We start from the raw sequence: 67,804 nt of genomic DNA on the forward strand, positions 1-67,804 counted from the left end.
TTAAACCATGGTCAGATTTTCTGATGTTGGCTATGAAAATTGGCCCACTTTTTACTGTTGAGTTCAGTTTAAGTCCGGAATTTCGAGTCTTGAGGGCCATCTGGGGACGACTGGCCCCTGTACAGTTAATGCACAAGGTTTCATGTCATCAGCAATCCACCCCCTCAGGCTAAAGGAAGAACTTCATTAAAGTTCTCCTGCAGACTGAGGACCGAGGTGCAGTATGGTTTATTTTCTACCTCATTGCTCGATAAACATAGCGATTAACTTCCAGAGAAACCTTGGTTAAGAGCAAGACACATTAGCCATTTAGTTAGCATTACTGATGACAGGTGTAGTGAAGTCATGTGTTTTCACAGGGAGATTTACACAGGCTTCCTCGCTTAGTGCAGTTCCACTTTCCCAGCCATGTTTATGACTTCACCTCCTGCGGTGTGCCTCGGGCGAAGGGAAAACAAGACCGCCTCACAACAGTCAAAGCTTTTTAGACTCAACAAACTAAGTAACTAACTGCTGGAACCTTTCCTTGGTAAAGGGTTCTCTCTCATACTCACAGATACGTCTCTGTTTAATAAGTACAGGGTGCTTGGAAATCAGGAAAAAAACATGTTGCAAGTGTTGTAACATGTGTACACAGGAAAATGTATTTTAATGGAAAATAATGGTATCAGTAGTATTTTGTAGTAAACATGGTTTTGTTGGTATTCTATGATAGCGAGAAAAGTCCTGTGTAACCATACTGCTGCTGATGATGACTAGCCTAGTTTATCATTGAGTTAGTACCTCTCAAAAAACATCTAGATTGCATTGACACAGCCATCTAGTAAGCATAAAGCTTCCGCAACGCATTGACACAATCACTCATACACACACCACCACCACCCCCTGTGGACAATTACTACGTCTGCTTTCAAAACTGACTTCAAAGCAGTTCAAGGAATCTGAGGCATTAAAACGTTTTATTTTCTCCAACCTCCTTTTATCGGTGCCACAAATCCAGCTCTTTCTAAGCACAGGTACTGTCAGCAAAATGGATCCAATTTTAAGTCAGGTAACAAACCATTTCACAGCAGGAATTTTGATTTCATAATATGGAAATTGAGAAGTAGTGGGAAGTTTATGAACACGTCTGTCTCTAAAGGTGAACATTTGCTTTGATTTTCTGGTGCTAGGGTAGAACACTACCATCTGTATTCACTCAGCCTCTGTGGGAAATGACTGTCTCTTTTTTCCTGTCTCCAGCCTGGCAGCTAGCACTCTGTGAAAGAAGTGCAGAAGGAGATTCTTATCAAAGAGAATTTTGAGGTTCCACTAAGCCTTTGGGTTAGTACTAGGGCTTATGGCCGATAAGATGATCCAACTGATATATTCCAAGTGCAAACACAAATGCTTGTGAGCTGCGACCAGCATGGTGTTGAGTAAGTGCTCCTGAGAGTGCATTAGAGATTATGCCTTTCATTATTAACAAAGATGCATGTAATGTTTTTTACATACAGTAGAATAGATGAATAAAGGAGACTGCTGAACATGCATGAATACCTTTGACTTTAAATGTCCCAATAATAACATTGTGACAAATGTGATACTTATAGTTCAGTGAATTACAATAGATTCTTGCGTCACAACTGAGTATATAATGTCCTAGCTTTTATGAAAAGACCTGCATAGTCATTTTTCACATGGGCCTGTTATAGCGCCACCAGGAGGCCGATTTGTGCAAAACCCATTTTTGGGCGGTGTAGCCGCCCCTATAAGTGGGGTTGGGACACCTCATTAGTACACCCTTCGCTGTACTGCGATTGGCTCATACATTAGTACACCCCTAGTCCCTACATTAGTACACCCCTAGCTGTACTGTGATTGGCTGACTCTATTCAGCACTGTGATTGGCTAGCGAGACACATGATGACATTAATAACCAATAAATAGGACTATGCACTTCAAAAAAACACTTTTTTTTTCTATCCTGATTGGCTAAGGTTGGCTACCAAAGTTTGTAGGATTGGTCCGTTTTGAACAAAATGCCTCAAATCATGAACGCAGTTTGCGATTTCCGTGAAATTTCACACGCACATTCCCACTAGGCCGAGGAAGAAATGCCACCCTTTTCCCATTGGCCTGTTATAGCGCCACCAGCAGGTCTAATTTAGCAAAACACATTTTTGGAACAAAATGCCTCAAATCATGAATGCAGTGCCCGATTGCCGTGAAAGGCAATCGGACACTGCAAGGCAAGAAGAAATGCCACCCTTTTCACATTGGCCTATTATAGCGCCACCAGGAGGCCACAATAAGTACCTGACCTGGCGGAGACCTGTGCTCCGAGGAGCACTTTTTCTAGTTCTCTCTCATATAGTTAGCTGTAATGTGAATGTTCAAGGTAATTATTAATTATTCTGGTAAGACTGGGAAGAGGTGTTTGACAACCTTGTTGCATTATCCCACCCTTTCACAAGAGACCAGTAGCTGCTAAATGCACATCAGCTCCATGACAAGGGTCAGAGGAAAGAGTAATTCGCTTACAGGCAAGTATATGTATTTATCACATACCCAACCTTTATTTTCCCTGAGTGTGACCAATAAGCATCCCCTAAAATGCCACTACACATTGAACTGTCACTGCGAACAACATAAGGAACTCAGCATGTCAAACATGGATGAAAATCAGTTGCTGTGTATGGTTTGGTAAAATTCACGGCTGATGGGACACTGGAGTTTATCCAGGCTCAAAGGAACAAAAACAGAACGGAAAACAGCTGGCGGCATTTGACAGCTCACAGAATAGCTGTGTAGCGGCTAGGCAGTGTTTCAAGCCAACATCCTCCCTACACTATTGGGAAATCCCAGGGGGACTACCATTTTATTTGCCAGAGCAATTCCTCCTTGACAATAACGTTAATATTTATTAAAGTGAAGTGTTGATAAAATGTTATTTTCTCGTCTTTGTGATTAACAAATTATCACTCGGCGAGGGCTGATGCAGCCGCCATGCCATACTGTAGGTTGGATTATCTCAGGCAATGCACACAACCCCCGTCTTGCCTCGCATGTCCTCTCTGCCCTTGGTTTCTTGTCTCTCTTTACTGACTGAAAAAAAACCTTAAAAAAGCAAAAAATTAACTGAAAAATGGTTCATGGGTTTATAACAACCAAGTAGCGTATTATACATGAGGCTACACTGACGTAATAAACTAGAGTCAACTCTTACGAAACAAGATGAGATGAAATCTCATTACAGCTGGCTATCCATGTTAATCTGTTCTTTTGGCTATTTTTGAGACGAGGAAAAAGCGAACCTTCCTTATGCAATAATGCAGTGGTGTAAAATTAAAACATCTAATGGCTGAATGTTGTCTATTTATCATTGAATAATGCGTTAACTACATTAACACAGTATGTAGCTGATGCATGCTTATAATTATGTTACAATGTGACCATAAATAACAATTATATTTAGTTCTAAACTATTTTATAAATCTTTATAGAAAAAATAAAACAGCAGCATAATCTTGCAACCACAAATGTGTATTTCGAAGCTATTAAACTCAAAATGCTTAACCACTTGAACTGGCATCCTATTCTGGGGCTAACACTTGGCGAAAATAGCTGATCTACACGCTCGCAATGCATCGTAACATTGATCTTGAGCTTGTAGATCAGCATTTTTTGCAAAGATATTTAGTGCAGAGCGAAAACAGGAGGGGGCCTAGTATAGAGCCCTTGGGAATACGATCAACTAAGTATAGCATTTAAGTGATTTTTAATAGAGATGGTCTATTTTAAGTACTACCTAAAAAGGTACTAAGTCTTAAATGAATGTTAACATTTAATCAAGGGGCCGTGGTGTTAGCATGATTACTACTACGGTATATAATTCGCCACACAAAGAGAGGAAGATGAATGGAGGTAGAGACAGGGGCAGCCTCCCTCCCTTTCTCTTCCCTCTGATGTCACTAGCAGGAAGTTGCTGAGCAGACATCTCAGCCTGCAGAGCACAATTGAGTTTGTAATCTCTGACCCTGCAGTGGCAGAGTGGCTGGCTCTCCTCCACCTCCATCCCCCACCCCCATCTCGCTCTCTCATGAAGATAGATGCTTGTGGTGGGGCTGCTGCTGGGTGGAGACATGACCGGGTGATAACCTCGACTCCCACTCCAATGAATATACGCAAACATGTTCACGTACACATATATACTGATAGCTTAGTCACACCACCGAGAGGACCGTCAGACACATCAGTTTAGGCATTTAGCACATCAACCTCAGCTTGCGACACTGCTGAGGAATTTCTTTGATGATCAGAACAGGCAAAGAATAACTATCATAACCATATTTTTCTTTTTCCAATTCCTGCAAATGCTATAGCAGGGCAAGATGGTCACCCACTGCCTTTGCACAACGCACTTGCTAACTACACCACACAACCTTCATTCAATCCCAAACAGGAAACTGGCACAGACACTGGGCTCATGGGGAGCCATTTTGGGGCATCAACAACAAACACCAGATGTGGAGACTGGAGAGAAATGGCAAACATATTGACTCTTTGCTTCATTACAGCTTATTATGAGGGGGTTTAGAGTTTGCCTGCGGCAAGGCACTGATGGATAGCAACATTTAAATTGACAGAGGTCTTGTTTTTCTCCTCCTTTATTCAATCCTCGTTTAACACTCACAGGGCTATTACTCCACAGAGGACACCAACTTGACAGCAGTAGAGAGGGTTCCTGAACTCCTGGGTTGTGACATAAAAGTGAGCTGGGATCATTATAACAGGACCACAGAAGTGCCCATTAAAGACCATGTCAGAATAATACGCAATCACAACAACCAAACCTATATAGCCATGCATACAATTTGGGTGTAAAGACTCAATTCTTCAAAACCTTTTTTGGTTGTACTGTAGTTGTTTAGGCAAATATTTGATCTATCATCAAATGTTACACTACAGCAAGTTTCAACTATGGTTCAGTCTTTTACTTTGATTGTAATCTTGATACACTATCACAGTCAATCACAACATACGGTACATACAATCATTTCAATATCACAGATCACACAATTTTATGTCCACATTTATAATGACACATCACAATTCACAAAAAAATTCAACACTAACCTCAATAATATAGTGAATATTTAGCATCATTGGGGAAAAAACAACATTGATCTTTTACATTTAACCACAAGAAAGAATGAACTTCCCAATTCCCTTTTCTGACATTACTTGAGTAGTGTTTTCTTCATGCAGACTTGCAGAGGATTATCAGTGTTACCACAATTAAATTAGATAATAAGGAGCTGTTAAGTGATATAGACACAGCCTTCTCCAAAAAGAAAAACACAAGTTACAGTTTTCTCGCAAGTATCGCAATGAGGAAAATGTTTATCTAATATCATCCACAAGTTAACAACTGTCATTAAAAAATACAATTTAATTTTGAGATTAATGATGCTCATAACGGTGTGAATGTGAATTACTTCATGGGCCTTTGTTAATGAGTTAACTGATAGTGAATTTAATTGGGTTGGGATAGTATTTAAGACTTTTAGGGGTTAAAGAAAACTGCCCATTAGCCTGTAATGTATAATCATAAAACTTGTTAGTTTTATTATAAAAAATAAATAGTACTGCATTATGGCCAGACAGTGCTAGTCAAGCAAGTGTTCCTTATGATCTTAAAATAATCTCAAAAGTGAATATATACATATCTGAACATAATTTTCTTCAGTGAATGTGAACAGTCAGGTGTCTAATCATCCGAAGAAAAAAAAAGTCTTGAAACCAAATTGAGGTCTCATTCTCATTGTGCCAATGGGAAAAGAAGGGGTTGAATGACTCAGAGCTCACGCATGAAAGATTTAATATCTTGTGATTTGCATATTGTCACAACTTCGTGGCTAAGTCAAATTTGGGACCCGATGGGGATCAGTTGCAAATCATTGCACCACCACACAGAATTAATCACTCAATTAGCATCAGTATGACTATGCAGATATGTAAAACATCTCAAGTCACATGCAGCACTTGTTAAAGAATGTCGCTGTCTAAAGAAATGGCAAAGGACTGCAGTAATGTTATACTGTAGATACAGATTCAATTAGATCTGGAAAATGAAGGAGCATGTCACCCTGTGACATGTAATGAAGTGGTCTAAGGACAGGAGTGAAATTCTAAACAGTGTAGCGGGCCATTTCAGTCTAGCAGATGGTCCTATGTATTTTTCATGCTGTTGTAGACCTGTGACTGAGGCCTGGTTGTCATCCAGTGCCTGGGGACACAGGGCTGAATGCATTCTACACACCACTGCAGAATCACATGCTGTCTGACCTCCCTGTCATGGCAAACTGCCCAGCACGGAAAAGGGAGGAGGGAAGGAATGCGCGTGTGTGTGAGAGATACGTGAGTGAGCCTGTGTATGCTGCGGGAGAGAAAGAGAGTACAAATTGGACCATTCAGAGACACTGGCCAACTTGTAAGGACGCAAAAAATGTGTGCGTGCGCGTGCACGCAACCATATATATATATATCAAAGGCTTATTCCCTGAGCAAAATTGAATTCTACACCTTCCACAGTTCTGACAGGAAACACAATATGTACTGTTGGGGAGAGAGAGAATAATATGAAAGTGAAGCGATAGAGGTGGGGAGAGAGAAAAGAGACAGTGACCGCTGTAGAGGATTCACATAGGAAGTCTTGCCCTCACTTCCTTTCCTTTGGAATGTGTCCAATATATCTTGTGAGTATGTCTGTGTTAGAGAGAGAGTGTGTGTGTGTGTGTGTGTGTGTGTGTGTGTGTGTGTGTGTGTGTGTGTGTGTGTGTGTGTGTGTGTGTGTGTGTGTGTGTGTGTGTTGGCAGGAAGGCTTTTCAGCATATAAATATCACATTACCACACAAGGAAACGCAGGCATCAGTCAGAGCCTCCAGCCAACCCAACTAACGAGGACAGGAGCACCACACTGGAGGTCAGAGGGGGCTGGCACACAACAAATGGCAACCAACTCAGTAGTCCTCTTAACATGCAGTATAATGGTTAAGCTTCCAGCTATGTGATGTGGTGTACCCTCAAGTTGTGCCACATACAGCATGTTGACAGATGTATAATGGCTGCTGGGCTGTAACCTATTTATATACCACAGAATTGGGTTAATATACTACTGTAGCAAGTCTTAATGCTACATTGCAGCTGTATGATTCCCTCTGTTAAACCTAAAATGTTGCACATTCATTCATGCGTGGCAAAACACATTTTTCAATATAATGTATCTCAATCAAACGTTACAAACATTGTACCACTGTGCCTAAAATGTCTGGATGCCATTGTCAGTAAAGCAGAAAAAACACACATCTTCATATTCATGCGTAGATTTTCAAGAGCCCTGCAAGCATCAGAAGGATTTTGAGGAAATATTTAAAGGGACTACACCATGAATTTTAACTTTTCCTTATTTTTTGTGTGTTTTTGGTCTCCCCTACCTCTCTTCTATCCCAAAAAATACCCCCGTTTTAACACTTCACAGCATATCTGGGGTTTTCTGTAAATTGGTCTCAAAACAGACCAAACTGATTTTCACCCAGACGTGACGTCACATCTGGGACAATCCCTCCTGTTTTTTCAGTTCCAACTAAAACAAAACAAATCTTTTTTTTCTTTTTACTTTTTCCACACAGAACCAGGTGATAACATGCATACAAAATGGCTCAATAGCGCCCCGTGCCAAACAGGACAATGTGGTATTGCAGGTGAAAGTGCTTTATAAGCCAGAGAGAAATTAGTTGGAATGAGTATATCTGAGACTTGATTTAGGCTCAAAGCTTTTGAAAAACGTTTGAGGGACATAAACAATATGATATTAAATATATATATATATATTTTAATTCATGGTGTAGTCCCTTTAACTTCATGCAGTCAAGCATCAGACTCAACTTTTATTTGCCAAATTTATCAGTTTGACAAACTGCGATGCTTGATATCAGTTTGATATCTACTTATATAATCGAGGAGTGACTTCCGCCCCCCCGCTGACGCTATACCCACAGCTCTGTAGGCGAGTAAACACAACGCCGACACACCACATCTCGCCAACACAGTAGCCACGGCGTGTGCGCAGAATTTACGGGTGGCGTAGGCCACCTATCATTGCTCACTACACAGTTTCCACGTCGCAACATAATTTATTCCACTCACCACATTACGGACAAAACGGAAGGTGAAACAGTTTCGTACCGTTTACCGTGGGCACCACCGACACCGAACGGCGGCGGCTTTAGCCGAAACACGAAGCGCCGCCATTGAACTCTGCGCATCTCCACAACAACACACAAGCAGGTCCTTCGCTTCAACCCCCCCCTTCTTACGCACCTCTTTTGTTCCACCCAGGCCGTTACTTTCAGTTCACTCATGTCTCTATCAATCACAATATGTCCGTCCTTCACGTGCCATGTACATCCCAAACACAAAAATAAACGGCGACGGGCACACTACAGCGTTTTGTCCTGCTGCATTTGGTAAACACACCAGGCTAGGTTCATGACACCAAAGGATTCGACAGTGATGTCATCATTATGCAACCCGGAAGTACAAATACCAAGGATACGTCAGTGATGTCAGTCGGGATGCCAGTCGGGATGCCAGGTTTTCAAAAACAAGCGACAGAAACAAGCAAGGACGTTCATGAAAAAAAAAAAAAAACAGCCGAAGGAGTCCGCCATGTTCCACGGGGGTCCCCGGGGGTCCCAGCACTCCCAGGGGGTCCACGGGAAATTTTACTTTTGGAAATTTTAATCCGACGATTTTGGTACCCCAATATACACGCGCCCACGCTGGGCCCCGTGCGCGGGTAGGGGGTCGGCCGCCCTGGACCTCTAGTTCATTATAGTGTGATTATTCCAAGCTTGATTCCGATACATTTCATATCAAGTCCCATGCTATATTTGATCCCTAAATCTTAGAATATTTATTGGCTCCCAATCCCCCACTATTCTCAATTAAATATATATTTGACCAATTCAGCAACTGTTTCAACCTCATGAAACAGGAGTTTGACTACACAGAAACAAAAAGGCCACACCCACACGATGTGCATGCCCCCATTGCCATTCAGTACGAATCAATACAGCACTAGACTCCATTAAAATACAAACGGTGACTGTCTCGTCTCTCAGTATGCATTCTATCAACCTCTCAGATTAGTCTACAGGGTCCCCACACATTTTTAGCAATGAATTTCCAAAACTTTTCCAAAACTTTTCCAGAATATTTAGCCCAATTTCCAGGCCTATATAACAATCATTCGGCGCAATAATGTGTCTCTTACTCCTATGTAGAATGCCCAAAGATAGGCAGTGTAGCAAAAATAAAGTTTGAGACATACATTAGGCTGCCGTCACACAGCCCGTTCGGCGAAAAACTACTTATGTTACATATTTCGTGTAATATTATTCATGTTTATGAAAATGTTTAGTTTTAACAAAATCAATAGCCAAAAACAATGCATAGCCAAATATTTTTCCAGGACCCTTGATAAATTCCAGGACCTTTGATGATGTTTGATCAATTTCAAACCTTTTCCAGTACTGGATTTTTTTATTTTTTATTTCAAAATATTTCCAGGAATTTCATGACCGTGGGGACCCTGAGTCTAAAGCGTATTTATTAAGATATGCAAGACAAGCTTTTACCAAGAGAGTGGATTCATCAAATCAATTCATCCTCACAAAAAGGATGTAAATTGCTGGTACAATTCCAGAACAATATAGGATTTGAGATGAGATTGTACTTTATTGTGCATTTTTTTAAATAGTCTTGCAACCACTGGCAGAACAACATAAATCACATAATAATTTATATGTACAGTATATATATTCATTTTATTTTATTTTGTATTATTTTTGTTTTGTTTTAAGGATTTGATTGTGCTGTGTGAGTCATGTTGAGGATTGGGGATATGCACGTTCCGATGGATGGATCCTGTAGATAATTGAATTTGTGTTCAAAATATGACTTAACAGTTAATGACAGATCATCTTTTTCTAACCAAGTGACTCTATCTCATCAGCGTGGTAGAAATTCAAAACATCTTTAATGTGTGAAGTGAACCATCTACAGTATCCGGCCAATCAAGTGTGTTATCCTAATCAACCACGAAGCACAAAACCACTTACGGTTTGTCTCTCGGCTGATCCTTTTTAAATCATTTCTTGCTCTCTGCCTCTTCCACCAAATGAATCTCCTTTCTTTCCCATCCCCACCCCCCTCTGGTAAGCAGGTCGTGCGTACATCTCCACCCCTTGCTGAGTGAGAGCGGGTGGTGGGGGTGAAGAGGCAGAGCACAGATCATAATGGCTGGCCAATTATCAGTAGCAGGGGGAGCTGGGGTTGCTGGGAGGAGTGAGAGATTACGTGGAGAATGGATCGATACACCAGTCAGTTTCTAATGAGGGGAAGGATTGGTCCAAGTCAAGCAGATGGAAATCCTGCTATGCCTGAGGTGGTCTCTCCATGCTGACAGTCAGCAGGAAAGCAATGCATTGGTGTTGTCTTAACGTGCAATAGCGCCCCTAGCAAAGCATGACAGTTACTTGACTGGACTGGTGCTTATTTTCTTCTTTCATACCACTTCTATCATGCTATCTTGTTCTCTATGCTTTACTCTTTCTTTAAATAATTCATTCATCACTGGAGGCAGATTTACAAGCAGGGGCTGAAGAATAATGGCTGTCTGTCCTTCACCGCCCCCTTTAACCACCCACAGCTGCCAGCACAGGACAGTAAATCCTATGCCTGACCCACTCGCCCAGCCGATATACTCTTCTGTGCAAAACGTGGCAAATGGCAAGCAAGGCAAAAACAGGCTACGATTGCTAATACACTGGATTGCAATGTTACAACCGAACTGGCTACAATAATTCTAGCCTGCTAGTACAAGATTAGCAACTGTAGTGCTCTTGTTCTGTTTTACACCGATTCTCCATTTTCTACATCTGCCTCTTTTTCTCTTTCTTCTGAGGAGCTTTGTGTTGGGTAGCCGTTTAATTTATGACTGCTCTGTGCAAATGGACACACACAGGCGAACGCACGCACGCACACGCGCATGCGTACACACACACACACACACACACACACACACACACACACACACACACACACGTGCGCATGCACAGAGGATGAAAGGGCAGTCACATAGCCTGCAAACATGATTTTACAGCCCTGGGTGGAATGAGTGCTTGAGGAGGGAATGAGGGCAGAGCACAAAGGAGAAAGCCCTAACATTTACAGGTCCCAGTAGTAGGTATGCACTATGCAGTAACATAGAGTAACATACATATCGCTGCTGTCGGGCAGAAACCTTGTATCTCCATATTTCAACATTTTATGTTTTTTCGTAAATGAATGCCCTACTTCGTCATACTACATTGTCTGATTGTCACACTAAAGTAGCCAAAATAGACAAACTACAACCTCACAACGTGACACATTGTAAGTTTGTAGATGTGCTTTTTTTGCTTTTCTTTTTAAGTGAAAGTGGGTGTGTGTCTGTGGGTTTCTTAAATATGTAACCAATGAAATGTGTTAACAAGACCTTGTGACAAAATAATAACTGATTTTTCAGACCCAAACACAGACCTCTTGAGAGGTAAAAGCACTCTCCTTGCCGAAAAACCAATATACAGATACACAATGTACATGCTTGCACAAAAGCCCACTCAAACAGACACACACAACAGCTTAATAAGAGCTAATTACATTTCTCAAAATCAGCAGAAAGGAAGCATGTGCAATTTCCATTGTCAATATCTCATTAAAGCTAGAGTGTGTATGTGTGTGTGTGTGTGTGTGTGTGTGTGTGTGTGTGTGTGTGTGTGTGTGTGTGTGTGTGTGTGTGTGTGTGTGTGTGTGTGTGTGTGTGTGTGTGTGCGTACATTGAAAGGTTTATTGTAGATTTAAGATACGGTTGTTGCACATTACTCCCCAACTCTGCTGCATTGTAACAAGTCCATACTAAAGCGTCATATGCATATGAATGCACACATGTAAAGAATGTGGTGGCTGTGATTGGGGAAGAAAGAATCAAGATTTTTCCACTGTCTGCCCATGACTTTGTGTCCCTACAGCGACCAGCGTTTTACTATCGCTACTGAGAATAGTAAAACGCGATAGCAAAACGCTGTTCGCGTCCCTACAAGGTAGCAAAAAGGTTAATGCAAAAAACAAAACAAAAAATGTCAGTTCGACAGCAGTGTGTAATGAATGCTAATATAGGACATAGGCAAAGCTAGACTAGACAAGATGATTAGGACGATATTAACAGACAAATCATGGAACGGCTCCAATTATAGTGAATGGGAGTGTGGCATTTTAGATGCAAGGCAACTTTACATGGATATGGGGGCAAATATGGAAATAGAGCTCATTTGGATGCTAATGTTCAAGCAGCAAACAGTAAATAGCCTTTAATATATTGTTAATGGAGCAGCTCGAGCTCGAGCCGAGGCTTTGAATTTGAATGGATAAGCTACTGTAGCACTGTATGAGGTAGCTTCTCTGGCTTCCAATTTAGGGAGACCCAAAGAATACCGACCCTGTTCAGACCAGGTGTTTTGTTTCCAATATATCCAGCTAGGTCTCTGTGTCTAGTTGAAATGGATTGCAATTCACACACCTGGCATTAGAATGGCTCTCAAATAAAGTTCCTGCTCAATAAGCATTATTGTGCTCAAATTGCTCAAGATGTTTCACTCTCTCTAGGCTATATGGAGAGTAAATGGTGTTGTCTGTGCACCACCCCTGTGCTGAATTGAACTGTCAAAAGATTACAGCATGTCTTGCTTTCATCAAGCATAAAAAGCAGTAGAATGAAAAGCATGGACACCTGTTGTACACTCTGTTACAATCAGTGACGTTTAAATGTCTAGATGTGAGCGACAGCATTTCCTTGCATCTGCAGTAAACACTGCCTAAAGCCATTAACACTTTAAAATGATACTATACATTCACATGAGATGGTAGACATACCAGAACCCACATAAAGTGGGATGAGTGTTGCAGTAGCTGAGTACAGTAGCTATTGTCTCCAGTGTGAAATATGACTGCTCCATTTCACACCAGATTGGAGCTGCTGCTTGTAAAATGGTGCAGTATCCCCTCTGGTGGTAGGAGATTGAACTGCATCGCTTTTAAATGAGTAGTCACATTATTGAATAAATAAATAAAGTTATTTTTTTATCAGTGTTCTCTTGTCTTTATTGATAGTTTCACAGTGTAGACAAGGAGAGAGAGTCGGGGAGTGACATGCAGAAAAGGTCCACCGGGCTCAGGAACCAAACCCGGGACTCACTGTCAGGCATTGTGGCCCATGCAGTACGAGCCCTAACCTCTCGGCTATCGGCGCCCCCTATTAACTACTTTTTATGCATCGGTGGTGTCAGTGGCAAGAAATAGATGAGGATTACTGTGGGAAAAATCCATAAAACATCTTAAAAGAAAAAGGCAGTTTGACTCGGATATTACCCATTCAGGACTGCAAAAGGAATCAATTCAATCCAACTCAAAACCTACATTGCTAGCAAGACTCTTTCCAGTAAAGATATCTGCTAGTGTCTGTTGCATAATATTGAGAAAAGACAATTCCGATTGCTTCACCCTTTCCTCACTTGTCTGTGGCATATAGTACAGTGTGTTCTTGGCTGAAATTGAGAGAAATGCCTCTAGAAATGTATAGAGATGAGGTTGTCAGTGTACCGTCTGAGTGGTGTATGCGAGTGTGTGCATTTTCATATTTTTATTCATTGTTGTAACTTCATGATGTCTGCTGGTTCAGCTATGCACTCCACTAACCTGCTCTCCGTACTGCTCCTGAGACAGGCAGTCAGTCATGTTGACACAGCCCAGCAGACAGCCAGTGGGGTAGTCTCTAGGAAACCTGGGCTCTGCACACACAAAAGCAGCTTTCAATCAACTAATCCCATGTAGGATCATGGACATCTTTGGCTTTGGAGAGAAACCAGTGCAAAATCCTAAAATGAAGGCACAGTCATTATTTACATTTTAAAGTATGTGTGTACCTTTTTTGTAGATGTGACGGTACATGCCCTCTACTTCTTCAATCTCCTGAGGAGTTGGCTTCTTAGCTGCAGCAGCAATCCATAGACGACCACGGTGGGATGTGTACCAGTTTCGCCCCTCCACCCTACAGACAGACAGACAAACATACATTTCTGCTTTTACACCCATGACAGAAATCTATACTGTTGATAAGGGGATACAAGCAGTGACTTGCACATACACTGAAGCATTGTCTTTGACATACACTAGAGTACATGGCTGACACTAGGAATGCACAATGCATGACTTTATTAAAGATAGCAAAGCCTTTAAAAAATAAAAAGGTGTGAAATTCTACATTTAAATTGGAGTAATTTGTGCTCATCTCCTTCAGTGACACTTGGAAACAGTGTAATGTTTAGTATTAAATCAGGACAGGTACAAGTAAATATTGTTTTATCATCTGCACCAAATATCGCAGTTACAGTATAATAGGTAAACTCAACCGGTGGAAAGACACATTGTGGTATTGCAAAGAAACAAAGAATTAGCAGTATCAGTATCGTTATTGGCCAAAATGACCATGGGAATGATCTGTTATGGGCTAAAATTTCAATATCATGCAACTCAATAATGGCCATGCCCTTTACCTCTTGATGCCTTTGACGAGCAGTGAGGCCCAGGGTTGGTGCATGCTGAGGCACCAGCCCCCATCAGCCATCTCCTGCAGCTCTCTGTCCTGTAGTCTCAGTCTGGAACGCTCTGCTCCTGTCTTGTCTTCCACTGGACCAATTCCTTTCTGCAGGTTTCGCCGGTGGCTCTCACCACCACCCACATCCACCCACTGCCAATAAAATATGGATTGCTGGTTAGTGTGCTAGCCCAAATGATTGCTCATGGAGTGAGTTGTAAATTGAATAGTAGAACCATCACACTTTTTGGCCACTGTTTACTGAAGTTTAATGCCAGAAGCAGGGCTAAATTTAAGTCAAGTCAAGTAAATTTTATTTATAAAGGACATTTAAAAACAACCAAAGGCGGACCAAAAGTGCTGCACAGCATGAAAATAATAACACCAAAAACTGTAAAAAACAAAAAACACCAAATACAGAGCATACAAATCTAGCAACAGGATTTAAGGTGTGATGCAAAACATTTGAAGTATTGATCTAGGCTTGTCGTGACTCAACCCAATTTAGTATTTAGGGTATGGCCACACACGTGCTGTGTCTTGCGGAATATGGGCAGTGCAGAATGTGACTCTCATGGAAATCATTTGGCTGGTTTGTAGTCCATCTGAATGGATGTGGACTAAGAAAACTACAGCCAAGTGGGCGGACACGCACGCACACGCACACGCACACGCACACGCACACGCACACGCACACGCACACGCACACAAATTTTGCTGGACACAATTCTGTGACCCAATAGATATCTCCCATGACCAACAGTTTGTACACGACTGCAATATACAAAGGCATACCTCCGGTGCAGCCTGCACAATGTTGGGGTTGACCAATTCTCTGATATTCTGCCGTCCACTTTGTCCTTCAGGGTGTAATGGCGATTTAAGTTGAGCACCAGTGTTCATGGCCTTGAGTGTCTCATCCAGCCTGCAAATAGTTTTGGTGATTGTGAAGGGACATTTTTCCTGTAGTGTATTACTAAATATTTATCTGGAGCACAAAGTACAAACTGCATTTTTTATCATGACATTTTCAAATGTTATTTTATATACTATAAACCGTGCAGGACAGCCAGTAACCATAATCATCTTACTGTACTCACTTGTTGTAGTACTGGCTGAGGTCATCTCCCTCATCAATTACTTGTCGACCAGCAAAGTCCAATGTGATCTTCCTATCTTTCCGGGAAGCGTGACGAAGTTCTCGTAGCTCTTCCTCCTTCTTCCTCAGCTTGTCACGTTCACTGGATGACAACCATTGGTTGGAGTCGGTGCCAAAGTAGTCTGACTGATCATCCAGAACCTGAGTTCTCCTGACACTGTTGATAGAACAGGAAATCCACCGTCATGCCAGTCTACCAGTAAAGATTTAGAAAGATAACCAAAGATGCCAGTCTACCAGTAAAGATAAGATATGGTATGGGGTCACAGCAAGTGTCGTCAGAAAACGGCTAACAATGCAAGACTTGAGCTAAAGAAATACAAATTAAATATAAACAAAATTATCAAAAACAATTACATTCAAATGTAACTAAGGTTGAAACAAGAGACTTACAAGTAGCAACAAGTTTCAGTATGTTATGTTGTGCATTCTGGGTTTTAGGAAGAAAGCAATTAAAGCACAATTACACTGGTAGAGGTTTGGTTGTGTAGTTAGCTTGCAATGATGTAAATCCAAAGATTGGCTATTGGTTCAATAGTTACTCCTTTGATTAAAAATCTATCATCCAAAACAGCCTTCCCATTGATTAACATTGCATGGTGAAACAAGTCTCAAAGTCACACATTTAACAAAGGAACAAATGCAAGCAAAGCAGATTCTGCCAATGTATAACCAGACACACTCCAAATTCAAATAGTAAAATCAACAGGGAGTTGCCTTTTTTAATGTTACATACATACATCATTAATCTAATTAAAATTTGCTTTGTTTGTATTCATTTATGTGCCAATAAAGTGACTTAGAGACCTGTTTCACCATGCAATGTGAGTCATTGGGGAGCATATCTTGAATCATACTGTACATGTCTAATCAAAGGAGCAACTACTGTATTGAAGATATCTCGCCATTGGAGTTACATCATCATGGCAAGGTAACTACACAAACAAACTTCTACCAAAGTGTCATTTAACTTTAAATGCACTTTTACAATTACCTATTCTTGTCATATTCTAGCAGTTTGTCTTTGTGTTGGATGGCCTTCTCCAGGCCTGCCTTCATACGAGCCTCGTGGTGTGGGAGATAGTCTCTATCTGAGCCCTCTGTCCCAAAGAGAGCAGAACAAAGAAAAAACATGAAATTGAATAATATCAGCGAAATTAGCATCATATTATGTTTTGTTTTGCGTCTCACCTCCCATCAGTTTTTTTCTCAGTTTCTGGCTTTTATTGGAGTCTCGCTGCAGGATCTCTTGCTCCTCTTTGGTGCAAACCTGAATTAACAGAAAACAAACACTTTTTTTTTTTAAATGTCCCAAAACGTCCCAATCAGTGATACAAACAAGTAGCCCAATTACCAAATATAAAATAAAAAGCAGTGGAGATGTTTTCAATCTCTTGGTGGTTGACTTAGCTCTTGAAAGAAGGACTAACACTATCCACAAGTTTCCATTTGATCAGGTATCAGGGATCAAATCGACAGGAAGTGATGCCCACAACGCCCTAGGAAACTTGTGGATAGGCAACTGATTTGTAAACTGTATTTGCCATATGTGGGGGCTGTATTAGGTGTGTTATATTGATCATGTTTTCAAACACTAGAGTAAAACAACCCTATATTTTGATTCATCATCATGGGGTAAGAGCGTAGCGTCTACAAGTAAAATTATTTAAGAATGTATGTATGTGAAAATAATTTGAATGTTCAACACATTCCCAGATTGGGGAAGGGGGAAAAAAGGATTGCAATCATTTCACATATTTTTTTTGTGAAAATCAGTCTTGACTGAAAAGTCAAGAAACAAACCAACCAGACTTACCAGGCTTCCACAGAAGAGGCAGGGGCCAGAGCCTTCTTGCTCACACACAATGCGGCCACAACTGAGGCAGTTATTGATGAGACCGTGCTTCTGGGCCAGACACTCACAGATGTGGCGCCCAGGCAGAATTAAAGCCAGCTTGTCCTGTCCATCTTTAGCGTAAAGATTCACAAACTTACTTTTCTTCTTCGATGAAGAGGATGTATTAATTTCTTGGGCCTGTGGATGGGGGAAAACAGCAGGGGAGAAGAAATGGGATGTCTGAAATGACTGGAGGTCAGTGTTTCAGTGCAACAATAAAAGTGCTGTGTAAAGTCTCATCTGCAAACCTCTCTCTGTGTTGTGTCATCAATGTGACACATCCAGGACTAGCAACTTAGCAGATGAAAGGGAAAATAACAGCAAGGGATGGGCAGATAATTGATTTGATCTTACCAGTAGATTGTATTTTCATATTGATAATTATTTACACTATAAATCAGTATCAGTACAATTGCAATTTTCTGCTGTTAGTTTGGATTCTGTGCTAAATGTGAAGGTCTTTCTTCACACTGTAGACTAGGCTTTATGATGAAGCATCCATGCACCACAGAATGGAAACTGACATGTTTCCACAAGCAACACGCATTGTATAAAGCATATACAAATTCCACCCTCATTTTTAAAGATTTTTGTGATCATGAAAATGTACATATATAATCTTGATAAATGAAAATGCCAAAAATGGCAATTGAATGTACTTATAAGTTGATTTTATCAATATTTTCTCTCGCAATAATCAATATTTAAAACTCCATTATAACCAAATAGCCTAATAGCTAAACAGCTTCAACAAGGAGCAAGCTGCACTCACCTTCTTCAGGTCAATGGGGGTTTTGACTACTTCTACTTCAGGTTCTGCTTGGTTTATTGTCATCACCTCCTGCTTGTTGTTCCGGCCTTTGCGCTTTGACTTCTTCTGGGAGTCTTTGGTAGCGTCAAAGGAATCTGGGAGAACAGAACCAGCTGCCCACAACACATAGACAAATGTGTTCAACCTTTTACTTGACACATTAGGGCTGGGCAATGGACCCGTCGCTAAGCCCCATCCACTCCACTCTGTGACTGGTGGTGTGCAGTTAGTCACACCTAGGCCTGGCAAGCTTTGTTTCCATTGACTTGCATGTTAAATGACAGCTTTTCCTCTTATAAATAATCGATCATTTCAGGAGCAAGAGCTTCAAAATCTCTTCTAAATCTAGTCAACAAGGCCTGCAGTAGGTTATGTACTGGAAAAATGTGCATGACATTATTTCAATAAACTAAAAACACAGGAAATGTTAGAGGGAGTAATAGCCATGGATACACGACGGTCGACTGTCACGACCGTCATGGATGAACTTCAACCTGGTGTTTGCACTTTCTCCATTTACGGCCCGTACATCTACATAAACGTTCATAATTCAAATATGAAGTGCTTACCCCATGGCCACGGATGTTACATTTATGTACGGGCTCTCAGAAGTACCCGTATCATCCGTATTGTTCAATAAAAAGCATTTTAATCGGATCGGTGGCCATTTTCTCCATATGCTTTCAACTGCGCCCTATCGGTTGGGAGGTGTATTGCACTCTGATACATTATAACTGTATGAGAAAATGGCCACCGATCGGATTAAAATGCTTTTCATTGAACAATCCGGAATATACGGGTACTTCTGAGAGGCCCGTGCATAATTGTAACATCCATGGCCATGGGGTAAGCACTTTACATTTGAAATCTGAACGTTTATATAGATGTACAGACCGTAAATGGAGAAAGTGCAAACACCAGGTTAAAGTTGATCCATGACTGTAACAGGAGTTTTCATGTACTGCAGGGTAAGACTACAGTAGCAGTTAATAAATAGACAAACAAATTAATTCATATACTTTAAGGTGCGGAATCCGAAACAGGCAGCGCCGTGATTCCTTATTTTGTTACGATTACGGTGATAGTATTATTGACACCACCTGGGCGAGTCAGTCGTGTACCTTTCCCTACGTTAAGCTGTGTATGTGTTGAACAACACAGCCCTGCAGCCTTGCAGTTTAAATGCAGATTTCAGCTTGGGAAAAATACCCTCCAACGGGTTTGGGTATGTGGAATCTGTTGCTGGTTCATAGTCACCATTGCGTTATCGTGGTATTCCTATTCTTGCTATTATGTTGCAAATTATTGTGTGTGCGCGGGCGAAATAACATTGACAACTATGACAGGTGACGAAAGCTTGCCAGACCAACCTACAGCATACAAGAAATACTGTATATGTATAACATTGCAACAACACAGACATATTGGCAACAGTTTTAATTCATTATTAGGAATCCCATTAGCTTCCACAAAGTGGTAAAAACAGACAATAGTTAAAATTGGGCAATATAAGTTGCGCTGCATATAAAACAGAGACAACAATAACCAGTCAAATTGGTAAAACAGTTAAGCCTACCTGGTCCAGGCCTAGGCTCTCTAAACAGGAAAAGGCCTTGATTATCTGTAGCCTGACTCTGAGGTTGAGGTCTTTGAGTCCTCTGCCATCGATTCAGGAGCTCATCTATAAACTCCCTCTTTTTCCCATCAGTTCCCTGGAGAAGGTCTCCCACATACTCCACAATCTCATCAGCATTATCAATAGCTAAAATGTACCTAAAAGAAGAGTTGCTGTTAAAAGATTTCTCCTTATACAATCATACAATGAAGGTGTGTGGTGGTCCAACAAATATCCCTATACATTCTAAGCTGCATTTAAAGTCTAAAGGTTATCCATAGATAATGTATTCATCCACAATACTACTGCATGACTTGAACCATACATAGTGATATAGGGAAGAATAGCCTTTAAAGTGCAAAATATGACCTGGCTATTATATGTAGAAAGAAAACAAGAAAATAATCTAACAAATGACAGTAATACTTTTTAATACGAATAGACACACAAAGAAGAGAACACAACAACATGGCCAAACAAAACAAAAACGAATCTGTCAGCCCATTTGATATCATAAAATAGGGAATAACTTGCATACGCTTATACCAATATTAAAGGGACAAGTCATGTACGCTGCTCATTCAGTTAGAGCTGGTTTTACTTATTCAGCTCCATATTGGTCACTTATATGTGTGGGATAACCAACATGATGATGTTTGAAACATCATCACGTTTCTAGAACAGGGGTCTTCAACGTTATTCAGCCCAAGAGAGAGAGATGAAGCAGGGACCCCCACTACATATAGAATTGTGTTGCATATTCATATTGATTTCATAGATAGCTTCAGACTTGTTTGACAGTACTATCATCAGTGTATGCTAATGTGTATTTTCAGACATTTAACCACTTAAACCGTCAATACTTAGTAAACTTGACCTTTCACCCTGTACTAGTTTCCTTTCTTCTCCTACACCAAACCTCTTCGCCGAAAATAGCAAATCTACAAGCTCAGAACGCCTCGCGCTTGAACTTGTACATCTGCTATTTATGGCTAAAGTTCTCTTCAGAACAGGGATGCTAGGGTTCAAGTAAAATTTTTAAAAAAAGTTATCCTATCACACAAATATTTGGTGCCCCCCATCAGTATCTCTGAGGACCCCCTAGGGGTCCCGGACCCCCTGTTGAAGACCCCTGTTAAAGGAGTGCGTCAGCTAACTTTTCTGATGCACCCAATCTTTACTGTAAAATGTATACGTTTCACTTACTGGACAATGTCTTCGGACGCCTCCAGCCCAAAGCTGTTGTGTAACTGGTCAACACACCAGCGAAGCAAAGCGTCCGACATGTCGACAATGTAAAGCCTATATTTAATAACAATAAGGAAATGTATGCTATAGTAGTCGTGTAGGTAATACCAACCAATACGCCGGTTGAATAACACCGGTGCACGTATGCTGCGTGGCAACACCGAATTGTATCCTGCCGAAAACAGTGCAGTGCATGATGCATCTAAAGGTTCCGCCCCGAGCCCTAAAACATGAGTGTCATATTATGACAGTCATGGATGAACTTCAACCTGGTGTTTGCATTTTCTCTCTTTTTGACCCGTACATCTACATAAACGTTAAAATTTCAAATATAAAGTGCTTAACCTATGGCCACAAATGTAAACAGTATGTACGAGTCCTTCAAAATACCCGTATCTTCCATTTTGTTCAATAAAAAGCATTTTAATCAGATTGGTGGCCATTTTCTTCTAATTTTCTCCATATGCTTTTAACTACGCGACCCTATTGGTTGGGAGGTGTACTGCACTGTGAAACATTATAACTATAAAAAATGGTCACCAATCAGATTAAATACTTTTCATTGAACAAGATAAGGGTACTTTTTTAGGACGCGCACATAATTTTAACATCCGTGGCCATAGCATAAGTACTTTATATTTGAAATTTGAACGTTTATGTAGATCAAGGTCAAAAAGAAAGAAAGTGTAAACACCAGGTTGAAGTTCATCCATGACGGTCGTGACAGACGACCGTCCGTCGTGTGATCCATGGCTAGTTCTGCCTGCCCCCCTGCAGGACACCAAACTGAAAAACATCAACTGGCAGTTTGCCATTAAAAAAAGTGAGTTTTAAACTTTTCTGTGAAGCATTTTTCACATTAACCTTGTAATAGTAGAAAATGTCGAGGTACCGCTTGAAGTGGGTGTACCTATTTGTCACAGTCACTGGGTGGCAGTGTAAGAGCATATAGTTCTCGAATGCACTGACACCAGAGCTATTCCTATTTCCTATCCTAATCAGCTGCTCTTGCTTAAAGCCTCTAGGGCAGGAGTCTTCAACGTGTTTCAGTCCAAGAACCCTTAGGTGAGAGAGAGATGAAGCAGGGACCCCCACTACATATTGTATAAACTTGTGTTACTAACTTTTTCATAGGTTTCATGGTCAAATTATAGTGAAAGTTGTTGTTTAGTCAAATATGTAGGCTACTTTAGTTAAAGTAGGCTTGGAGTAATTGCTTTAAAAATACTTACTCAAAAGTACACATTACAAAGTACATTTAATTTTTATTCAATGCATTTCTGTATTATAATATATAATAATAGGCTAATGAAAATATCAGATATACAAGTTCATAACGCACCGTGATAAGTGGTTAATTCATAATATAGGGGCCTACTTTTTCCTTTCCTAGAAATGTAGTGGAGTCAAAAGTACAATATCTGTATTTGAAATGTAGTGGAGTGAAAGTCATAAGTGGCATAAATAGGCTCAAGTAATAATCAAGTAATACAGATACAAGTAGCCATAGACCTAAATGTACTGCCCACCATGGCTAAAGGGGCTGAGATCCATACTGACTACAACACAATGAAGTAAATTAGATTGTTTTTCAGATGACTGATTGCTGCACAAAGCATGCCAATGTAATTTATGCTCCTTGAATGTATTGCCTTTCTCTTATTGATCTCCTAAATCACATTAATGATGCCAACATGCACCGCTGCAAACATGTTGTTTGTCGTTGTGATAAAGAGGACCCTGATAAGAACAAATGCCATGCAGGTCCTCCTTAAACACCATACCTAATTCAGCCTCATTTTGTCACTACTGCATGGGTCCTCAACAGGGGGTCCGGGACCCTAGGGGGGTTCTCAGAGTTACACACAAATCTTTGTGTGATGTGTGATTCTTATTTTTGGGCGGTGCAACCGCCCCTATATGTGAGGTTTGGACATCGACCCAATTGCACCCAACCCTGCGCTGTGATTGGCCACCATTGTACCCCCCTAACCCTGCACCGTGATTGGCCATCATGACTCTATTCAGGACTGTGATTGGCTAGAAACACATGACACATGTGCATACTGTAGCCCTATAAATAGGACTATGCACTTAAAAGAAACACTTCTATGTTTTTTTTTAAGTGAATCACTTCCATCACTGTGATGACCACTGTGACCACACCGCCCACTTCACACTGGGTGTGATTCTTTTTTTTTTTTTACATTAACCACTTGAACCCTAATCTGGGAAGAACATTCACCAAACATAGCAGATCTCGGAGCTCACAACACGGCACACTGCAGGCTTATAGATCTGCTATTTCCGGCGAAGAGATTTGTGTAGGAAAAGAGAGAAGACCAAGTACAGAGCCGAAGGTCAAGTTTACTAAGTATTGAGGGTTTAAGTGGTTAAATATCTAAAAATACACATTAGCATGAATACTTTATTAAAATAATGTGTAAACCAATAAAGAAAAAATATGAATTTACAAAACGCTGATGATAGTGCTGTGAAAGAAGTCTATGTAATCTATGAACAAATTTAATCTGAAACTCAATTTTATACAATAGGCCTAGTATACGTAGTAGGCCTAGGGGTCCCTGCTTCATATCTCTCTCAGCTAAGGGGTCCTTGGCCTGAACATTTTTGAAGACCCCTGCTCTACTGTTTTGTCTCAAAACTAAGCTAGGCTACAGCATGAAGATAGCAGTTAGGGGTTGTTTTTGTATTTTGGTTCGATAAATTATCTCGACCGCTTATTACTTGTCTTGTGGACCTCCGAAGGAAGTCTTCATTATAACCTTGAGATGTGTGACCTTCTGCGCCCACAATTCTCATCTATGACCCTCCATGACTCCCCTGTTGTTCACTCTGAGCTGCCGCCAATTTTCCGTACCATCCCTTTCAGAGGAGATAGTTACATCTATTGAAGTCTCCACTCAAAATGTATTTTCAGTAGGCTATAGCTTTCTGTGATGGTTCTATCTTTCTTTACCCACACAATTTATTTTATTATACTGTTTTATTTCATTGCTTTTGCTTTTTTTTGCTTCGTTCAATTCAGTTCGATTTTATTATAGTGCCAAATCACAAGTTGTCTCAAGACACACTATTTGTTTTATTATGTTTATTACTGTGTTTTGTTTTAATGCTTTTGTTTTATTGCTTATTTTATTTACTTCTTCAACACTTCCATGGTAAAAGAAGTGTAAAGGACCTATAAGCAGTTTCCTAAACAATGGGACCCACTTTTGGGTTGCAGAACCATTTTTTATGGGTCACGACTTGTGAGTAACTATCCACTTTTGTACTTTTCCAATATTAAAAATAAAATTTAGGCCTATATTATTTCAAAAGATTGTCAGAAATAAAATAAAACATTATTCAAAGGATTTCAGAAATGTTCAAACAATCAAAAATAATTACAAGAACGGTTGCCCCGGGTAAAATCTAGCGACATCAGAATGGTTGGAACAGTCGGTACTGCAAATCCGGCGACCTCGGAATGGCCGGACCCACCAGGTATTTCTGGCCACCAGAACCTACTCAGCCACGTTTGAGACTAGGGGTGGTTACGATTCTGTCCCTATCGGAACGTAACTCGAATGGCACTAAGTCGGCTGAAGCGGATTTTGCAACGTTTGGCACGGCAACTCGCTCACCTGAGCTCGCTCGGCGGTGCCTCTCGTGGCTATAGTCCGCTTCAGAGAGCGCGCCTCGGTCGTTGTAACTGTTTTTTGCCTAACTTCCTATCTTAATGTTAGGGGCTGTAGTCTGAGTGGTCCACCACTCGGGGTCAACTGACTGTGAACCAGGGACCACCATCCTGAGTAAAAATCAACCTGGGGAGTGGGGACCACTGTCGAGTGTGGATATGGGCTAAGATTCTATTTCTTTCCTAAGTTGTACAGTCTGTCTATTCCTTAGAGACCTAGAGAAACCTAGCCCTGTACAATTCTTCAGTTACTGTATGCCACCAGTCTGGAATAAACACTCAGAGATACATTGCTTTTACTGTAAGCTCTGGGAACTCTGCCTGATAACTCACCCAAAACTTCACAAGGGACTTTCATGTGCCTCTTCAGTGGCTGTGGCTCTTAACCACTTAAAGGGTAAGACCACTTTGGTAGAGGTTTGGGTTGTGTAGTTACCTTGCCATGATGTAACCCCAAAGGTGGGCAAGAAATAAAAAATAATTGCTCCATTGATTAGAAATTGATAATTCAAAATATGCTCCCCATTGGCTTACATTGTACGGTAAAACAGCTCTCAAAGTCACTCTTTTAGCACATAAATAAACCCAAACATAGCTGATTCAGGCAATATAGAGTATCACCAAACCCAATTTTTAAATAAAAATGTCAACTTCCTGTTGATTTTACTATTTGAAGATCTGGATCCGGATCCGCGAATCCAGTCCAAGTTTTCTACTTATTAAAAATGGCAAAATCAACAGGAAGTTGACATTTTTATAAAAAAAAAAAACAGTACTGGGTTTGGTGAAGTTCTACATTGTCTGAATCAACTTTGTTTGCGTTCATTTATGTGCTAAAAGAGTGACTTTGAGATTTGTTTTACCGTACAATGTAAGTCAATGAGGAGCATATTTTGAATTATCAATTTCTAATCAATGGAGCAATTATTTTTAGCGGCGCTAGCCGCTCTATACCTTTAGGTATAGAGCGGATCCTGCTCTATACCTGACTTTGTCCGTGTCCGTCAACGTTCTGATTGGTCAGGTCCGTCAACGTTCTGATTGGTCAGGTCCGTCAACGTTCTGATTGGTCAGGTCCGTCAACGTTCTGATTGGTCAGGTCCGTCAACGTTCTGATTGGTCAGGTCCGTCAACGTTCTGATTGGTCAGGTAATTCAAAAAAGTGAATGGTCAAGCTTCACATGACACGTGGCTATAAACACATTATAAACACATATCGATGACAAAATGTATCAAAGGCGCCGCTACCTTCACACAGGGTGTGATTTTTTATTTATTGCCCACCTTTGGAGTTACATCATGGCAAGGTAACTACACAACCCAAACCTCTGCCAAAGTGGTCTTGCCCTTTAAAACCTCTATTCTTAGTTAAACAGACCTGAAATAAACAGACCATATTTGCCCAAATATGGACAAAAGCAAATTGGTGTTGTTTCTTTTGTGTCTGACATAATATGCCCATATATGGAGATCGCTGACAGCGCAAGTAAATTATGCCGGAATATGGACATAGCGAGAGAGAGAGGGAGGGGATGCGAGACAGGGAGAAGGGGAGAGAGAGAGGAAGGGAGGGAGCCAGGGAGGGAAAGATAGCTTATTTTACCCCCACCACCCCCCAATAACCAGGCCAATGCTGGCTACTTACACCTGAACATGTCGCAAAGCGACACATTGTCAGACCAATAACTCTGGCGTGCCAGGCAAGCTGATATTGTAATCATAAAACGTAATGGTCATCATCATGATTCAAATGTGATGTTTGGTGATAAAAAAAAGATTTTTTTACCTCAGCAAGAAATAGCATACAAAACAAACAGAACTAACAACTATCAGAAATATATTAGAGTTAATGTTAATGCACAATTGACACAATGATCAAATTAACAATGTTTACACATCACTTTACACAGTTTCATGAGCTTTCTTGATAATTATATAGTGAAAATGGTTATACATGTAGCTGGGGGATTCAAATTCAGTTCTACTATAGCCACTATAAAGTTAGTTACTGTATTAAACAAGGCAAAGGCTTTTCATTTTCAATGAATTGCTCTAAAATGTAAGTCCTAGACTTAGTTGGTTAAACATGTTTCCATTTCAGTACTTTGAAGAAAAATAATCAAGAGGGGTTATTTGTCACATACATACTCATACAGGTACAAGCAATGAACTGCTAATGTGGCACAGTGCCACAGTCCACAAGACTGGGCTAACAGCAACACAGGAACAACTACAACAAAAATACTGGATATGATATGAAAAAGTAAGTTAAAAAAATAAATGATTATATAAAATTATTGAAAGTAAAGTAAAATGCTTGAAAGTAAGCAAGTCCAACTAGACCTACAGTACTAAAGTGAATACAAATTATTTAACATCAACAAGTTAGTTTTTAATGCTAGATTACATCCCACTATGAAATTTAGGGGGGGAAAAAAATCCTTCTGTTTGGCTGCATCATTGTTTCTCCTCAATGTGTAGGCTAATCAATCTGCAATTGCATATGGGCATTGGCATAGGAAGGTACTGACGAGGCAGAGTTTTCCAGGCAGGGGCTGAAGAACCTGAATATCTTTTATTCAACTTCTTTTATAATCTTTTATATTTATAAGTATACTCAAAAAAATTACCCGCACACTGCCAGCTTATTAAAGCACTCAAATAAATCTTAATGTACCGGTCAAGCTGGCAGCGTGTGACTAATTTTGTATTATTGATGTTGCTCAACACTTTACCAATGCACCTGAAGTCTGGGCAGAGTTGTGGTGTGTGCATTCCCGGAAATCTGCACGTAGTTGGGGCACACACACGTCCCCTGGGTATGGACGAGTGTACTATTATTTTCTTGCTGTAGCATTTTCTTTCTTATTGTTGATGTAAACTCAGAGTCCTCAGGAGAAGAAGTCCTTGGAGATGGCCTCTACAAAGTTAGGTGCTGCCATGAGGATTCCGATGGTGCAGAGGATGGTGAAGAGAGAGAAAGCCATCAAACAAAGCCGGTCAATAACAGATGCAGCAAATTTCCACTCGTTGCATAGACTCGCCTCCTCGTCTTGGTCACGGAAGCGCTTGGCAATATAACGCACCTCATCCAGGATCTTGGCCACTTCTGGCTCCAAACTGCCCACTGTGGAACACTGTCCAGTAGGGAGGAGTACCTCCTCCTCACCTACTCGGCCAAGTAGCCGCCCACTGAGGACTCCGGAGTCAGGGGAAGTGGAGGCAGTTGAGCAGGGCATGCTTTCCAGACCACGGTAGTCGATATACAGCATGTTGCCATTGGTGGAGTGGGATGCAGGGGTGCTAGCGTTGAGGTCCATACTACTTAGACTGCTCTGTGGACCATCGCAGGCTGAGCGTACCCGGGCCTCACCTGGGCGTTTCATCCGTAGGAACCAGGCACACCAGTTGAGAAGAATAACTCGGGTCTTTGAGATTAAACATAACAACAGTCAATCAATTTGGAGGTTATGAGCTTCAAACTTTATCCCCAAATAGTGTAAAAGCACATATCCACACAAACAATACTACTGTTGGTGCTAGGACAGAAACCACAGGAAAAAGAAGTAAAGTCTGCACACTAGAAAATTCACCCATAAAAATGGATTAATATTATCACCAGTCACCACATGTGACAGTTCGAGCATAAGCTCTTCATTAGATCGAGGTCATATGAATACTCCTGAACCACAGCAATGAACCAGGGTCTGATTTAGAGCTTACACTTTAACTGTCACTTGTGATGTCACATGTGATGTAATGCATGTGTATGGGAACACAGTGTAGAGACTTTCTTCTTCAAACATTCTAGAAAATACATTTTATATAACTCAATATATGTAAAAACGTAACCTAAAGCAAAAAAAAAGACACCCACACATCTTTGAAGTATAATTTGATTGATATACTACTAGAAATCGCCTTTCTCAAAGGCAACATGCCAATGGTGTATTTCTAATGCACTCCAGCTCTTGGCCATTATACTAGACATTGTGTATGAGGTTGTTAATCTGAGATAATGGTTTAAAATGGAATGACACTTACCCACTTTGGCATCTTGCCTCCATCAGGGTCATGGTGATGGTATTGTAAGACCAGGACAGTTGCTATTACTGAAAGACCAACAATGACCATTGTGGTGGCAAAGTATTCAGCTGAAGGAGAAAATGAAAAACAGAGAGGGAATATGTAGTGAGGATGGGGGGAGGAGGTCACACAGAGAAAACTACTAAATGTGCTCAGTAGACCTCCGCCAAGGTGACAGTTTGTCTGTAAAGGTGTTGCGGTGCTTCTGGTGCAATGTCCACTTTTGGCCAATATACTGTAACTTTATGATGCATGTGACCCGTTTTCCTGGGCCCATGGTACACCTTTTTTCAAAGTACTGTGTCCTTATGTCAATCAGATGACATGAAAACAAACTTCCCACCAAGTTTTGTGCAAATATGTTAATAACTGCTTGAGATAACCAGACAAACAGACATGAGTGGAAACTTTACCTCCTTGGACCTTTGTGGAAAAAGAAAAAGGGAACTTGACCATGCAATGTCAGTGTTGAAGAGATGGAGGCAAACCACTGGCCCTGGACATTCACTGCTTAATGATTTCCTCAACAAAAATCAGAGCTTAGCCTTCACTTAATGTGGCCCATGGGTCAATATCCGAATACTGATATATATTACTTATTTCAGCTGTTCCAGTTCCAATCATGCAAGTTTACATGACCCGTTTTAATCAAGTACATTGTATTAAACTGTACTGCTTTTTTGTGCCCAATGTATTTGTATTGTTAATAAAGTTAATATAAGTATGTTACACTGAATAATCATTGTGATATCCCTGTATTATTACATTTGTTACCATTATGGGCTGTTTGAGCGATGGGTTTACACAGTATATATACTGGTGATGAGAGTGCAGGTATGCATACGCAATGGCCCTTCCTCTCTCCATCATCAAAGTTGCCCGTGGCCTAGCTCATAAAATAAATGTCACAGTTCAGATCCCAGCAATAGTCAATGTGTCTCATAAGTTTCTTATGAGTGAGTAACTGAAACCTTCTGCTTCTCGTACTGCTTCTCGCCGACTAAGCACTCTGACTCCTCTAGTAAAATGGATAGATATTTTTGTCTCAGAACCAACAGACCAAGCACTCTATATTCATAAAGATGAATAGATACCATTAGAAATTTCAGTTTTTCTAAATTGAACACAATTAATTGTTGAAGAAAATGACAACACAATCTTTCTCATGGCTTCCCGAATAGCCAGACTTACCTATTAGAGGCACAGAGTCAGAGGTGGCAGGCATAATCTCTGCAACCAGCAGCATGAAGACAGTCAAGGACAGTAGGACTGTAATACCTAGGAGAGAAAATACATGCTGACATCACAATATTCAACAAAGACACTTTCCAATCACAAATTTAGGAAGTCATAATGTTTATTGAATGGTCACACAACAAAACATTATCATAAAGTCTTCAGTCGGCAGTGATCTACTTAGAGTTGAGTCAGTTTCCTAGTTTCATTCAGCAATATTTGTTAACATGAATAAAAATCTAACTGTTAAATTATTATCCTCTCTATATATCACACTATAAGCACACTAAAACACCCTGCATTTTAGACAATTGAATTCACTATTACATATTTGCAGTTTCCTGCATTCCACGTGTTGCATTAATTGTCATGCCAAGTTACTGTATTTTCAAATTCATCATTCACAATATTGCTTCAGAGGGTTTAGCTAGAGCTAGTATTGTAGGTACCTCACCGCCCAGACGTAAGGGTGGTAGGACAGAGACAGACGAAGAAAAAGTTTCACTAATGAACTGGCATAGCTAAGCCAGCGGCTCTTATGGAGATATTACCGAGGGACTGAAAGTCTCAGAGAGATTAAGAGGAGGCTTTGCACATCTTCTCTTCTCACATCTTTCTTTCCATTGCTATGGCAACTGCTGCCTCCTCTTATCTCCAAAGAACTATGCTTTCAAAGTTGCATACCTTAACATTTCAAAATGTTTTGAGTGATACCTGAAAGGTGACATATCTCAAATGTCAAAGTAAAAATTCCAATCACAATGTTGATATTAACAGTTAATCACATCTAGAGCAATATTTCTCCTTCTCCACCAACAAACAGATAAACAGCCTCTTACTATCTTAGAAATAAATAATGGCACACACTGCAGGGCCATAATGTTGGCATTATGTGCTTGTGTGTGCTATGCTCAATCCATCATTGCAAAGCTCACTTTGATTGCTAAATGCATTCATATGCTAGAATATTGCAGGAGAACCTTTCCCTAAGCTCTAACTTGCTGCTTTCAACACATTATTTTGTTCAATGACAGTTTTTTTGTACGGAATTAAAGCTATGATCAAATGGTGCTACAAAACATAATTCTCAATGTGCGTTTAACATGTTTCATCAAATTGGGAGATGCGTGAGGACACTGTGAGACACACAAGAACCACACATCGGATTCTCACTCACTTGTTAATTAAGGAAGCCACCTACACTATAAGCTTCTAATCTTTTGAGCCAGAACCAGCTGTATAAACCCCAGTTCACCTCCCTGTACAGTAGGTAGCCTACTCTCTTCACCACAGCAAGAGCATGAAGCAGAAGCATTCAGGCAGACTGTGAAAATTGAAATAGGACTTCTCAGTCCATTGAATTGTAAAAAATCACACCCTGTGTGAAGGTAGCGGCGCCTTTGATACATTTTGTCATCGATATGTGTTTATAATGTGTTTATAGCCATGTGTCACGTGAAGCTTGACCAATCACTTTGTTGACGCACCTGACCAATCAGAACGTTGATGTACGCACACGGACAAAGTCAGGTATAGAGCAGGATCCCGGCTAGCGCCGCTAAAAAATGAGTATGAGTTGTAGAGTTCCAAATTATCCACATGAGCCTGACTTCAATAATATGTACAATGTATCAAGTTATCATAAACAAAGACTTTTTAACAGTTGACTATGATCTGTAAATGATTTAGAGTAACTTCATCATGATTACGTTATTATTATGACATTTCTTAGGGCAGCAGGAGCGGACGTTTGTTTTGTTTTCCTGTGTCTGTGTGTGTGTTTGTGTGTGTGTGTGTCTCTCTCTCTGTCTCTCTCTCTGTGAGTGTTTTTGCAGCAATTCTCTACTACTGTCCTACTACTACACGGCGATGGATCAGTGTCAAATTTCAAGGAATCACAGAATATTTTTCAAACAGAATGAATATACAATAAGACAACAGCAAATACCTGACAAGGAATTCAGTAAAATGCAGGGTGTGTTTATAGCACAATGTACCAGAGAGATCATAATTTAACCGTGGCATTTAATGCTTGAGTGAGTAAACTTCAGTATAGTAAATGTCATGGTCTGAAAAACAACATGTCAAAACACAGAGCATTCCAAGTCTGGCATTACAAGTGGCAGCGGTGGCCTAGTGGTTAGAGGGGCGGCCTTGATACCGGAAGGTCCCTAGTTCGATTCCCCAATTCATCACATCAATCATGAATCACCGCTGAATAGCCCTTGAGCAAGGCTTCCATGCAGGGTCCGGCTGGAAACAAGCTTCGTGCTTAGTCCGACACCCTGGGTAAACAACAAACTTTGCTTTGCTTTGGCTGTGTCATTCTTTATGGTTTGCATAAAAATCCCTGGCAGTTCTTCCGATAAACACTACTGGGGAAGTTTGTCCAGTAAACAGCAAAGATTAGAAAAAGCAAGCAGTGGAGAGTGTTAATGAAAGATAAATTACATTCTAAGAGTTCAGAAGAAATTGTACATGGAGATATGAATTTGAAAAGCCTTTACTTTTTCAACTATTACAATGATTTCAGTGATTACAGTAATTTGAATTATTATCAGATCTTTTGAGTCATTAGGTTAACAAACCTGGATGTTTTCTGCACAATATATGCAATCTGCAGTCTGTGCTCCATCAATAACAAGTGTATCAAATTGGCTACGCTCAACCATGTGTGGGTGACTTTACGTTGGGTTATAACTATGGTTTGATGTGAAGCTACATGATAATTTAGCCTACATGATATCAAAGTATTGATCTACAAAGTTAGAGAAGTTATTGAAGACAAGGAAAGACACAAGTCCAAACTAGAAAAAGTGCTCCTCGGAGCACAGGTCTCCGCCAGGTCAGGTAGGTTATTGTGGCCTCCTGGTGGCACTATACAGTAATAGGCCAATGTGAAAAGGGTGCCATTTCTTCTTAGGCCTTTCATGGCAATCGGACACTGCATTCATGATTTGAGGCATTTTGTGGCAAAAATGTGTTTTGCTAAATTAGACCTGCTGGTGGCGCTATAACAGGCCAATGTGAAAAGGGTGGCATTTCTTCCTCGGCCTAGTGGGAATGCGTGTGTGAAATTTCACGGAAATCGCAAGGGTTAGGGTTCATGGTTTGAGGCATTTTGTTCAAAACGGACCAATCCTGCAAACTTTGGAAGCCAACCTTAGCCAATCAGGATGGAATATGGAAAATCGGACAGATCCGTGTTAATCACATGACTATAGAGATACTGTATACTGATTTGCGTTATGTTTGGATAAAATCTGTAGGAGTAATATAAAAAAAAATGTTTTGCACAAATCAGCCTCCTGGTGGCGCTATAACAGGCCCATGTAAAAATGTGGGGCAGAGGTTCTGAATTGGCATCCAGGGAGTGTGTGTGCACAGTTTCGTAATGACCGGGCCAACGGTGCCAGAGATTAGCTGGTCACAGACAGATGCACACAGCACAAACGGACACAAAGACGGACGGACAGGGGGTAAAACATACTATCTCGCCATGCCTTTCGGCCTGGCGGAGACAATGAAGCAGCATGGTAAAATAAAAATATTGTCCCATAAAAATGTAACATTCTGTGTGTGTGTGTGTGTGTGTGTGTGTGTGTGTGTGTGTGTGTGTGTGTGTGTGTGTGTGTGTGTGTGTGTGTGTGTGTGTGTGTGTGTGTGTGCGTGGGCGTGGGCGTGGGAGTGGGCGCATGTGCGCGTGTGCGCGTGTGTGTTCACTTCCAGCTCCCTCACCCAGTGAGATCTTTTCCCCAGAATCGGCTGGTAGCAGGAAAACCAGCAGGGCCAGGGTGGAGATAAGCACACAAGGGAGTAGAAGATTGAGGCCATAGTAGAGGGTCCTCCTACGCATCACTATGGTGAAGGTAACGTCAGGGTAGGGCTCCTTACAGCAGTCATAGAAACGCTCATTCCTCCGCCCAGGAACCTCTGTTACACAAAATTAAATATGCAGAGATGGAGTGAAATTATCATCTTGGAACTTGGGTTACTTTGGTGGAGGAGACAAATGAAAGCCAAGTGCTGTTGAAGTGAAAAGCTTAACTAATCTATACAATCTGAATACAGATCACCCAGACATTCATCGAATGCCCAGGGGACAATTCCTTCATGACATACTAACCAGCCTTATTTACACAAAAACACAAATGATATCCACTTAAAACATACCGCCCCAAAAAACAAATACTTCATGGTCCTCGCACCGGGGTCATTTTGGAAAGCAGCAACGTTTTCAGAAATGGTATTAACTTACTCAACATTATGTATTAACTAAAATATGCTGCCTGCGTTGTCAAAAACACATTGTGTGGAATGGTTATTTTGAAAAATATACCAGTGAAAGATTATATGAAAAATAACTATTGTTTAATTGGAAAAAAGTGACACAGTATATGACTTTAAGAGTGAATACATTTTTAAAGATTTGAGAAATTCCTATGCTCTAAAACATTCAGTTCTTATACTGTGAAACAATTTCTACCTCTTGGCCCATCATTTCCTCTTACCCACAAGGTCCCACTCTCCATTGGCAATGTAGCCAGTAATATCTGCCTCTATCATCTGCAAGTCCAGGGACCAGCCCCCATATGTCCAGGAACCAAACTTCAGATCACATCTTTGAACATCAAAGGGGAACCAGCGCACATCAATATAGCAGGTGCTCTTGAAGATTCCTGTGGTTGGAGGTGGAGGAACATGAAAAAGACCGAGGGGAAGGCCAGAAAGTCTGCTCAACAAGGGACTGCTATGACACTTGACAATGAAAGGATACAGAGAGCTGTAGGATTGCAAGGAAAGAGAGCTATAAAACTACACAGTATGAGAGATAAAGTAGGAAACTGAATGACTGATACAGACCAGATAAAAGAGTGTATTCAACCCAGATTGGAAAAAGCAACCAGCGGAGAGTGTTGATGAAAGATAAATTACATTCTAAGAGTGCAGAAGAAAGAGAATCTGTAAATGGAGATATAAATTTGAAAAATACCTCCCAACGACAGTGAAAACTCACAATTACTAGAGGTTGGCCAATATTACATCAGTGGAATAGTAATAGGAAATAATCTATGGCCCTATTAAATATACAGTAGATATGAGCGGGAGGGAGAAAACAAAGATCTGTCTTGCAGAATGACAAAGAGGACAAATGCTAGAGCCGTACAAATTATGATAGAGTAAGAGCAGGCATTTACTGCAATGGAGCTTCATTGGTAAGACAAATGCCAGGAAATTCAATTTGGTGCCTATATGGGGGACATGTCTGCACATCTCGTTATTCATTTTATATAACCTGAGTTGCTTTCAGTCAAGCTGCATGTCATAGGTCTGCGGTGCTGAAGCAGTGACCCACTTGTGCTTTACAGTATGTCAACGGTATTCATGGGAATTCATTTGTTGGAAGGTTGAGAAGCAATTTGTTGGCGATGCTGCAATCAATCCAGCGGATATCCAATGATGGAGATATTTATGTGTATTGATTGAGGCAGGGCGGGCTGTGTTTCTGCATAGTAAGGGGAAATGGAGGGAAGAAGAGGAGTTTGCCAGGGAGCAAAGCGATCACAGGGTTTGACAGGAAGGCCTCTGAGTTAATTGTGAATCTGTGTGCATGTATGTGGAAATGTGTGCGTACAGCGCGAGTGCATCTGTGTGCAGATATATTGCTTGTGCTGTGTGTACTGTATGTGTGCACAAGTTATACGATGAGAGAGTGACAGAGATGAAGTGCATCTGCGTGTGTGTTTGCGTGCGTGCACGACACGACGCGTGTGTGTGTTAAGAGTCTCATAGATCTTTAGACTCGATGACCTAGGAGTAGTGGGTCACTAGGGACTTGATCAGGAAGGCAATACTACACCACATTATTTTCAGGGTTGTGTGATGTTCCTTCTATTAAAACAAAATGAAATTTGAACATTTGTGGTCTGGCTATTTCTAAAAATGTATTCTCAAATGAGCTGTCTGTTATGCTCCCCTTAGTGACGTCACTGTAAGGCTGATTGTTATAATCCCACTCATCAGGGAGAGAGCATTTTCTCTCGTCCGCCATGTTTTTGTGCACCGCATTAAAAACCGTCAATGCTTTTTTCTTATCTGTGTATATAAAAATCACACCCTGTGTGAAGGTAGCGGCGCCTTTGATACATTATGTCATCGATATGTGTTTATAATGTGTTTATAGCCATGAGTCACGTGAAGCTTGACCAATCACTTTGTTGACGGGTCTGACCAATCAGAACGTTGACGGGTCTGACCAATCAGAACGTTGACGGGTCTGACCAATCAGAACGTTGACGTGTCTGACCAATCAGAACGTTGACGGTGAACACGGACAAAGTCAGGTATAGAGCAGGATCCGCTCTATACCTAAAGGTATAGAGCGGCTAGCGCTGCTAAAAATATTGATTTCTAAGTGAATCTCTTAGTTGCATTGGTGAAACCAGCACCATTGTGAAGCAGTTTGTTTATATTTAATACAATATATTTTTGTAAAACAGCATATCATTTCAACTTTAATTGGACTGTATTAACATGCCATGTGACATCACCACTTGAAGATTTTAAATATTGAACACCAGTCTTCAACTTTCACTGATGAAGACGAAATGTGTTGGTGAATCCATGCCTTAATAAAGTATTTTCATAATTATGGGCCTTGGATGCTATTATTCATTCACTCTTTTGGACGTCCATTAAAAGTAATCCCTTATCCCTTAAAAACCCTATCCTTGAAGAGCACCTGATTGTTTTACTTCCACAGTACTATTGTTCTTAACCGAGCACAGCCCTCCCATTTTTTTCTTTTACTGTTCCTTATTGCCAAGAGTAGAAGGCATTAGAAGAATTTGATGACATAGTATTATGTGCTGCTTTCAGAGACAAAAAAAAGTTATAATTGATTAGCATACTAAGCAGCATACTGAAAATGTGCCCAAACCATTAACATTATAAGACAAAGGCAAACTACTTGGACAACTCTCAGGACAGCAGACTCGCTCCTCATTTTCTACCGCAGTCTGAAAATGTGCCTATTCAGATTCTAACTCACCCCCTACACTCCTTATTCTTTGTATCACTTCTTTCTGCCTGCCTTCATATTTTGATAGATGCTAGTTATGCAGATTTATGTTGGTTAGTTATTCACATTCTATTTAGACATTTACTGTTTGCTTGTCCACAAATTCTAAGTATGTTATTTAGACAGCATGTTGTTTTGACAGATGTCAGGGGTGATGATCTGGTATCCTAGTTACTTTGCAGCACTATTTTTTGCGCTCTATTTACTTGACCATTTACTCTGTCGATTGTTGACTAGGGTCACTGCCACTTACTCAAATCTTGCACTTGGTATGTCGCTCTGGATAAGAATAGAGCATCTGATATAGGCCTAAATTGTCAATTATAATTGTACTCTTTTAAACAGAGTACTTAAAAATGATTCCATACAGTACATAGGCTACACATGTATCCTATGTATGGTGATTGTAGTGTACACTAATATCATTCACAAAGTATTTCACCATTAATATCCTATTAATATCCTAGTTATTTCTCCATAACCTAAGTATAATATCTTTAAGTCATTTTCGGGAACTCAATCCCACAGGCACAGGATCTCTCATTCCACCTTCTTATTAACACATTTCCAGGTTAATAAGATATTGACCTTAGTGACACCACGGAAGCCATTTTGCTCTCTGGGGTGGGTATGTGTGTGTGGGGTTCCCACCCTAAATATGACGTAAGAGCAAAATGGCCACTGTGTGAATATGGCCAATTGTATTGTGCAGAATAAGACCTTGAACATGTCTACCTGAGCAAAAATGAAGAGCTTTCAAAAGTCTGTCTTTCTCTTGCTGACAACCTCAACTGTCTCCTTGTCCCCTTGAATGTTGACACTAAATATTAAACCTACAATATATCCTGGTTCAGTCCAGGAGTTTACAATCTCAACAGAAACAACCGGAGGGCCCTAATGTTGACAGCAGAACCTAGTGCCATGGCGCATGGTCTGAACTTGAGCTGTGGGAGTGTCTGGTGCAATGGTGCTATCTATAGGATGGTAAATGAGGGCGCTATCTGTCAGTGCCTTGAATTAGTCATGACAACCGTGGATGTGTTTTTGGGTGTGTTTTGGGCGTTACAATAATAAAACCAATCAGAGTGTCAGGTGCTATCACAGCTGAAGACACACAGAATGATTTTCTATAGTAGCGTGTACTAGCGTCCTCTGCATGAAGTGAAAGTATGTGAGTTTAAAATCTACAGGAGCAGCATTAATATGATATACTGTAATGATGTGATGTGAAATAAATACTTGTCATGATGACATTTGTTTCTCTTTCTACTGGCTCTCCCACTTCAAAACTTGTTCTGGCACAACTGTTCAGAATTAAATTGACATTCTCTGTAGGCTTACCTGGAGGTAAGTAGGAGCAAGATCCTGAAGAGTTGACCAAAATGTTGGTGTGGAAAGTAGGATCAAACCTCTCATCTGCACTGTTGACAACATTAATTACATCTGTGTAACAACTAGTATACATATGAAGTTATACATGCCAGATTAATTGATTAATGAATGAATTGATTGATGTTTTTATTGACAATAATGCATATACATGATCATATATTTGTACATACTGTATCTGTCAAAAGGATAAAACAAAACAAAAGCTCAATAGCTTATCCAGGAATCCATTGTGGTTCTTTGGATGCAAATGTGTTTGAAATAATAATCCATCATCCATGAATATATATGTACAGCCAACCTATCACAAGTCCCACATGAATTCAGACTGGCCACAAAACACATGTGAAATACATTGGCTGTTATATTAAAAGGGTATGTTTTTCTCTATCTTATTATTTTGCTAGGTTATGCACAATGGCACGCCTAAGCAACAGATTCTATAGGCACATTACGGCAGATCCCAAGAGAAGCCTTATTCAGAAGCTATACCTTGTGTTACTGCTTCCCACAATTCACTATCTCTAATAATGAACTCCCAAGAGGTTGATAGAGGAGGTTGAAATGTAGTTGAAAGAGGTATTTAAACAGGAAAACACAGTGGTGCTCTGTCAAATCTAGTCTAAATCTAAAGCCATTGTTTTGTTCTAAGGGACAATGACAAAAGGAAATACTGTCATTAATGGAAGAGTAGCAAGCCGCGCATGCTATTTGTATATTATATATTTTAAGAATTGTCATTTATATGACCTTTTCCAATTTTCAATATTTTTTCCACTTTACTATACAGGGTCATTTCTTTTTCAATATGATTTATTGGCCCAAAGGAAACCATTCTCCTGCAGATTATTAAAACAAAATTATAGGGTACAACTAGCCTTGAAATAACCTTCTTTCAAATACATTGCTTTTAAATTATGCAATTGTGTTTAAACTTTAAACTGTTGGAACAGCACTAGATAATGCTTGTTTTAATATGCATAATGGTGTAACCCAAGTACAGCATGTTATAATGAGTGTCGTTATTGTTGTTGTTTTGTCAAATTAAAATCCAAATACTAAAGTGCCATAATTCCCAGGGTATTTGTAAAGTAAAGCTGCTTGGAAAATGTTTAGATTATATTTTGGGGGGGACTATGGCCACATGCTGTAGGTTACTGTCCATCCACAATTCCACTCCGGTAGACACATACTGTACCTGTTGTAGAGCAGAATGTCTGGCTTCCAAATAAGATGATCAGGAAATCTCACATTGGTTACACCTGGGTAGTCAGATGCGTTCCACTGGAGGTAATAATCATTCCAGTACTGTGGGGTAGAGAGACATACCGTAAAATGCCTATCATCTCACACTTGCATCCTTAAAGCTAAACTATTCTGATATGGTATATTTGACCATTTCTGATGCTGGATGAGTCTAATCCATTTAGACCTGTGGGCGATTCTAAAAATGTCTTCTAAATCCTAAACGTTTACTGAAAAACTTATGTTGCCATATAGTTAAAATATAAAATGACACAGATGCTTTCAAAGTCCACCCTCCTTAGCAAGCACACATGCCTGCATGTGCACTAACATCTGAAGCTGGTATTTACACCTCATGTATTTCTGCAGTTGTATATTTGCTTTTCTAATGGTCGGGGAAACTTTGTGCTGCTGTGATAAATATAATTTTGTAACCTAAGGTAAGTATGGCCTATCAAGGTTATGTGCAAAATGATAGGTATGACATAATGGATAAATTGATGTTGAGTGAGCTTTGTCCCTCAAAGTGGCTCCACAATAGACAAATTTACTTGCAAACTACTTGCGTCAGCTTGATCTAAACTGTCATGCAGCAATAACCTGGCTAATGCATACAGTAGAAGTTAAAATGTTAATGATCAGTATAGGCTACATCATAGTTTACAGTTAATGCTGCATTGTGCAATATTTGTGATAACCACAAGTTCTGAAAATAATACTCGCTGAAGATTTCACTGAGACATAACGTTACCAAATATGTGCACACACCGGGCATCCATGGTTTTCCTTTACTCTTTTTTGAGTGGTGCCAACCACTCCTACATTTGAATTTGTCCGTGTGTCCGTATGTCCGTCCGTCCGTATGTCCGTCCGTATGATTGGTCAAGCTTCACGTGACACGTGACAATATGTTGTCACGTGTCACGTGACAACACATTGTTGCTGATTGCAACACAACGATGCAACCAGTTACACTTTCAAAGGCACCACTCTCTTCACACTGGGTGTGATTTTTCTAAACCATGATGGTATAAAATGACGTGATTCTAAGCTTCTTCTAAGACTTTGGGCTTCCCTCCCTGAGCTGCTCTGAGATCTATTGAAACACCTTTGCACCTCCCTCCTTGCTCATCCACTCCCACTTTCTTCCCACTATGTATATCCGACACCAGATGACCATTAGTTGTTAAATTTGTCTAGCTTTGGTTGCTACAGTCTGTTTGGTGTGTGTGAAGGGGAGGCTGGCTTATTTTGACACGCAACAGCATACTGTAAGTCCCCTTTTTTGTCAGTACAGGCCACAAATGGGTCTAAAATAGGCTTTAAAATCACTAATTGGCAAGTCACCCCTTTATAATTGATAGCTTGATAATCTATGGCATAAGCCCCCCCCCCCCCCCCCCAAATATGGATACATTTCTTACCAACTGTAGCCATATGTTAGTTGTCAAAACCTGGTTCTTCTCATCCTGTTTGAGAAAAAGTGCATTAAACAAATATAGTTGTTACCTTAGTTCATGACATTGTACTCCACAGATCCTAGTTTAAGACATGTTCATGGCAGCCAGTACAAAATGCCAAGATGAACGTCTACTTGATGAACGTCTACTTATGACCAAATCCAAACTGTATTTATGCAAATTGACATTAACCTCAAAGCTTTCAAATGGCATGCCTACTTGTCTAGTTGTGCTGAACAAGAACAATTCAATGGTTATTCAATGAGAATCATCTGTATTAGTGTAGGTAAAATAATCTATGTTTAAATTACAATATCAACACTATGCAGTCTTTACAAATCTATGTTGTCTCTTCTGCGTCTTAGATTCACCCACCACATCCATGATTTGCATGAGGCTGAAGCTGAAATGGACGGTGAGAGTGTGCGTGTCATTGAAGACAGGTCTCTCCAGTGGGTTGTAGTCAGCCATTAAGTCCCTGTATAGTCTGTGCTGATGTTCCCCTTGATGAGAAACTATAACCAAAAGAGACAAGCAACGCAAAAGCTATCAATGCATGTTATTTGGACAGCACTAAAGATAATAGACAAAAACATTACACTTCAGAGAGGAAGAGCGACACTGAAAATGCTATTCATTGAGCAATTCACATTATTATATATATTTGCGTATTATTATTATACTCACATCCATTTTGGCATACAAACAGATGATTTTCAAGCAACATAGCCATTCCAACATTTCTTTTTTCTTTTTTTTATTGAATTAGCTTGTTGGAGAATTTCATGAATGATTAACTTCATTTCAAAAATCACGGGAAGCGATTGTCTAACAAACTAGAATTAAAGGCAAAAGGCACTGATAAATACATCTTTGTCTCAGTGTTCTCACAGTGGCTTTAAAATACTTTTATTTTCCAGTCACAAAGTCTGCTTGCTTTATCTGCTGGACGTGCTGGTTCAGACAAAGCAATGATTCATGGATAATTCTTGAACAAAATGATATTAACTTCACTGTGTAATTTAAAATAAGACTTCCCCCTCTGCTTTAGCACCCTGTCTCCACTCCTGATTAATGTGGCATTTTGGCAGCATCTAACTTCACTAATGGACAATGTTTTAAAACACCTATGGGAAAGCACTGATTTGGCTGAGAACATGGAGAGCTTTCTGTACAGTATGCTAATGTTGTGACCTGAGATGAAAAGCGTCCTCTGTTTGCTGTGTCTCTCATTGTATCCTGTTCTTTCACAAAAAAGTCTCTTAGGGCAGAGCGATAAAAGATTGTTCCTGTCTATGGCTGAGTCAGCATTGAAGCTGACCCACCTCCCCCCAAAATCTCCCATAATCAAATTTCAGTGTGAGCACCTGCCATCTGCAACATGGCATGAATGCATTATTGTCCAAAGTTGGAGCTATAAAATAAAGTATAGGAATGTATTGTATTTACATGGAAAGATATTTGAACTAAATCAATTGTAATGAATTCAATCAAATAAACATTGGTAAATGAAGACCGCCACATGCACCAATATTAACTTGTGTGCATGTGCTTGCAAACAATGCTTGCGCTTACATGCACGTAACACACACACACACACACACACACACACACACACACACACACACACACACACACACACACACACACACACACACACACACACACACACACACACACACACACACACAGCCCATCACTTCTCTCTCTATTATCCCTGACTGAAGTGTCTACTGTCTATATAGAATAACAGAGATTGATGGTGGGTGTATATCTTTTTCATGCACTGGACTCATTTGTGGATCGTGGACCCATTTTTATGGGTCACGGGTAAATATATATATTTTTTTTTAAATGATTTTCAAAAAATGAAAATGTATACGTTTAAAAAATCTAACCTTTTTTAAAATAATTTCATAAATAAATATCACAATGCATTGTGAGCTTGTAGATCTGCTATTTTCACTAGTTTGGGTCTTGGGGAGACATTTCTCAAGCTAAAAGGTTTGGGAACCCCTGGTCTATATAACTGTGTAATCTACAGCTAATGTTTTCTTGATCAACTGAAGCACAGAGTTTTGGGAGGAAAACAGGGGTGAGTTGTAGAGCATATTGGCCTATATCCATCCTATCCAATACTTTACAAGTGATCTAGCCTAGTTTTCAAAGACAGTTAATCAAACTTAAACACATTTAAACTGAAACAGACTCACTCTTACATTATTCATACATAAAAGTTCAGTCATCAAAAAAAGCACTGGAAGAAAATAAGGACCAAACTAAAACACTAGACACTAGCCACACTTGTAGCAGCCTACTGGCATCTCTCTCTCTCTCTCTCTCTCTCTCTCTCTCTCATTTATATATATATATATATATATATATATATATATATATATATATATATATATAGACCCCCGCATTGATATATATTTGGCCGTGGACCCCCCATCTGAAAATGTGTTGTGCAGGGACCCCCAGGAGAGAAGATTTGTGCACTTTCAAGATTTTTCAAATAATACTTAATACTCCAAAATAGCAGATGTACAAGCTTGCAGTGAGCTTGTATATCTGCTATTTTTGAATAGCCAACATATACAATATGGATAAAGCGGTTAAATCCTATAAACACATTTTTGACCCCCTGGGGGTCCCCGGACCCCACTTTGAGAACCACCATAGGCTACTGCACCAAATTAACTTAAGAGAGCTGTAATCTTTAACACCATAATATTATAATCTTAGGGTTTTAAGATCCCTGTGCAGAGAAGCTTGCTTAGAAAAGGCAACCAAGCTCGGTTGTAAGCCTGGTAAATCATTCCCACGTCCTGCACATCTATGGTTGATCAAAAATATGCAATTGAAATGCTGATAAGTAGCCTATAGGTGGTCCCAGAAAACATGCAGACTTATTAACTAGACCAGTTGGCAGTTTATTGGGTAACAGGATAGTGGGCACCAGGGACATCTGGGCATCTTGGTGTTAAATTGGCTATTTTGTCCTAAATGTAAAAAAAGTAAACAACACTAACGTACCCGTAAATAACGGTTAATTTATGATTACTTACATTTGAGCATTGATTAAGCGAGAATTCCTTGTAATTCATCATTAATTAACATCATTAGTTAATCATTAGTTAAGCAAAGTTACTTTACTTTGATTTTTTTTAGCCTATGTATGATTAGAACATGCTCAAATATTTCTACAATTGCTACAAATTGCTACAAAACCTGTCCAGTCATTTTGGGTCATAAACAAGAAGTTGAAGGATAAAATTAAGTCTGATAATGATGTACCGTGCATGTTCACATAATGTGTAGTCTACTTTACATTACTTGACCTTTTTTTTTTTTAGACAAAATAGGCAATGATGTGCCAGATGTCATAGCGCCCACATATCCTGTATCCGTTAAGTGTCAGTGCATAACGTCCCAAGAAGAACAATGCAAATTTTATATATATTTGTTATAAAAGTTGGTCAGATAAACCATCATAAAAATATTCACAAAATGACACAAAAAAACACATGAATTATTTCCTCAATAAACTTAGCTCATACGCAACAACAGTCACAACTGCCAATTAACCTCATGCATGAACATACCGTCTAACATGCTCGCAATTACTGCAATGTAGAGCAGAGAATAGATCCTTAAGTCCATCTTTGATCTGAAGAGGCAAATGTAGCTATAGTCAAGTCTACCTTCCTCAGTTCATTGAATACCACCTCGACGAATTTAATCCATTTATTGTAAGTGGTAAAGCGACTGAATTGAACGTAGTTTGTTGGAGTATTGTAGCCTATCTACTCCGTCAAATAACCCTGTTTTAGTTCTCCTCTGTGGGTTTTTATAAAGCAGGACCGCGCGCGGTTTAACTCTATGGCGCGTTCTCCGGGACCGGGCAGTGGTGTAAAGTAACTAAGTACATTTACTCAAGTTAAGTACTGTATACTTAAGTACAGTTTTGAGGTATTTTTACTTTACTGGAGTATTTCCAATTTTCAGTACTAGCTACTTCTACTCCACTACATCTCAGAGGCAAATATTGTACTTTTACTCCATAGTTGTTTGAAAACTTTAGTTAGCCTATACTTTGTAGATTTTGATTATTATTACAAAACATATATACATTAACCACTTCAGCCTATAATAGATTGGCTATTTGAAAATAGCCATACAAGTTCCGATTGTGAGCTTTATATGCTATTTTTTTTAAATATAATTTTTAGAAAACTTGTGAAATGGGACATTCCGCATAATGAGTATACTTTTAGTCGTGTTACTTTAAGTACATTTTTGATGCCAATACTTTTGTACTTTTACTCAAGTCAATTTTGAATTCCACACATCTACTTGTAGCCTATATTTCTACTTCAGTATTGATACTTTTACTTAAGTAAAAAAAAATAGTAGCCTACTTTTTCCACCACTGATGGTGACAACGTGGTGAGCTCATTCAGCTCAAGTCATTCATTCTGCTGACCTGTACCTCCTTGATTGGTTGCCATTGCCTTGATTGGGCCACATTTTTATTCTGTCTATATAAAATACAAGATGTAGGCTAATCAGGCTTGGTGTAGCAGTAGGTTCATTTGTAATTCACTTCCCAAGCAAGGTGACTTTTGGTGCTCTGTGCTCACAGAACAGAAGTAGCCTACAGATGTTGAACCCGCAAAATGTAGGCTATTGCAGTTTGGCCCTGAAATTTGAGTTTTGAGAAGTTTCAGCTTTAAACTGAATAATAAATATAGCTGCAAGCAGCGATAATACGGGGCCAGTGAATAGAGAGAGAGAGAGAGAGAGAGAGAGAGAGAGAGAGAGAGAGAGAGAGAGAGAGAGAGAGAGAGAGAGAGAGAGACAGACAATAGATTGATGAGAGAGAGATGGAAACAGAATGGTTTGATTGGACATCTCAACCTATTGCCATTAACAGGATTCGAACTCTCAACCTTCAGACTAATAGGCTGCAACACTACCTATAGTGCTATAGCTTTGTCCAGGCTGATATTGTCTGTTGAAGATGATAAACTCTTGCCTTCTTTCATGAACCAAGCCCCTGTTTCGTTTCACTAACACTAAGATCACTCGTTCACAAACCATTTGCCAATGAAGAAATTGTACATCTCCTCAGACCCAAAACTAGTGAAAGTAGCCGATCTACAAGCTCACAAACCATGAAAAGTTGTGAGATTGTAGATCAGCTATTTTCAGAATGAAGTATGTCATACATTGAAAAAAACGTACTCTCAAATAAGCATTTCAGGTTATCTTTACCATTTGCACATGTATTCATTGATACAGTCATGTTGTTTGCAATTCAACTTAAATTGAGTCTGCATCAAGTGAGGCTTGAACTGGCGACCTTGCGATTGTGAGGCATTCATTTAAGGGAGACGCCATTGGACCAACAGACAAGTAACTGTGAAAAAGGAGACCACACAGATGATACAGTTTCACGCAAATAGCTGAAAAATCCTGGGTTTAAGTGTTTTTCAAACTGCTCAAAATTGCGGACAATCTAAGGGCGGAGCTTTCTGGTCAAAGCGATAGATGTGTTCCTCATGAGTCAAGGCACAAGTGTAAGCAAGTTTCACGACTTTCGGCCAAACGAGGCATGACTTTTGCCTGTTTAAAGTTTGCATTTTCAAAAAATTGCTATAGCGCCCCCCTTTGGCCAATTGGAGTGAGATTGGTTTCAGTGATATTTGGAATGACTCTCTACATCACTGCAACGTTTCAAAGAAATGTGAGACTTGCATGTATGTGTTAGGGGCAGATGAATAATTTTCATAAAACTGCAATAGTTAAAATCTATTCCCTCCTGGGATTTTTGAGTAATCTGCACGAAACATTTTACACATGAAATAAGGACCTTTGCCGACAAAACAAAAGCGGCGGATTTTCCATAAGTGAAAAAATGCAGAAGTTAGGAGCCAATGACTGTTTTTCATATAATTCAAAATGGTGGGCGATCTAAAGGTCAGAGGTCAAAATTCAGACCACGAAAGTTGTCGGGCATGAAGAGACGCATGTGTGTATCGAAGTTTCATGGTTGTAGCTCAAACAGGGCATGAGTTGTACCTGTTCAAAGTTGGCACTTTCAATTGAGTGCTATAGCGCCACCCTTTGACGAATGAGTGTGAGAATTATTTCTTGGTAGTTTTTCATGAGCATCTACCATATGGCCGAGTTTCGTAAAAAGCGTAAGCACGGTTAAGCCAGAACTGGCAAAAACAAGTATTTTTCAAACTGCTCAAAATTGCGGAAAATCTAAGGGCGGAGCTTAATGGTCAAATCGATACGTGTGTTCCTCATGAGTCAAGGCACATGTGTAAGCAAGTTTCACGACTTTCGGCCAAACGAGGCATGACTTATGCCTGTTTAAAGTCTGTATTTTCAAAAAATTGCTATAGCGCCCCCCTTTGGCCAATTGGAGTAAGATTGGTTTCAGTGATATTTGGAATGACCCTGTACATTTCTGCAAAGTTTCAAAGAAATGTGAGTCTGCATGTATGTTTTAGGCGCAGATGAATAATTTTCATAAAACTGCAATAGTTAAAATCTATGGAATCCTGGGATTTTGGAGCAATCTGCACGAAACGTTTAACACTTGAACTTTGGACCTCTGCCGACAAAAATAGGGAGCAGATTTTCCATAAGTGAAAAAATGCAGAAGTTAGGAGCCAATGACTGTTTTTCATATAATTCAAAATGGTGGGAGATCTAAAGGTCAGAGGTCAAAAGTCAGAGGGTGAAAGTTGTTCAGCATGAGGAGACGCATATGTGTATCCAAGTTTCATGGCTGTAGGTCAAACAGGGCATGAGTTGTACCTGGTCAAAGTTGGCATTTTCAATTGAGTGCTATAGCGCCACCTTTGGACGAAAGATTGTGAGAATTATTTTTTGATCGTTTTTCATGACCATCTACCATATGGCCGAGTTTCGTAAAAAGCGACAGCGCGGTTCAGCCAGAACTGCGAAAAGTGGCAGAAGAAGAAGAAGAAGAAGAAGTGACAGAATACTGCCAATAACAAAACAGGTCCAGAGCTGAGCTCTGGCCCCGTAATAATGGGTTCAGACAAGACAAGACAAGACAAACTAATTAATGGATCCCTAGAGGGAGACAACCTTGATTATTCCACTGTCATTCATCCTTATGATTACCAGTATGTCAATTAAAGTACTTCTTAGTAATGAAGACGTTTCAAGTGTGAGTGAAATAAATAAATGTACATTAAAAACAGTCAATCAGTCAGTCTGCGATACATTTTGTCCAATCAGAGCCATTGTCTGATACATTGAATATTAATGAGATGTGTCAGTAGGCCGACTAGTCCTTAACTGCAAATTCCTCTATGGGCAGATTTACTATTAATACAATCGATTTATTCCTTTGCCAAAGTCATACAGTAATACATATGGTCAGCTAAATCTCCAAAATGTGCACTGCAGCATATTGCTCCCACCTAGTACATGAACTTGGAGGTTTCTACTATATCTGACTAGGGGACTAGTCACTTGTATGTATAGTCACCTATGTATACTGTTCTTAACTGTCTATATTAGTAATTCTTATTGTGTTTTATATGATTGTTTGTATAGTCTGTTGGCTGATGTATGTTTTATAATGGATCACAATGGAACCAAGCTTCAGCTTTTTGTGTTTAATCCATTTTGGTGCTTTTAATTGGTGATACTGTGCTTTAATTGTTACCAATAAGTAAGTAGGGTTGGTGTGGCTTATTGTTGTTATTAGCCAGAACACAGGCGTCTACTCCCATTTCAATGTGCTAGACTCTTGGGAGATGGATTGCTGAGGTGGAGCGCATCAGCTTAGTTACTACACAACTTGCTGTGTACAGCTAATCTCCGCCACCGTTGGCTTGATCGCAGCCAAACTGTGCACACACACTCCCTGGATGCCAGAGCAGAACCTCTGCCCCAAATTTTTCACATGGGCCTTTTATAGTGCCACCAGGAGGCCGCTTTTTGCAAAACACATTTTTTGGCAATACTCCTACAGATGTTATCCAAACATCACGCAAATCGGTATACACAGTATCTCTATAGTCATGTGATCAACACGGATCTGTCCGATTTTCCATTTTCCATCCTGATTGGCTAAGGTTGGCTTCCAAAGTTTGCAGGACCCGTTTTGAACAAAATGCCTCAAATCAGGATGGAAAATGTTCAAATCAGCCTCATTGGCACTATAAAAGGCTGATTTGCGTGTTTAACAATAACTGCACCGATCTGCGTAAAACTTTGCACTACACTCCCTAGAGGCCAGGAAAAAACATATGCCCTGCATTTTTCACATTTGCCTTTCATAGCGCCACCAGGAGGCCGTCTAAAGTAAAATATCTTTTTTTATATTAAGCCTTCAGATTTTATCCAAATTTCACGCAAATCAGTACACATGATCTCTATAGTCATGTGATCAAGATGGATCTGTTTGATTTTTCATATTCCATCCTGATTGGCTAACATTGAACTAACATTGAGCAACACTTTTCTTTTTTATATTACTCCTACAAATTTTGTCCAAACATCATGCAAATCGGTACCCATTATCTCTATAGTCAATGACCACGATGGTTCTCTCCAATTTTTCATATTCCATATATATATTCCTCTCATAGAGAGAGAGAGAGAGAGAGAGAGAGAGAGAGAGAGAGAGAGAGAGAGAGAGAGAGAGAGAGAGAGAGAGAGAGAGAGAGAGAGAGAGAGGCACTGGCTTCCCTTATTGGCCAACCTGACCCCATCTCTCTTGCACGCACGCACACACGCACGCACGCACGCACGCACGCACGCACGCACGCACGCACGCACACACACACACACACACACACACACACACACATACACACAGACAGGGGTTTTGTGAATTTACAGATAGCTATAATAGCATGGTGGCAGTAAAGTGACATTATAAAGTGCAGTACAACACAGAAAGAAATGGCAGTTAATGTCAGAAATGGCAACAAAATGTGGATGAAATCTGTACTGTACGTATCTGTAAACTGTAGTCCTGTTACAGTTTATATCCATTTTTTTAGTTTGGAAGTCTTATGACCTGGGGATATAAATGTTCCTGAACCCGCTGGATCTACACCCGATGCTATGCCGAGTGAACAGTCCATTGCTGGGGTGAATAGGATTTCTGATCCTCTAGGCCCAAGTGCTCAAAACATTGAATTCTTATATATCCAAGTGGATCAGATTTGACAAAAATAACAGGATTGGGTTTGATATCGAATCTATGGTTATAGAATTATCTTAGCAAACATTACGTCAATAAGAAATATAAGTTTAATGATCTGATCCACTCGGATAGGGATTAAAAACAGACACACATTCAACCCGGAAAACCCCCCTACGTCCGGTGCCAGTACTGCTCCCTGTTCGGCTACAAAGGGAAACATGGTCACAGGCTGACTAAATACGCGATTTAAACGGGTAGTTTCGTCTCCGACCTAAAATATTTTGTGCCGGATCAAACCTTATACATCTGTACGCTTTGGAATCTACCATTAGTTTTTGGATACAATGTGGCGAAAAGGGTAAACAGTCTTGGACCCTTTGCGGCCGTTCAACCAATTCTGGGAGACCTCGGCGTAGCACCTCATCTCGGAGCTGTATAGCGGAGTGAGAGGTTCTTAATGGGGCTACCCTGAGCCATCCGACCCTAGCAAAGTGAGCAGGGGTTAAATGAGTTGTAGGTGTAATGATAGTTTGTTATCAGCAAGCCAGGTGCAGATTCTATTCTACCGCTTACATATATTAGGAACAGTAAAGGCCCTAGTATGCTTCCTTGCAGAACGCCACAGCTCACTGGGAGGGAGGGGGTACAGGGTTCCACCACCTGTTCTCTCCCCTCCAGATAGGATTGCATCCAGCTCACTGATGTGCTATCAAAACCAATTGCTTTTAGTTTATCAATCAATAGTGATTAACAGTGTCAAAAGTCTTTTGGAGGTCCAGCATGACCATGCCGCAGTATTTGCCCAAGTCCACCTCTTGTTTGATGTGATCTTTGTGGTCTCAAAATAGAGAAAGCATGTGTCAGTGGACAGCTAGACTCTGCGGAGCCATGCCGTACAAATTATAGTAAATAACAGTAAGTCAACAGTTTACAATTACAAGAAATGTTTCATTGTAGAATTGATTTCCATTTATATTACTTTGTTTGACTGATATAATAAATATTCCTATCTTGTATAGCCTAATGATAGTTCATCTGTTTTTGTCATTTGTGTAATAATGCTGCACTAATTGTGGTGTTAGAGAGCCACCTTGTGGTCAGTGTGAGGGTTAACATTTCTTTAAAGTCAATAGACCCATAAACCTACTGTTTTCTGTTGTTTATTTGTTTCATAGGTAAGGCAAGACAATGCATTATTCGTATAGCACAGTTCAACAACAAGACAATTTAGTGTGCTTTACACAAAACATTAAAAGCAAAGGAAACACATTATAAAAGGACACAGTAAAACGAAATACATGACCTAGTCCAACACCATTCCGGGGAAACATAGTGCAGCAAATTAGCCGTAGAATATGACTCTCGTAGATGTATTTTATGATTCTGACAAAATGTCAGAATCATAAAATACATCTACGAGAGTCGTATTCTACGGCTAGCAGAAAATCAATCCACGGGGAAGTAACATGCAGTATTGCGCACTGGTGTTTTAAATTTCTAATTCTAATTACAACCGCACCACCAAACTTTGGTGTGGTTGTAGCTGTAGAATACAACTCTCGTAGACGTATTTATGATTCTGACGTTTTCAATCTACGAGAGTTGTAGGGTTCAGGGACTTTCAGCACTATACCCCGTAGACACTCCAAACATGTACAAATTGAAAATAAAAGGTGCTTACCCCCACGCTCCAAATATTAACTCTCGCTACGGGGTAGTAGTTTAATGTAATAATCCATATATTTCAATGAAGAAGTGTTTTAATGCCGTCGGTGGCCGAACGCCATTTTTTCACCCTCGTTTACTTCCTGTTTACATTGAGTGTAATTCCGGGTTTTACCAGATGGGCGCGTTACTACTGTGTCACCCACTGGGAACTTCCGACAGAATCGGCCACAAAGGGCATTAAAACACTTCTTTATTGAAATATATAGATTATTACATTAAACTACTACCCCGTAGCGAAAGTTAACATTTGGGGCGTGGGGGTAAGTATGTTTTCTTTTCAATTTGTACATGTTTGGAGTATCTGCGGGGCATAGTGCTGAAAGTCCCTGTGTCCATGGGGGGGGGTGAACCCTACAACTCTCGTAGATTGAAAACGTCAGAATCATTAATACGTCTACGAGAGTTGTATTCTACAGCTAGTGTGGTTGCTTTGAAGCAAATCCGGCAACGGTTCGGTTCGGGTTCGTTTTTAAAGTTTTATAGTACCTATTTCTATGTTTTATTTAACTATTTCAAAATGGTATTTAGAAAACGGGCAGTATTCTGACTTTTCTTTAATCTAATTTCAAAACAAACCCGGAAAGCCTGGTGATGCGAGGTTACGTGCCAGTGTTGTCATATTTAGTGACACAAATAAGCTTCCAGGTCTAGGAAAGCTAGCCCAAAAGAAGCAACTAGGCCACATGGGCACTTTAAATGCATCGGCTATTTGAAAATAACCGATCTACAAGCTCACAACGCGTAAAAAAACCCCCGCAACTACCAATTTTTATAAGCAACTTTACAGAAAAAGAAGCCCAGAGTCGCTTATAATAAGCCGACATGGCAACACTGTGTGGTAGTAGAGCAACGTTGTGATTGGTTAAACTCGAGTAAATATAGTCCCGCGAAGGCGGAAATCATTTCTTATGTTTACAGTAGCCCACATACACTGGATCATTTATTCTGTTTACAGTAGCCTACACTGGTTCCAGACCTTCTTTTTACGGTCTATGATCCGGACCCACAGGGTAACCAATACACCTTGGGGAATCAGAAGTAATAGAAGTAATAGCCAAACCGAGAATGCAGGTTGTCCGAAAACGTCAAGGCAATGATCTCCAGACAACTTCAAAAAATAGGTTTGTACAAAGTTTGTACACAAAATGGATTAGCCATGTTCCCTGTGAAACTGCGTGCGAACTTATTGTCATGGTTAAACAATATTGGATACAAGCAATTTACTTATTGATCCTGTAGCGGGTATATTTCCAGTGAATCAATCTATCCGCCCACCCTTCCTATCAAGTTTACCCCATTGCCACTCTGTCAGTGTCAATGTCATGTGATGCCACTTCCACAAAAGACGAGCAGAACATATTTTGTTGACAGCAGCTTGTTATGGTCATCTTCCATGATCGTTATACATGATTGATAAGCTTCCATGTGAAGCCTTCAAATGTTTACTTCATCTGCATTCGTGATTAATTTTGGCCAATTTTGGCCAGGGCTCAATGACTAGTCCTCCACCCTTCTTTCAGCTCTAAATCAGAATCAGAATCATAAAACTTTATGAAATTCAATGTGCAAGCTCCATCGTTTTTTTGTTGTTCCCAGAAAATGAAAGAGAGAAAAAAGAGTGGTAGAGGGGGGATGCATAATTACTCACATAGTATCACATTCACAATCAAAGTAGTTGTGAACACATTCACAGCAGATTTACAAGCGATGGGTTGTGAGCTTGTAGATCGGCTATTTTCAACAAAGAGATTTGTAGGGAAAAAAGAAGCGGACCAGAGCCGATTACTTATATTACACATTACATCTTAATTATATTATATTACTTTACTAAGTTTAATTTAAATATAATTTAAATCACTCACTACTGTGACTACTTTGTATCTGAATTGTAGATGGGTGGACTACTGCCTGGACATATAAGGTGTGTGTGTGTGTGTGTGTGTGTGTGTGTGTGTGTGTGTGTGTGTGTGTGTGTGTGTGTGTGTGTGTGTGTGTGTGTGTGTGTGTGTGTGTGTGTGTGTGTGTGTGTGTGTGCGTGCGTGCGTGCGTGCGTGCGTGCGTGCGTTGGGGGGGGTACAATAAAAATGTACTTGAGCATGATCTGTGTTCATGAGAGTGACAATCACTGTCAAATGTCTGTCCTCAGCAAACCGGTTTCAAAGGAATCTGTACCACCTCGAAAAAGATCAGAGTTCCATTTTGACATATGGCTCTGTCTCACACTGCAGAACTGGATACTGGATTTTGGAAGGCCCATTGCAATGGTAAGGAAATGCTGTGCATGCTTTAGTGAAACCACTTAAATTGTGGAAGAATATTTACATTATTTACATATATTTGTATAATGCATACAGTATTTAAATACTTATTACGTTATATAATGAACTCATATTTGTATGTTAGTGGCCAATAGTATATTGTCTGTCTCTCACTCACAGCACAGGAAATTGGAGGCTCAAGCTAGCCCTGTTATCTTTGTGTCCTTCCATGGTGCATGTACATTAATTGCAACAAAACCAGTAGGTTTCAAACTTTCACACTTAAAGTCACACTGCGTAACATCAATCTTAGTAGTCCTTTTGGTGACACCTCTAGCTCCATTGTCTGTTAGAACTGTGATTCCAGTTCAGTTCAAAATCATCTAAGTACCACTCAAATGAATGCTGCAGGGTCCTAGCGCCAAGGTTATTTTGTAAAGCAGCAGCAACATTTACAGAAATGGTATGTATCAACTTTGAGATTAATGATATACATTTCCGGATACATTTCCTGTGCTTGTGTCATTTTAGTCACGAGTGTCTGGGGCAGACACCCGTGACTAAAATTGTGTTTAGAGAAGTTGTCAAAAACACATTTATGTGGAATGGTTATTGTGAAAAAATATGCCAGTGAAGTAAGTATAACTGTATGACTTTATCTGTCTAAAAATGCAGAGTTCCCTGATATCATTCTGTGTTATATGAAGTGCATAATGGGTAATAAAAAGGTACTTACATTAAAGTTCATGGTACAATGCACAATATCCATTCCTTGTTATATGATATGATAGATTGTACTTCCTCTGGAATGGTTCCCGCTGAATAAGCCCAGTGCTGGAGACTACTTTCACATGGCTTACAACGTCATCACACCATTCCTACTGCTCAAGGTAAATACAAAAAATATTACCAAAATAGACTAGTGTAAATATGAACTTCCAGGACAAGTAAGGTCAGGTTGCCTGTTATAAAAAAAACAATGCTAAATAAATCATACATAGAGCACAGTTAAATTATCTTAAAGAGAAATCGTGTGTGTGTGTGTGTGTGTGTGTGTGTGTGTGTGTGTGTGTGTGTGTGTGTGTGTGTGTGTGTGTGTGTGTGTGTGTGTGTGTGTGTTTGTTTAAGTTGATTGAGCGCAGTCCCAGGGCATTGCCTCGCTCAGCAATCTACCTTTGCATCATTACCTTCGTCATGGGAGCCAGCATCCACTTAGTGGGTGACTCCATCAACCACCGGCTCATCCTGAGTGGCTACCAGCTGCATCTTTCCGTCAGGGAGAACCCAATTATTAAAGATCTGAAACCGGCCTCACTGGTAAGGCTTCATTAAAAACGTATCTTTGTGTGTATTTGTGTGTGTGTGTGTGTGTGTGTGTGTGTGTGTGTGTGTGTGTGTGTGTGTGTGTGTGTGTGTGTGTGTCCTTCAGGATGCTCCCTACTTCAGCAATACATCATAACATGAAACACACAAGGGAGTATTGCATATTTGCATTGCAAGTTGATTATTTATGACTAAACCCATTCCGTATAAATGCACAACTTGCCTGCCACTGTACAGTTACATTGTGCCATTGCAACTTACCTGTATATGTGTTACCTATTTGACATTATTATTATGAAAGATTTAACATAACTTTTTCTCTTCTTAGATTGACTCATTTGAGCTGTTGTATTTTTACGATGAACAACTGGGACATTTAATGTGGTAGGTGATAATTGTGGGGGATTCAGTGTTCAGGATCTTTTTTCTGTGAAAACGACACCACTTTATTCTCTGCTTATATTGCAAGCAAGGAAAGAAAGTGGTGATTTTATCTGTCTTCCTCCTTTGTAACCATCTGAATAGAATTCTAATAAGTGCTATTCTTCAGGGAAGTAATACCTTGCTAAAATGAGTTTTTGTTCATTTACAATATTGAGCAAAGGGAATTTATTGAAATTCTGATAAATCATTTGAAGGGAGAAAAAGAAGCGCTGTAGGGATCATTCAGTCGCTCTGAGATAAGTGCTCTTTGGTGACACAGGCAGGAACATATGAACAAAAGAGGATTTCCAAAGAAGTACTGCTTGCCAAAAAAGTTGTGAAATGCAGACTTACAAAGAAAAAAATTCCAAGGCACTCCGTCTCACGTGAAAAAATATTTGAATTTATTGTGTCACCAAAGAGCACCTATCTCAGAGCCACTGAATGATCCCTGCAGTGCTTCTTTTTCTCTCTTTTTGAATTGTTCAAGGACTCATGCGGGTGAGTCTTATGGGAAGCAGCTCCATTCTACTGTGAATGCGTCGGACTAACCACACTACAACATGGCCAAATCTACATTCCTTTTCACTGAAGAGCAAGGCAAGAACATAATTGTTTCAGATACTATATTGGGAAATGAAAATGAAGATAACCCAACATCACCTGATCTAAATGATCTGTATGCGCACTGTATGCGCAACTGACCAAACTTTCAGCAAAAGACAAAAAAATTGATCTGCATACGATCGCATTATCGGACTATTGGAGAGAGACCCTGATGAAGACCTTCTAGGTCGAAACGCGTTGGTCATACTCATTTGCCTTGCTCTAAATTTATTCATATATTTTGTCACATGAGGCGGAGTGCCTTGGATTTTTTTTCTGCATTTCACACCTTTTTTGGCAAGCAGTACTTCTTTGGAAATCCTTTTTTGTTCAAATCATTTGAAGGTGCATGAGAATAAAGTACATTATACATGGCTCACAAGTTTCATGAGTCTATGCTGATTTGGTCTGATTGTAATCTCTTATCTCTATCTCTAGCAATATAAAACAAAAGCATACAACAAAGCCATCTCACACATCACAAAACATTACAAGTACAACTAATACAAAAAAAGAAAAAGAGGAAAAAAAAGTTGTGTTTAGTTTAGTTGTCTGTGTTTAGTGTGTTTAGTTTAGTGTGTCTGGTTCGACTCGTAGCCAAGATAAGTTGGTCCAAGTAGTAGACAGTGCTTGAAGCCTTGCCAGTGGCGAAAACACATCAATGTTTGATTAATGGGCATGTATAAATTGTAGGCACCACCAGTACATGAAATTGGTTTAACTTTACAGAGTAAAACCCTCAGTTTAATCTATCCGTTTGTAACTGAGTGTGTACAAATGTAATTACCATAAGGACCAGTAATTAACACTAATGTTTCCCCATTCAAATATAATGCAATATCATATGGAATAAGTCCACATTTAAAATGTAACTGATCCTCTCATCAATTCTAGGTATATTCCTTTCTTCATTATTCTATTTCTCTACTTCACTGGCTGCTGCAGCCAAGCCAAAGAAGAAAGGAAGATTCCCTTCTCTGGTTGGGTGATACTGGGACCCAGTGCCCTCTACTATTGGTGAGTTTGTTCCACATGCATTATCTTCTTTTAATTTACCCCCTTTTATTAAATGTGGCAATCTCTTTGTATCCCAGGCAATATGATGAATTAATTAATACTGAATTACTTAATACTCAGGTGTCATTCTCCAACATATTCAGCCTCCAAGCTTTTCTGTGCAATAAAAATGCTGAGATTTGTGGAGATTTTCTCAATAAGCCTGTAAAAGTCAGTATTCAGCTATGAGGCTTAACAGAGACGGGCAGACAGACAGTTCTCATTCTGATTGTTCAATCATGACATTCAGTCAGTTATTTCGTGACAGCAGACAGCTGTCAATAAGAGTAGACCGTTACTATGGACAGAAACTGTGCACCTGAACAATAACAATCTACAATGCTTGTTTTTTTCCTTATCCATCATAGTGGCCATGACACACAATGTTAATTTACAGCTGAACAGTACTAAAGAATGTCTTTTAAAGGGGAGGGGGAGAGGGATGCATGTGTGCACGTGGGCACACACACACACACACACACACACACACACACACACACACACACACACACAACCCACAACCTCCGTGGTGGTGGGCAGGGACTTTACCACTGCGCCACCGAGCGCCTCTTTTCTCGCCATCCGAGCGCCTCTTTTCTCACCTTTAAGTAGTCATTTACGTATATGCTGAGTCACATAGCGCAAAGGCACATTGAACTCTAGATGAATAAGAACATGAAAATAATCATTAGATGCAGCTCTAGTTACGTTACCAAAACTAATCTGGGTACTCAAACACATTATTAATGCTGTAGCATTATTAATGCTACATTATTATATATTAATGCAACATTAATATATGCTACCTTATTAATGCTGTAGCCCCAGCTCTTTTTAGTTGAGCCGAACAAAGTGATGCATACTTCATACTACATGAGTTTTCTTGTGTTGTCCTGGTGATGTTCTATTTTCCGCCCAGTGGTAGCATAGCGACTGCTCGTGACGTCATTCTCTCCACTATAGCTAGCCTCCAGAATCCAGACTCACTATCCCAGTTCCTTTATTCTTGTAAAGTGTGATTTTACATTCAGCTTGTGGACGTGTTGATGACGCTTCTATTGTCGATGGGTGGAGCCTCCCCTCCTCCCGAGGTGTTTGAAGAAAGAGACTATCCCTCTATCCCTCTATCCCTCCCAGTTCTGCTCCCTGCTGAACAGGCTTATTGACCGACCTGTAGAAGTCACTAGTGCAGCGCCAAAGATCGCCTTCCCCTGTCGGCTTTCCACCCGCAAACATGGCCATTTCTGTTAGTTGAAGAGCCCGGCCAAGCCGGAGGCATGGTGGTGGGCAGGAAATCTATGTCTCTGTCTCTGTCTGTAAATCTGTCCACTGTTGGGTACCAAAAATGCCAACAGACCTGTCTACCAGACACATCAAATTGAAAGGCAATGATATAAAGGGCTCAATTACTGTATGTACACCTTTAGATTGCATTGTCAAAATCAATTGTTTCTTTGTGAATAATATAACATTGTTTGATCTTTCTTTCATTTATTACAGGTACTTGGTGACTGAAGGACAGATCTTTGAACTCTTCTTCCTCACATACCTTGCCATGGTTGCCACAGTCATACGACAAAAGCACAGAGGCATAAGCCCAGACAGCAACGGCTTATTTCTATTCTGCAGTTTCAGCATCACCATGGTACTTGTGGCAGTGTGGGTGGTGTACTTATGGAACGACCCAGTTCTACGCAAAAAGTACCCAGGGGTCATCTATGTTCCAGAACCCTGGTCCTATTACACATTACATGTCAAGGACAGCCACTGAGTGGCATTTTGTTTAGAGTGATGTTTGGGTATGAAATAACATTTTCTTTCATCACCTGGAGATGTATCTTTCTGAGTTTGTTTAAATTAAAATCAATGTACTGTTTGGCTGCTGTGTTATCTCTGTTTTTTTTGTTAGTTTTTTGTGTGGCAGTCTGAATGAGAGCGCTGTGTCAAAGCCCTAACGGATCTTTTTCATGGTGGAGCAGCTTTTTAGCTCCACGCACGGGCCCCACACGTGCCCATACTCAACTTACTAGATCAATATCGCTTCGATTAAAAACAAATATTCACCGTCGGCTGTGGCTCAGGAGGTAGAGCAGGTCGTCTAATGATCCGTGGGTTGGCGGTTCGAATCCCAGCTCCTCCTGACCACATTTCGAAGTGTCCCTGGGCAAGACACTGAACCTTACATTGCCTCCAATGATTTGGTCGACGCTCGCTTGCCACCATTGGTGTGTGAATGTGGGAAAAGTGGGGACGCTGGCGTCGACTGTTTGCCGCTCCACCTCCCAATGTCCCCCACCTGTATGAATGAATGAACCATTGTAAAGCGCTTTGAGCACTTGGAAAAGCGCTATAAAAATGCAATTCATTATTATTATTTATTACCGTCTTACAAAGGCTGCAGAGTGTCAGAGAGCAACGCAAATCAACAATGGCCCTGGCTGGCTGTATAATGATCCATTGTGTGACCTGAAGTACTGTTGGCTACTTTTAAAAGAGGCAAAGCTGTCAGATATTTTGAAGCAGTCCACAGAATGTTTTGGTAACATGGTTACAAGGTTGGTCCCAAAGAAAGACACAAACTGACGAAGGACAAGGTTTTAGTTTTGGTGGGAGGACAGGAATTGAGTCTCCGCTGCCGAAGCTGACAGTCCTCCCAACGAGTCAACTCACACTGAGGTTTTTATAGAGCAATGGTTCTCAACCTTTTCATGTGGCGACCCCCAAAAATAATCATATTTGAACTGGGGACCCCCAACCCTGACAAGAACTTGGAATTGTAGGAGTTAAGGCATTACATTTTGTTTGACTGGGTTCCACAGATAAATATTGTGAAAATAGCCGATCTACAAGCTGTGAGTTGGTAGATCAGCTATTTTCACAATTTTTGCCTCTTTCTTATATATATTTTTTTATTTGGCCAATGTTTGACCAGTTTTTATAGCATAGTTTGTTGATAACTTTTGATGCAGGACTTTTTGCTATTAAAAAGGTCTTAAAAGTCCTTAAATTGTCACTTCACTGTCACCTGGGGACCCCCCCAAAATCATGTAGGTTGAAGCAGAGCCGTATAAGAGAGTTATGCCACTAGCATTGACTCCCATCGTAAGAATGGAATGTGGAAGTGCTCTGTCTATAGATCCAATGTTTGGAACTATAGCCCATAGCGGCCCGCTCTCTTCTACCCTCTGAGTTGAGAGGACTGCTAGTGGACACAGCCAATCAGCAGCCCGTAGCATTAGTGGAACTAGCAAGTCAGATAGGGAGCAATTCCCCACAGGCAGGTGTCAAGATTTGCCACAGGTGTCACTGAAGTTGCAAATTGCAATCAATGCCAACTCTCCACCTCCACACAGGAATAACAAAATACAAGAAATACAAATAATATAAATTAACATAGATACTAAATATACTGAATAAAATATGTCTGGCCGTAACAGATATTGAAATTGAAACAAAGCACCACAGCTAAATATTCAATTAATAGGCTAGTGAAACTCTGTCTGGAACCATCAGTTACAAAGGTCTATTATAGTTCAAATGTATGGGTCAAATTGCCTCTTTAAATTCAGCAAAAACAATTGCAATCATGTACAGTTGTACCTAAACGTACAATTTTCCTCTGACGATATTTCGCTCGGATTTGCCTGCATTGTTTCAAGTATTTCATATTGTATTGTTTTATAATAATAATAATAATAATAATAATAATGATTTATATAGCACCTTTCATGACATACGTAAATGCAGCGCAAAGGGCTTTACAGAACAAAACAAAAATAAACAAAACAAAAATGTATAAAATACACAATAAAACAGTGGCAAAAAACACTGGCATAAAATGAATGGCTAATATAAAACAATACATAACAGGCAGTGAGCAAAACAGTAAAGACATGAATAACAACACAGAGATTTAGAAGAGAAAAAATCAACTAAAAGCGAGAGTGAAGAAATATGTCTTGAGCTGTGCTTTAAAACTGTCCACAGAGAATAAAGTCCCATTATGTGTAATGGGACTTTATTCCAAGCCGTCGGACCGTAGAAGCAGAATGCTGCTTCACCGTGTGTTTTATATGACATTTCAGGCACTTCAAGTAGGCCTGCACTAGAAGACCTGAGGGGGCGGTTTGACATATTTAGGGAGGAGGTCATAGAGGTAGGAAGGTGCCAGACCATTGAGAGCTTTATAAACAAGTAAAAGCATTTTAAAATCGATCCTAAAAACAACCGGGAGCCAATGTAGTGCTGCTAAAACAGGAGTAATATGTTCTCTCATCTTAGTTTTAGTTAAAACTCTGGCTGCCGCATTTTGAACTACCGTAGTTGTAGTCTGTCGGTTGTTTTCTTTGGCAGGCCAGAAAAAAAAGTGCATTACAGTAAAGTCGAGAGAACACAAAAGCATGGATCAACGTTTTTGCATCGTCCAATGACAGATAGGCTCTAATTCGTGCAATATTTCTCAGATGGAAGAAGGCAATCTTCATAACATGACTAATATGTGTATTAAAATTCAATTCAGAATCAATAATAACCCCCAGGTTCTTCACTGTAGTGTTACCAAGCCTACTTGTTATTGACCCTCTTATGTTCCCTTTGCTTAACCACTTATGTACTTTCTATGACAAACAAGCTCACAAGCTTGTAGATAAAGATACATTTTCTGTGTGAAACCACATCAACTAAAAGTGACTATGCTACTGGAAATCAATAAAAGCCTATTGCGGCTTTAAGGGGAAAGAAAGGGAAAGGATAACAATGCGGCATATCTGGTATCTGTGTTTCCACAGCAACGGCTATTAGGTTACGTAGGGGCCTAGGTAGTGGACTTTGGAACCTAGGTGGAGACACAGCAGGTGAGTCACACAGGGAACTCATCTTCCTGGAAAGGATTGCACACTTCGGCCTAAAAAATGGTAAGAACAGAACAGCAATTCTATAAAGTATGAATTAGGCTCACGTCTGTAGTCTATACAAGTCTAGATTTTGTAAGCCTTTTAATTAAATGTTTATTTCACGTGACTATGGTTTCGCTGCATTTACATGAAAATAATAATTTACTCTTCACAGGCAAAGTTTTTCACGCCAGCTCAAATCAATGGTAAGTTGGTGTTTATTTTGAATGATGAACAGTGAGTTTTAGTCATCTGAAAAGAAGAACATTTTGGAAATATATATGATGTCAGTATGGTACATTAGGTTGAAAGTGATTTAGAGCACAAGCTTTCGCCATTCTGTCACCAATCACTACTTTCTATACAGAAATGACATGCTCAAAATCAGGGACTCCAGAAAGTGGTTAATCCACTGCCAGAAAGTGGTTAAACTGGCACTATAATCATATGAATTTAGATTATATATTTTTTATTATTTCCATTTCCCTCTCATGTCCAAATGGCCGCCCTGGCACTCCATGAACCAAGGACACCACTTTGAAAAAAACAAAACTGTTAGATCATAATGCAGAATTCAAGGCCTTTCTCACTGTGATTTGAAGAGGGCTTTCCCTTCCACTGTTGGGATCTCATAGCCCATAGCCTGTATCCTGTTTACATCATCACATATGGTTTACAGGAATAAACAGGAAACATCCACTCCATTCTGTTCTCCCTTTTCACTCGTGTGTGGAGGATAGCAAATGTCACTACTTGTTCATTACTTAATGATTGCATGCCGTCCATACCACTACTCTGTGTGTGTGTGTGTGTGTGTGTGTGTGTGTGTGTGTGTGTGTGTGTGTGTGTGTGTGTGTGTGTGTGTGTGCATGTGCGTGCGTGCGTGCACACATACTGTATATAAGTATATGTACAATATATGTATATATAAGTATGTATATGTATGTATATATAAGTATATGTATACATATAAATGTATATATATATATTGTATATGCATGCATACATACACACACACACACACACACACACACACACACACACACACACACACACACACACACACACACACACACACACACACAGTATATACTGTACAGCTTGACACAGAGATAGCATCCTTGAATAATGCAATGCTTGCCTTATTTTCCCCACAGAATTCAAGGAATGTTTCTCTTTGTATGACAAGAAACAAAAGGGCAAGATTGACACCAAGGACTTGATCACAGTAATGCGCTGCCTGGGTACCAGCCCTACATTCAGTGAAATCGAGAGACACCTCCAAGTCCATAAGATAGGTACTGTAGAATATATTGTTCCTTTGAATTTGGACAAATCCTGTTGTTTGCAACAGTATTATGATACAGACCCAAGTTTACATCACTGCACTGTTGTGAAATGTGTTATAAGGTAAGTTATAACCAGCTTATGCTATGGTGAACAGTACTTATTAAACTATAAAGAGGAAAGCAAGGGTACGAGGTGTGAGTTTGGTCAGTATGTAGTGTAGGTGTGGGATACAGTGACAACAGTATGAATTAGATGGTGTTGTATAGTGCAGAAATTAATTTTAGTTAGTTATCCAGATGCTGACTAGTTAGTTAATTACTTATTTTGTACTGTATTTTAAAACGATTCTAAATTCTAAATTCCTTAGATAAGACGGGTGAGCTTGACTTCTCCACATTCCTGACCATCATGCACCGGCAGATGCAACAGGAAGATCCCAAGACTGAGATCCTGGAGGCCTTGAAGATGACAGACAAGCAGAAGAAAGGCTACATTCAGGCATCTGAGCTACGGGCAAAACTCACCAAGCTTGGCGAGAAACTCACGGACAAAGAAGGTAGGTTCTTCATCATGAAAATGTGTTAAACAAATGTCAATTGATTAGCATCCTTGGCTTGGTTTGAAGAGCTGTATGATGTACAACCATTTAATTGCCACTTGTGATGTCACCAAAGACATCTTTGAAGAGAGACTTCCCATTAGCACCAATTAAAAACGTCTTTGAGCTGAGAGACTTCCCATTAGCAATTACCTAACCAGAGTATGTATTAGAGGTGTAACGAAACAATAACTGCTTCGATGAATCGATTTACATTTTCAGCGATCTACTATATCGATAGGCAAATAGAAAAATATTGTATTGTTTGACTTTATATCGTATCGAATCGTTTTGCTATGCAAATAATCGTATCGACTGGTTTTGCAATGCAAATAATCGATTGTATCGATACTAAGTACTTGTGTACTTGTGCGTTGTAAGAGAAAGAGGGGTTTAATTACTTTTCCATTACATATCGCTACACTTGGTTTATCCATAAAAGTGTGTAATCTCTGTGTTCATGCCAAGGTGCGGGTTTGTCCATATGTGTTCAAATACATGTCCATGTATTTGCCTGTTTACTTAATTATATCCATTTTTTTCCCCTTAAAAAACCTGCACTCCACACGATTCACACAGATTATATTTTTTTGCTAAATAGTTACTGTATCAATTTTAAATCATTGAATCGCCATGAATGAACCAATATCGTACATGTATCGTATCACCAACCATGTACCATGATGCGTATCGTATCGCTGTTAAAATGTATCGTTACACCCCTAGTATTATATTTATGCTGGACTGGAATCAGAACTTGTGTGTCTTGTAATAAAAATGGGAGCACTTAAAAGTGAGCTGCGAGCCCCCTTCTTGTTTTTCATGATTCTGGTTTTCTGGCTCAGCATCCATAATGGAGGATGTGCGTTTTTTTTTCCCTTTTCTTTGAACTACCAGTAGTGTCCACAATCAGTTACTAAGTATTTGGAGCACAAATGTATAGAATGGACATTTTTATTAGTTTCAGAATAAAAGTAATCAGTCCATGGAAGCATCAGTTACATGGTCCTGTGCATTTGTTATCATCACCTTGATGTATCATTCCTACTATAGCACTTGGGTTGTACACACAAACTTCATTCAACTTGGCATTTCAAAAGGCAGGTATATTGCGATTGTGAGCACTTACCCTGCTTCTCTTGGCTACGCGTGCACTCCCGTCTCTGGCACTGGCCCCCTGCACGCGATAATGAAATCTTGTCTGGCTCATGGACTATAGAGTTTTTTTAACAACAAACCTTTTGTTTTAACCAAAAAAGATCACACAACGTTTGATTACAGATCAGTGAATCGTTTAATGTACTGAACAGATTAAAAAATGTTTGAGGTTGCTCCCTCAGGATTGGTTCGCTGATTTGCTCTGTACAGTTCTAAATGCTAATGCAGTGATTGTGCACTCAAACTTTCTGACAGACAAAAAAGCACTGGTCACTGACATCCTACATCCGGTGCATTTTATTGATGCTTCCTATCACATTTAGAATTTGAATTTCTATGCTGTGTACAACTCAGTTACCGATCGCCTTTCTCTCTTTCTTTGTTTCTAGTGGATGACCTGTTCAGAGAGGCAAACGTCAAATCAAATGGCACTGTAAACTATGAAGAGTTTACCCGAATGGTGACACTGCCGCCCGTCGATTACTAAGTAATATTCGTTGCTGTCGGGCGCAAACCTCCTTTCTATTTTTTATTTTCTTTAATAAATCAATGCTATTGAACACCCTTTACGTATGTGTGTGTGGGATTTACAAATATTGAGCCAATGAAAAGTATTAAAAGGCGCTTCTGACTAAACCTCCTAACTTCATTGGATCCTCAAACTGTCAGTCAAACCACCTAACTCCAACTCAGGTTTTTTCCCCATCATTCTAATCAATGATGGACACAACAACTATCTCCACTTCACTGGTGAAAAACCTTCAACTCCATTTCAGCTGGTTTTGGATAAAGTGATGATAATATAATGACAGATGCAAGTATCTGATAATGTCTTAAGTCACAATACCAACTTTGGTGAGGCAATATTGTGTCATTTAAAAAAATAAATATCATCTTCTGAAAATTTTACATTTTGTACATTAATTTCGGTTTCTGCCCGACAGCAGAGAAAAAAGTGAGTTGTTCATAAAAAGGTAGCACAAGCATGTTAGTTAAGCCACTATTTGGGCATTAAACTACAGTATACATCTATATATACAATTTGAATCCTGCGCCATGTCGGTTGTCAGTATGTACGAACGTTGTATGTGGCCAGTGTGACGTAATCTGACATCACGCCAGTGTGACATAATCTGACATCACGATGAGACGGTCGTCCCGAATATGGACACAAACAGCATGACATCACGCATGACATCACATCCTACCTATAAATTCTAGGATGCCGTCAGATCGCACCAGTTCGACGGCTTCCATAGTGGGTTTTGGTCATTGGAGAGGTGATGCACGTCACCTCTTTCTGAAGTGGGTACTTTCAAAGCCTGCCGTGGATTTAGGAGAGCACAAAACTCTCTCTCACACTGTGAGGTGCCTGTAAGGTGGCACTGCAAAGTGAACGTAAAAAAGTGAACCTGTAAGGTGGCACTGCAAAGTGAACGTTCGGGCCGCGTAGCTGATAATGTGACAATCAGCATTGACAATATTGTTGATACTTTTCCAATGTTTATTCATAATTATATACTTATTAAACCATTGTGCAGAACTTGGGATCATGTTAAGTATATATATAGAATAGTTGTACAATGTGTGTTAATCACCA

At 39.9% G+C, this 67,804-nt stretch overlaps 4 protein-coding genes across 5 annotated transcripts in view; 2 read left to right on the forward strand and 2 right to left on the reverse strand.

The window, feature by feature from the left end:
- The window catches only part of LOC311046815 (activating signal cointegrator 1-like), an 83,656-nt gene extending 62,066 nt beyond the window's left edge, over window positions 1–21,590 (reverse strand). For both annotated transcript variants that reach the window (XM_084059385.1, XM_084059384.1), the window contains exons 1-11: window positions 21,426–21,590; window positions 20,181–20,377; window positions 18,566–18,717; window positions 17,713–17,931; window positions 17,088–17,166; window positions 16,891–16,996; window positions 15,838–16,053; window positions 15,533–15,662; window positions 14,697–14,890; window positions 14,067–14,191; window positions 13,840–13,931 (exon numbers count right to left, since the gene is read on the reverse strand). In XM_084059385.1, the coding sequence (XP_083915511.1) occupies window positions 13,840–13,931; window positions 14,067–14,191; window positions 14,697–14,890; window positions 15,533–15,662; window positions 15,838–16,053; window positions 16,891–16,996; window positions 17,088–17,166; window positions 17,713–17,931; window positions 18,566–18,717; window positions 20,181–20,377; window positions 21,426–21,505 (1,590 nt within the window). In that variant the 5' untranslated portion in view covers window positions 21,506–21,590. The remainder of the gene's footprint in view (window positions 1–13,839; window positions 13,932–14,066; window positions 14,192–14,696; window positions 14,891–15,532; window positions 15,663–15,837; window positions 16,054–16,890; window positions 16,997–17,087; window positions 17,167–17,712; window positions 17,932–18,565; window positions 18,718–20,180; window positions 20,378–21,425) is intronic.
- A 5,532-nt stretch (window positions 21,591–27,122) lies between these two features.
- Window positions 27,123–42,173, reverse strand: LOC311052189 (neuronal acetylcholine receptor subunit alpha-7-like). The gene is made up of 9 exons (XM_084067015.1): window positions 42,040–42,173; window positions 41,629–41,673; window positions 40,158–40,267; window positions 38,912–38,991; window positions 35,001–35,168; window positions 34,228–34,422; window positions 30,445–30,531; window positions 29,212–29,321; window positions 27,123–28,595 (listed from the first exon to the last, which is right to left on the reverse strand). The coding sequence occupies exons 1-9, from the start codon at window positions 42,133–42,135 to the stop codon at window positions 28,059–28,061; spliced, it is 1,428 nt and encodes a 475-aa protein (XP_083923141.1). The 5' UTR covers window positions 42,136–42,173; the 3' UTR covers window positions 27,123–28,058.
- An 11,353-nt stretch (window positions 42,174–53,526) lies between these two features.
- On the forward strand, window positions 53,527–60,257 carry cln6a (CLN6 transmembrane ER protein a). Its single transcript, XM_084048658.1, has 7 exons — window positions 53,527–53,721; window positions 54,747–54,864; window positions 55,650–55,748; window positions 55,987–56,175; window positions 56,510–56,565; window positions 58,105–58,227; window positions 59,767–60,257. The coding sequence occupies exons 1-7, from the start codon at window positions 53,666–53,668 to the stop codon at window positions 60,035–60,037; spliced, it is 912 nt and encodes a 303-aa protein (XP_083904784.1). The 5' UTR covers window positions 53,527–53,665; the 3' UTR covers window positions 60,038–60,257.
- A 2,901-nt stretch (window positions 60,258–63,158) lies between these two features.
- calml4a (calmodulin-like 4a) lies at window positions 63,159–66,691 on the forward strand (the record flags this gene model as incomplete). The annotated part of the gene is made up of 5 exons (XM_084067564.1): window positions 63,159–63,179; window positions 63,334–63,364; window positions 64,316–64,456; window positions 64,816–65,004; window positions 66,594–66,691. Exons 1-5 carry the CDS (start codon window positions 63,177–63,179, stop codon window positions 66,689–66,691), a joined length of 462 nt encoding a protein of 153 aa, XP_083923690.1. The 5' UTR covers window positions 63,159–63,176.
- Window positions 66,692–67,804: the final 1,113 nt, after the last annotated feature.

The sequence above is a fragment of the Gymnoscopelus microlampas genome, assembly GCF_963454915.1.
Source record: "Gymnoscopelus microlampas genome assembly, chromosome: 1".
NCBI lineage: Eukaryota > Metazoa > Chordata > Actinopteri > Myctophiformes > Myctophidae > Gymnoscopelus > Gymnoscopelus microlampas.

Excerpts from the sequence above, each read along its gene's own strand:
- LOC311052189 (XM_084067015.1), bottom strand. The coding sequence starts at position 42,135 with ATGGCTGACTACAACCCACTGGAGAGACCTGTCTTCAATGACACGCAC. Across the intron at positions 41,674-42,039 it reads TCATGCAAATCATGGATGTG|GATGAGAAGAACCAGGTTTT; the intron begins GTGGGTGAATCT and ends TTTCTCAAACAG. Across the intron at positions 34,423-35,000 it reads TGGAGAGTGGGACCTTGTGG|AGGTTCCTGGGCGGAGGAAT; the intron begins GTAAGAGGAAAT and ends TTTGTGTAACAG.
- cln6a (XM_084048658.1), top strand. The coding sequence starts at position 53,666 with ATGCAGGTTGTCCGAAAACGTCAAGGCAATGATCTCCAGACAACTTCA. Across the intron at positions 55,749-55,986 it reads CACCATTCCTACTGCTCAAG|TTGATTGAGCGCAGTCCCAG; the intron begins GTAAATACAAAA and ends TGTTTGTTTAAG. Across the intron at positions 58,228-59,766 it reads CCCAGTGCCCTCTACTATTG|GTACTTGGTGACTGAAGGAC; the intron begins GTGAGTTTGTTC and ends CATTTATTACAG.